The sequence below is a fragment of the Helianthus annuus genome, chromosome 1 (assembly GCF_002127325.2).
Source record: "Helianthus annuus cultivar XRQ/B chromosome 1, HanXRQr2.0-SUNRISE, whole genome shotgun sequence".
In the NCBI taxonomy this organism is placed as follows: domain Eukaryota; kingdom Viridiplantae; phylum Streptophyta; class Magnoliopsida; order Asterales; family Asteraceae; genus Helianthus; species Helianthus annuus.
Genome location: NC_035433.2, coordinates 102,489,861 through 102,548,302, shown reverse-complemented (window position 1 = coordinate 102,548,302; position 58,442 = coordinate 102,489,861). Strand labels below are relative to the sequence as shown.

The 58,442-nt window shown below is 36.2% G+C and overlaps 4 protein-coding genes and 1 long non-coding RNA gene across 10 annotated transcripts; 3 read left to right on the top strand and 2 right to left on the bottom strand.

Annotated features, from left to right (window-relative positions):
* Window positions 1-19,305: 19,305 nt before the first annotated feature.
* LOC110927509 (aspartic proteinase-like protein 2) lies at window positions 19,306-21,806 on the bottom strand (the record flags this gene model as incomplete). The annotated part of the gene is made up of 7 exons (XM_035988590.1): window positions 19,306-19,563; window positions 19,946-20,017; window positions 20,100-20,148; window positions 20,779-20,866; window positions 20,992-21,065; window positions 21,196-21,346; window positions 21,535-21,806. Coding segments are annotated over 7 exons (861 nt in total), but the record flags the coding sequence as incomplete, so codon positions are not given.
* On the bottom strand, window positions 21,663-23,382 carry LOC118492134 (pepsin A-5-like). The gene is made up of 3 exons (XM_035989933.1): window positions 23,141-23,382; window positions 22,138-22,252; window positions 21,663-21,897 (listed from the first exon to the last, which is right to left on the bottom strand). The coding sequence occupies exons 1-3, from the start codon at window positions 23,311-23,313 to the stop codon at window positions 21,859-21,861; spliced, it is 327 nt and encodes a 108-aa protein (XP_035845826.1). The 5' UTR covers window positions 23,314-23,382; the 3' UTR covers window positions 21,663-21,858.
* Window positions 23,383-24,586: 1,204 nt separating this feature from the next.
* LOC110927521 (protein ALP1-like) lies at window positions 24,587-26,452 on the top strand. The gene is made up of 2 exons (XM_022171108.2): window positions 24,587-25,377; window positions 25,492-26,452. Exons 1-2 carry the CDS (start codon window positions 24,876-24,878, stop codon window positions 26,319-26,321), a joined length of 1,332 nt encoding a protein of 443 aa, XP_022026800.2. The 5' UTR covers window positions 24,587-24,875; the 3' UTR covers window positions 26,322-26,452.
* A 5,969-nt stretch (window positions 26,453-32,421) lies between these two features.
* LOC110872282 lies at window positions 32,422-35,600 on the top strand. 6 transcript variants are annotated; one of them, XR_002554359.2, is made up of 8 exons: window positions 32,422-32,840; window positions 33,020-33,107; window positions 33,205-33,410; window positions 33,488-33,662; window positions 33,859-33,992; window positions 34,284-34,430; window positions 34,559-34,631; window positions 35,044-35,600. It is a non-coding gene; the product is annotated as an uncharacterized LOC110872282 (long non-coding RNA). The 6 variants fall into 6 exon arrangements; XR_002554358.2 differs by having other exon boundaries at window positions 33,488-33,623; window positions 33,859-34,430; XR_002554356.2 differs by having other exon boundaries at window positions 33,488-33,639; window positions 33,859-34,430.
* A 12,565-nt stretch (window positions 35,601-48,165) lies between these two features.
* LOC110927530 (neutral ceramidase 1) lies at window positions 48,166-50,648 on the top strand. The gene is made up of 5 exons (XM_022171113.2): window positions 48,166-48,440; window positions 48,596-48,804; window positions 48,891-49,217; window positions 49,294-49,409; window positions 50,619-50,648. Exons 1-5 carry the CDS (start codon window positions 48,268-48,270, stop codon window positions 50,646-50,648), a joined length of 855 nt encoding a protein of 284 aa, XP_022026805.2. The 5' UTR covers window positions 48,166-48,267.
* Window positions 50,649-58,442: the final 7,794 nt, after the last annotated feature.

Sequence of the window (58,442 nt, the reverse complement as noted above, 5' to 3'; positions counted from 1 at the left end):
TAAATAGGATAGAAGGATTGATGGTTGTCAACAGATGGGTTTGTTAATGTGTTATACATAATTTGGGCCTTCATGCGTATTGGACTACACGGTTTGGTTAAAGTTTGCATTGGGCTTGGGAAACTGATTATTAGTTTGGGCCGTATATATATTTGTGTTGGGCCGAAGCCTGATGGGTTGTTGCAACTCAAGGGGCTGGAAACTATTGTTAACATTAGTTATGTTATTAAGTGAACTGGGCTCGATGGGCTACACACACTGACCTCGGTAGAACCAGTGGGCCGCACCTTAATTGGAGCAATGTAACGAGCTGTCAAGTGTTATTAGTCGGTTATGTTTGCGATACGTAAGTACTTGTGATTTGAATGTTTATTATGCATTATGTGAACTACATGTGATATGAACTTACGTGAACTATTATGCCATACGTGCCACGAGATGATCAAATCTGTGTTTACAACTTGTTTTAATAAGTGGATTTTGGTGCGTGAGTCTGATCGATATCGGTAACTATGTTAGGATTGATTTGAGCAACTGAACACGTAACTAGTCTTACCGAGCAAACCAAAGGTGAGTTCACTACTCTTGAGCATGCGTCCCGGTGGTTGGGACAGTCAGTGGGTATCCCGGGGAGGGATAAGTCTTTTGGGTAAAACTGGAATATTGGATAATAATCTCACTCTATCACTCTTAAGTCCCATCTTTTGTTACCGGAGAGGTAACGGGGTATTAGTTTGTAGCGCTACTTAGGTTTGGCACCCTCACCCCGTACCGGAAAGGACGGGTGTGAACTAATGACCCAGTCATGCCCAGTGCTTTGATAGGAGCATTGGGGAACGGGCAAAACATACATCAGGAGCCGTCTTGTTCAGTATCGAGATATTATCAATATTACTCTTGAATTTGTTAATGAACTGGAATAAACACTTGGTAATTAACGTTTTCGAAAAAGCTGTGAACTCACCAGCATTGTCTGATACACTTGTTGCATGCTCGCAGGTCGTTAGATATCTTGGATTTGGGAACTTGCTGTCTGGAGTAGCTGGAGTGGTCATGGGTCGACTGGAGGAATTTATGTGATCGAATTATTAACATTATACATTGGTTTTGAAACAGTTTAACTTTGGTTTACTATTTGCTTCCGCTGAACATGTTGGTTTTCGTTTAAACTTGTTGATGGTATTTTTCTTTAATAATTAAGGATTTTATTTATAAACTTGTATGGGTTCAATGTAATTAGTGGCTCGTTGTTGGTACGTCACACGCCTAGCAGGGACATTCCCTAGGTGGTATTTTGGGGGTGTGACACTTATCCCGAAAGGTTGAAAAAAAAAATTAAACACAGTCGAGTGTAAAAATTAGGATGAGTTAAAAACGTAAATTATATATTATATATAGTATATAAAAGTGAAAATGGAAGTTGCAAAAAAATCCCCTTGAGTTCATACATCGTATAAGTATAATAATAAATGATAAATATATCCATATACACTTTAATGGAGTACCACAAAGGTATGATTAAAAACTCTGTTATTTTAAATTTTAAAATGATAATAAACGAATAGCTTTGAGTTATAAAACTAACTATTATTATAAATTTATCATGATTATAAAAATAATGTAATGCGCGATACAAATAACAATGGAATGTAAAATGATAATAAACCAATAGCCTTTAGTTATAAAACTAACTATTGTTATAAATTCATCGTGATTATAAAAATAATGTAAAATAAATTTATCGTGATTATAAAAATAATGTAATGTGCAATACAAATAAGAATGGAATGAAAAAAGTAATGTATCGCTTTATAATCAATTTGTATATAAATGGTCTAACAGTAACTCATCAAGTGGCCCAATAAATTTAGTTATTGTTAATAAATCTTGCAATTACAAATGTAACTAGTGGGTGAATCCGATGTATTACATTGAGAATGTTAAATTAGTAAGACTCAATTTCTACGGTTGGAAAAAAAGTTTATTTACAATGTTTTGTTACACAAAAGGTGCATAATGTAATCCAAAAAATAAAAACGAACACCAATATCGGTTCTTCAGTCGGTACCGCCTTAGTTTCGTCACGGCATATGTAGTTTTTAATAAAATTTATATTGGAATATCAAGAAAATATTAAACGCAATCAAAAACCAAACAAACAAAAGTTATATGTTAAAAATAAAAGTGTTGGGTTAAAGGCTTATAATTTTTTATAGCAAAAGGAGTGAAGTTGAAATTAGAAAAACAATAAAGAAAATAAAAAATTAAAGTTGGTGTTCACCCAAATTGAAAAGAAAAAAAACAACAAGTGAAGTTACTAATTCACCCGACTTGCAAAATAATAATATAGTAATATAGTGAATTTGGGATGAGGAGATTAGATAATTAGAAGACTAACTCATTCAGTCAATGACCTTAGACTAAAACATTCACCGCCACTTATAGGCTTTACATTAACAAGGAAATGACACTAAATAAACTACCACTGCTTACTTAAGACATCATGTGTTGGATTTATATGTATGGGTTCGATAAGTCAACGCTGCTGACCGAGCTATGACCCGTAAGAGTTACACCTTGGGCAACGAACATCAAATCCACTTAACTCGATTAACTGGTGATTACGAACAATTAACGAAATGAAATATATAATTATCTAGAATAATTATATATTCATGAGAAACAGGATTTATTATTTATACGGGTTATAAATAATATGACGTTTAATTACTTATTTAATTAAATTTTGTTTTTCGGGCTTCGTATCGCATTTGGGCTTGTACCAGTCATACTGGGTTTTGTAGGGCCGAAAGATAATTAGTAATTGTTATTAGGGTTTATGAGATAAAGCCTAATTACCTATTTATGTTCTAATATAAATAGTAGACTAATTATCTTTAACAAACAACAACAACAGCAATGGTTGCCGTCATCTTTTAAAAGGGTGTGATTCCCTTTTTTGTTCTTTGGTGATATGATTAGAAAAACAAAGAGACAGCAGCCGCCACTTCAACATAAGTGTGCTGCCTCCTTTCTCTTTTGTGATTCTTGTTTCACGAGGTACATTCGGTTACTGTGTTCTTGTACTAGCACTCGTTTGTTGTATCTTGGTGTCTCACATGGTTAATTATTAACCACAAGGTATATTTAATCTCATCGGTAGATTAATTTTATATATTGCATTTGTATGTTTGTAACCATGATCCTGTTCGGTTCACTTTTGGTGTTGATTAATTTATATTTATTCCGCTGCGTTTTTATTAATTATATATTTAATTAATAAAATATGTCAAACCCGTTTTGATAAAAAGTAAAATTGACACCACCGAATCCCAACAGTGGTATCAGAGCCACGCTTACAACATGCAAATCGGAACCGGTCCTTTTAACCGGTTATAGATCTCAAACTTTAACTTGTTTAAAGTTTGGATCTAAATATTTATTGGGCAAAAAAAATTTATTTGGTCAAAAGTTTTATTTGTTTTATTTGACCAAAAGATTGCTCACTTCAATGTGATTGTGTTGAATATGTAAATCTGGCCGACCTTGTACTTGTATTTTTGTTATTGTTTTGTTTTATGGTTTTGGCCCACTTTGTGGCTCAAAGTTGTAATAGATTAGGGTTTCAATTTTGTTATATTTTATATTATAATATAAAGTTGAAGACCCGAAGACAAAACAGAAGACATTACAGGAATCAAGGAGCTGCTGAAGACAACTAGATGCACAAGGTCCATCCTTGTGGTTGTTTGTTACCCCGTGACCCAGTTTGGTCTTGCTATTTGGCTCTAGTAAGATCAAACAAAATGGCCTAAAGATTTACATATTTATTTTTACTATTATGGTTGCTTTTATCATATAAGGTGTTATATAACATACCAACCTAATACCAAACTTTTAAAAGGTGTTTTAAAATGTTCACAATCAATTATAACAAGTTCTAAATTGATTTTTACAACTTGTAAATATTTGTGATAAAACAAATAGTTTATTTTAAAATAAATAATAACCATTAGAGTTTTTGAAATTTAACAAGTTTTAACTTTCTAAAACTCATAACTTAATAGTTTTAAAACTATTAACTTTTAAATGGTTATACAATTCGCGACAAACTTAGTTTTAATAGGTTATTTAAAATTAAGTATCCTGAGAGATGAAAGGGTTCATCAAGATGTCACGACTAAATATGTACTACAATTGGCTCTTATGACTCTATTTGGTAAATATTAAATTAACCCATAATTAAAACCAATAGTCTATGCCATCCTATCACAAGCTACACTTGGAACATAAAAGCGAACCATCAGTGTTTGGAGCCACAGCACCACACTTGATTCTAGCATATCCTTCCAAGGTGCAAGGGTTTCGTTGACACATCCGACCCTTCCACACGTACCTCTTTTAGGACGACTATTACTTTTTCTTTTCTCACCACATGCTCCAGCTGTCTCGAAAGTAAAAAGTCGGCATAGATGAGGCTAAACGTATCAATGCATAGACAAAAGTTGTCTTAGTGGCCTCATACTCGAGAGTTGTGCAATTCTCACAATTGACACTCGTTGTCAGTCTGCCTAGTCACTTACTAAAGTGCATGCCACCGCTGCATTTACTACTGACATAGCCAGATTCCCATTCCTTGTTCTAATTACTGTAATGGGTCATTAATTAAATAAGGAAATATACATCGTAAATACTAATTAAAATCTCTTTGCTTATGTAACAGATGTCTAATGAAAACAACTCCTTCGTTCTCAAGTCTATACTTGAAAAGGAAAAACTTAATAACACCAACTTTCTCGAATGGCACCGCAATCTGAGAATAGTTCTCAAGATGGCTAAAAAGCTATACATCTTAGATGGCCCAGTCCCTACCGAGCCTGAAAGTAACACTACTGCTGCTCGTAAGGCACTAGAAAAGCATAACGAGGATGCCATTGAGGTAGCCTGCCTTATGCAAGCCACCATGTCTCCTGAACTTCAGAAGAACATGGAAGATAAAGATGCTTATGGCATGATCCAGCAACTGAAAGGCATGTTTCAGAAACAAGCCCGACAGGAGCGATATGACACCATGAAGCAGCTCATAAGCTGTAAAATGCAAGAACGATCGTGTGTCAGTACTCATGTGCTTAAGATGAAAGGGTACATTGACCAGATGAACAAACTTGGTTATCCCCTGCAAGATGAAATGGCAGCGGACTTCATCTTGAACTCTCTCCCTAGCTCATATGACCAGTTCATTATGAACTATAATATGAATGCTTGGGTGAAGACTGTGCCTGAGCTACATAGTATGCTCAAAACAGCCGAGATGAACATTCCACATAAAACCAACCAAGTTCTGATGGTCAAGTCTGGTGGTGTTAAGAAGCCCAACAACAAGAAAAGGGCTCATAACAGCAAAGGCAAGAAAATGGCTGTTGTTGCTGCCAAATCTGCCACCAACAACAAGCAGGTTGCTAAACCACCCCCTCCCCAGGAGCGTCAGTGCTTTGAATGCAACCAAATGGGGCACTGGAAAAGGAACTGCCCACAATATCTAGCTAAGCTGAAGGCGAACAAGGCCAACAACATTGGCACTTCTTCAGGTATTCACATTTATGTTATTGAACTTTTTACTGTCTCCAGCAACAAGTGGGTATTAGATACCGGGTGTGGTTACCACATCACTAATGTTTTGCAGGAGCCTGAAAAGTGGAGGAAGTTGAAACAAGGCGACATGGAACTCATTGTTGGTGATGGGAAAAGAGTGCCCGTTCTTGCAACTGGCACATTTCATTTTTCATGTCCTTCTGGCCTTGTAGTTAATTTAAATAATTGTTTATTTGCACCTGGTATAACCAGAAACATTATTTCGGTTTCCCTTTTATTTGAACAAGGTTTCAAGTACGTTTTTAATGGTATTTCTATTCTGCCTACTTGAATGATGTCTTTTATTTTGAGGCTAAACCTCGAAATGGTATTTATGAGATTGATGTTCAAACATGTAATAACATATATCATCTTTCTAAACGTAACAAAGCTGGTATTAATGAAACCTTTCTATGGCATTGTAGACTTGGCCACATAAGTAAGGCACGCATTAAATGGCTCCAATCCGAGGGGATTCTTGAATCCGCTGGACAGGACTCCTTTAATGATTGCGAATCTTGCTTAGCTGGCAAACTCACAAAGCGTCCCTTCACTAGTGTTGGTGAACGGGCCAACGGTCTGCTAGGACTCATTCACACTGATGTATGTGGCCCTTTCAGAACCATGACAAGGAACCATGTGTGACAACCGTCACTTTTCCGTACATTCCGTACACTAAATGAACAGTGATTTGTGCCTTAATGAACATACATGATCTAGTTTACAAGAGAAATAAGTTTCTGAATTCCATACAAGTGAATTCATGTACGTTTTATACTACAAAATATTGCTTTATGCAAAAACGAGAGCGTTGCGTCAAAAATATTAGTAAACTCACCGGTAAGACACACTGTGTCAACGGAACTGCAGAAAGCAGTCAGACAATAAAATTGGAGCCTAGGTGTAGGTCCAATAACAAGAATACATTAAAACCCAAGAGTACATACAAGGGTTTAATATATATGCTATATGAAAGCAAAAATAAGCACTAAAAAGCACCCGAAACACACTTTAAGAGCAGAACTAATTGCGACAAAACTGCGAAACGAACGTTGATGGCCGCCCGGATAATATTTAATCCCACAAATATTCTGTTATGATTAAAATTTTATTTTAATCAGGTTCGTGTTGAAAAATAAATTAAAACGCTTAAAAACGTTATTTTTCAAGTTTAAGCACGTACCGTGTGTTCCTACGCGACACAGTGCTTACACTGCAAAACGCAGACAACGCAGAAAACCTAGGAATATTCCAGGAATATGCTAGGAATATGCTAAGAATATTCCAGGAATATGCTAGGAATATTCCAAGAATATGCTAGGAATATGCTAGGAATATTCCAAAATGGTTTTCATTGCATTCACGAAAGCGCCAAGATCCACGAGTCAGACACTTTTCAAAGAAAAGACAAGGCAAGGACATTAGTGAGGAATACCCATAGAGTAAGGTGCCAACCAAGGCATAGTCTACAAAAGTTAGACTTGACAAAATGACCCCCCCCCCCAAAACGAGAGTTATACGTGGTATAATGCATTAAGTTACTTGATTATGCTAAGTAGCATATTTGTTATTTGTATTCATGCATACGAATAAGTGTACGGAATGATTATTGACGTGAATAAAATTCTTTCGACTCCGACTCCTATTACGGTACGTGACTCGCACGATGAAGCTATCGACCTCGCGTCCTTTGCAAAGCTCGTGGCTGGGAGTGATTACCAGACAAGACTCTGAGCTTACTTCCGTAGGAGATGGCTGCTCTTCCCTCTCGAACGTGAAGATGCCAAACTACGGTGTTGATGACGAGGCAGAGGCGGCGACCTTGAACGAACTCTTAATCAACGGGACGAGATCCCTCCGGATTATGTGAAGCAAAATTGACAACATACTTGACTAGAAAAGGAAGATGAAGTATTCATCACGAAGGTGCCCCTCCAACTACTAGGAATTCTCTCCATTCCTATTCCATCTAATCATCGTGCCTATACGCGCATAACAGTAACGAATGTTAGCGCATGGACCTCCGCAATGGTCCTTTCTATGGCAAGGAGTGTAAGGACAGTAGTGTCCCCTCCTAGATCAATCATCTGCTTGGACGAGAGAAAATTGGGGTAACTGTGCAAGACAATTTATTATTACGGGGCCCCACGTAATAACGACTTGTAGTGCACAGAAATCCTGGTGGACTCTACGGGTCGAGCTAATGAAAACCACACCAAATTCAATGTATAGGTGTCCTCACCTTCATCTGGTAGAACATCACATAGATCAGTGCTTTAGCACGTAAGAAAGTAGGAAGCCTATCTCAGCCTACTTCGTGACTGACACTTCTACCTGCGTACGAGACGTTTGAGGAAAACGACATTTAAGCAAGTGAAGATGAGAAACATTCAAGAGATTCAGCGACTTTGCACTCTCTATCACCCATACACGAGCAACCCCCTCTAAGGGAAAATGTACGCCCCAGTAAAGCCAAAAACCTAAGAAAACCAATGTAGCGGGAAATAACTGAAACCTAAATGACCGAGGCAATGTAACCTCAAGTTCGTTTTAAGCCAAGTTGGCAAACCTAAGTGAAGGCTCAGTAACTGTTTCCCGCTCATACATTGAGTATTTATGTATACATGTGAAATTGGGTGATTACATAATGGCTTATGGTGCTATGTACCTCATAGACACCTGGAATGTTGCCTAACCTACTTCATACCGTTTTGGCAGAAGGGAATGCCGCCCAGGCGAGACACAAACACCAGTACGATACCAAGAACAGAAGCCGAGCTGCAAGAATGCATCTCGCAGGCAATTGCACGACATGAAGCCCTCCGCTCTAAGCACATCAATGGCACGACTGAGAATAACCCTCCAACTGGCTGCACCTATAAACAGTTCCTGGACTGCAAGCCTTTGAATTTTGATGGCACAGGAGGTGCCGTTGCATTTGTTCGTTGGACAGAAAAGACGGACTCAGTTCTAAGAATGAGTAACTGTTCACCCCAACAAAGCGTTACCTATATCTCAGGGTTATTTCTGGATGGCGCACTCTCATGGTGGAACCTTCAGGTTCAGACCCTTGGTGCAGATGCTGCTTATGCACTGAGCTGGGACGAGCTCAAGGAAATGATGGAAAAGAAATACTGTTCTAGGACTGAAATCCAGAAGCTTGAGGTGGAGTTCTGGAATTTGAAAATGGACGGACCGAAGATTCCTGAATACGTCCAGCGATTTCACGACTTGTCTAGGGTCGTCCCCTACCTAGTCAAACCGGAATTCAAGAGGATAGAACGATTCATTTGGGGACTTGCACCCCAGATTAGGGGCATGGTTACTACCTCAAAACCCTCAACCATCGCAGAGGCTATCGATATGAGTGTCACCCTTACTGAAGAGGCTCTACGTGCGGGAAAATTTTCGGAATCTGAGGATAACAAGAAAGAGACTCATGTGGAGTCGTCAAGCAACAAGAAGAGGAAGTCCTCAAACCTAAAGATGAGCACCCAACTCAACTATGGAAGCTCTAAAGCAAACAAAAGAAAGAAAGTGAATTCGCCACATGGCAGGAGCACTGATGGAGCCATTAATAGGGCAGGTGGTAATGTTTACTCGGGGACTAAGCCGAGGTGCAGAGAATGCACTTTTCACCATAAAGGTCGATGTCTGAAACCTAGGTGTGGAAAGTGTGGAAAAGAAGGGCACAACAGGGACGCCTGTTGGGCGAAGGACCCAGATGGAAGAAATAAGAGAATACCCGGTTGCTACAAATGTGGTGAAGCAGGGCACTTTAGGAAAGATTGCCCAAAGAAGAAACAAGCAAGGAAGGGTTTTCACGATCGAAACTCGTGAACCACGCTAGGATCCAGATGCGGTTACGGGTACGTTCCCTATTAACCACCCTTATGCATCTATTTCTAATACTGGCATCAACCTTAACCTTGCATGCTTAGAACTTAAGAAACTTCTTGGCCTAGTCTCAAGTAAGATAGACGTCCCGTATTCTTTAGAAATGGGCATATAGAAGGATAGCTTAAACAGTCGAAGCGATTAAGGATCGTGATTAGGCACTCAGAGGGCCGTAACCTTCTGTTACCATTGACTCGTGAGGTCATAATAATCAGTATGGATCGGAAATCCAAGTATGCAGCTGAATTCGTCAATACGAGAAAATCAGACGCATCCCTCATGCGAATGATGAAACCCAACTTTACTGTAATAGGCGCAAGGATGCTAGACCCCATAAGGCGGCAGATCTACGACATCCTTCATTGGTCGAAGAGGCATAGAAATGCCTCTGAGTAGACTGCAGAACCTGGGAACATCCCCGCGATGGAAGAAGTTCTAGTAGCCTTTTCAAAAGACTTGCCAGAAATGCCCCTTCGCAGCGTCAAGAGAAGTTTAGGATAAACCACGTGCCAAGAGCAGCACCAGTGTCGAATAATGTCTTACCGACTAACTTCGTCCGTAAAGCATGAGCTCCGGACGTAACTGCAAGAGCTACCAGACAGAGGAAGTTAAGGACATGACGCCTTTAGTTAGGGATATGAGGAGAAAGTTGGCAGTTCCATTTTGCGTAAATTCCCGAGGATTGAGAATCAGAATCCTTTGCCAACGACTGGCAACATAAACAGACAAAATCATAAGATCCTAGTTGCCACCCAAGGATCAACTTGAGGACAGGATGTCCATGACTGTGTATACCGGAAGGAAGTGTCCCTGAAACGACCTTTAGGACTCGCTTTGGAAGTTACGAGTTCCTTGTCGTACCATTTGGCCTAACACATGCATCAACAATATTCATGGACCTCATGAAATCGAACGTGTAAGCCATACCTAGATAAGCCGTATACTTATTGACTACATTCTCATATGGCCAATGACCAAGGAAGGTCGTGAGCAACAACTGCAATTTACCTTGCAACTCTTAGAGAAAGAACAGTTAAGCGCTATAATGACGAAAAACGGATTTCGAATTCGCGAAGTGAGAACTTTCAGATCCATGATGGATAAGAACGAGATTCATGCCAACCCTGCAACCAAGAGCTAAGGAGCTAGAGTTGCAATTATGTGACGCCTCTCGACAAAGTCTCGATTGTACGCCGATGCAACAAGACCACGACATTACATACGTGGCACATTGATTAAGGAATCATGAGAAGAACCCTTGAGATAGGTACAGTCATTGCGCGCAGCAAACTGGGCGTTATTACCTGAAAGAAAACGTTGCACGATCTTTACTGATCGCAAGGGATTGCAGCACACCGATGATCGTAAGAACTCGAATATGAACTGAGCTGTTGAACGATGCAGACTGTATGAACAAGATGTGTGCTTGTGTGATAAACTTTGATAAAAAGTTGGAACACTCACTTACCCTTAGTAGAGTCTTCCTACAACAGTATTTATCACACCGCCGTCTAAACCGCTTTGTGTAAAGCTTTAGATGGAACGTAATGAGTCAATTCCCGTTGTGTTGAACGGAGACCGGGAATAATGGATCAACTGGCCGAGATGGTCCAGGAAAAATCTAGAGGCAAGGTCGTTAATATATGCGATTATATCAAGACAGCCCGCAGAACACAGAAAGATTACGCCGATGAGAGGCAGAAATCGTAAGAATTTGAGACAAGAAGCACGACTAAATTGAGAGCCGCACCTAGAAAGGGCGTAGTGTGAATTGGAAAACGAAAAGATTGAATCCCCGGTGTAGGGATCAGAACCATTGTTCACAAGATGAAGCTTCCAGAAAAAGATCAGTAGTGATCGCGACACATTCATGTGTCTAGTCGTTAGAGGAGTCTGACGCAAGGAACAGTCATAGTTCCCACAAATAAGATTCACGTCAATGATATACTATACAACCTGTTGAGGTTTCGGACCAAGAGTCCACAAAATGCAGAAAAGACATGATTGATTTACTTGAGCATGATAAAATACATGACATGAGAACACAAAGACGTGTTTCAAATATAAGTGACCATATTGGTTTCACAACTCCCCTGCGACCGATGGCATCGCTTGAATTTCGGGACGAAATTCTTTTAACGGGGGGAGACTGTGACAACCGTCACTTTTCCGTACATTCCGTACACTAAATGAACAGTGATTTGTGCCTTAATGAACATACATGATCTAGTTTACAAGAGAAATAAGTTTCTGAATTCCATACAAGTGAATTCATGTACGTTTTATACTACAAAATATTGCTTTATGCAAAAACGAGAGCGTTGCGTCAAAAATATTAGTAAACTCACCGGTAAGACACACTGTGTCAACGGAACTGCAGAAAGCAGTCAGACAATAAAATTGGAGCCTAGGTGTAGGTCCAATAACAAGAATACATTAAAACCCAAGAGTACATACAAGGGTTTAATATATATGCTATATGAAAGCAAAAATAAGCACTAAAAAGCACCCGAAACACACTTTAAGAGCAGAACTAATTGCGACAAAACTGCGAAACGAACGTTGATGGCCGCCCGGATAATATTTAATCCCACAAATATTCTGTTATGATTAAAATTTTATTTTAATCAGGTTCGTGTTGAAAAATAAATTAAAACGCTTAAAAACGTTATTTTTCAAGTTTAAGCACGTACCGTGTGTTCCTACGCGACACAGTGCTTACACTGCAAAACGCAGACAACGCAGAAAACCTAGGAATATTCCAGGAATATGCTAGGAATATGCTAAGAATATTCCAGGAATATGCTAGGAATATGCTAGGAATATTCCAAGAATATGCTAGGAATATGCTAAGAATATTCCAGGAATATGCCAGGAATATGCCAGGAATATGCTAGGAATATTCCAGGAATATGCCAGGAATATGCTAGGAATATTCTAGGAATATGCCAGGAATATGCTAGGAATATGCCATATGGAATGTCTATAAATACCTTGAGATGGCACACTAGACAATTCACCACTCAACACCACAAAACTACTCTCTCCTCTCCCTCAAAAACTTTCGGCCGAACACCCCTTGATCATCCATCATATTTTTCGATTTTGTTCTTCACATTCCAACATCATACAAGTGTCAAGTGTCACGCATAAGAAGGCTTGGTGCACTCGGAGCTCGAAGGACCTCTTTCTCTAGCTTTTATCCACCACATTCGCGTCTAGATACTTCCCTAGCCTCGAGCTAGTGGTATGTTGCTTAAAACACATTCTTGAGCTATTTTGAAGTGGTTAATGTGATGTGTAATGATTAAAACTCGAAATCTTACAAAATGGTGCATTAAAGTCTACTAAAAACATGAAAAATGATGGTTAAAAGCTCACTAGTTGTGTAAATGTTGTAGTAATTGAAATTTGTGATTATTTAGGCCCGATCTACGTTGTGGTAGCTCGGATCATCATTTAACCCTGTTTGGTTAAGATCATGGATCTTGACATAAGCTTGTTTGAAATGGTGCAAGGGTTAAAAGGTGAAACTCTACCACACAAGAAACATGAACTTGTGTAAAAGTATTTTTACTTATGAAATAGTGTCTAAAACTAGCCGATCTATGTGTCCACAAGTGGTATTTTCAAAAGACCAAGCGTCAAAAGAAATCACATGTTCTAATCCGGATCTTACACAAACAAAAGTGATTTTTTGTGATCAAACAAGTGTGCGAACACTAGTGTAACAAAAGTTTTAACAAAGAAATAATTTTCGTAAAAACCGACTAGAAGTTGTGGAACTTCATATTCTTTAAAAATAAAGTTTTTTTTTTTAAGAAATTAAACTTATTTTTAAAGATAACAAGACTTACTAAATGTGCTAGTAAATTACTACACATTTTTGTAAATATACAAGTTCATGAAATGGGGAAAATTAGTGATTGTTGTTGATGATTATTGTTGATAATTGTTGTTGATGATTATTGTTGATAATTGTTGTTGATGATTATTGTTGATAATTGTTGTTGATGATTGTTGACGATTTAAAAGAAAATAAACACATGTTTTGAAAACATGGGAAACCTCCATTTTTAGGGGAAACTCTGTCAAAATTTTTATAAATTTTGACACTTAGAAAAATATAAGTTTTTGAAGAACTTATTCCCTAAAAATGTATTTAAAGGTATTACCAAGGTTTCCCTAATTTTTGGTGATAAGAAATGAGGATTTCTTCAAAATAAAAGTGGATATAAATATGTATATTTTTGAGAGAAAAATATATATTATTTTATCACCAACTTTTGTGCTAAGTGTATATAGTATGTGTTATACGTGCTAGCGTATTGAGACGTAAAGATACACTAAATACTCATGAGGAGTATAAACATGAAAATACACATACAACATGCTTAGACACATACAAGAGGATATATTTATGAAAATATATTACTTGGACAAAATACATAATTCGGGTGCAAAATACAAGATACGTATATTTATTTTTGAGAAAATGATATAAGACAAATAGTTAAAAATATAAATATTTTTAACACAAGAACACAAATACAAAAGATAGTGACTTGCACTTGTGCGATACAAGTCTAGTGACTAACGTTAATAAAACGCGTTTAGGTCACGACGCTAGATAAGCAACTCCGGTGAAGTTTACGACGCAGGAACGCAAAGTTGTGAGTTCATGCTCCCCCTTTTCTTTAACTGTTTTTGGTTTTATAACTCTCGGGGGTGAAATACATGTTACAAATATTATAATTTTTTTACAAGTAGTAAAAATACAAGAAGCACTCTTGGTGAGAACGAGTACCGAGTGCAATACGAATCGAGAATACAAAAATACGAGAAGCACACTTGGTGAGAACGAGAACCAAGTATGATGTTCTTTAAGAAATGCCTAGAAATTACTAGATCATGTGAGCATAGACTTAATACTAAAAATGCAATAAAGTCTTGGTGAAAACTAGTACCAAGCCATTAAAAACATTCAGTAATTAGGGACGAGGGTTAGATCTAACGGGTACGGCTGAGCCCCACTCATGGTCCTTATGTGACCTCTTGAGTGCTTCGGTGTCCCAGTCGAGGTAAATCGACACAGTCGAGGTAAATCGACACAGTCGAGGGCAATCGACACAGTCAAGGGAAATTGACACAGTCGAGGTTAATCGACACAGTCGAGGGTAATCGACATAGTTAAAGGAGCCAACACTAATGCTCCATAAGTCCTCACATGCCTTAAAGGAGCCAACACTAATGCTCCATATGTCCTCACATGCCGAAATGTCTTTGTACAAACATTCAATTAGTACGTGGTGTACACAAGAAAACTTGATTTTTGCAAGAATACTTTATTTATACAAGATACATACCATGTTTTCATACTCGGTATGCAAAACGCATGAACTCGCTCAACATTATGTTGATGTTTTCCAAAATTACATGTATTTCAGGTGACAGGATGGATCTTGGGCGCAAGTGTTGTAACTAGAAGTAGACTACAAGTTTAGATGTCATCCACTTTTGTCGAATTGTAACCTAGATGAAGGTTGTGTTTTAAAACTTAAATGACAAGTGTTTGTGATCCTCAAAATTTTCCGAATGGATGAACATCGTTTTAAATCATGTAGTTGTTTATTATGATCGAATGCAATGATAACAAGCTAGTCACACATCATACGCTTCCGCAAAAGACAGGGTGTGACACCATGAAAGATACTTCGTTACTTTCATCGACGATTATAGTCGATATGCTTATGTCTATCTTATGAAGCATAAGCATGAAACTTTTGAAAAGTTCAAAGAGTTTCAAAACGAAGTAGAAAACCAACTTACTAGAAAGATAAAAATACTTCGATCAGATCGAGGTGGTGAATACCTCAGCTTAGAGTTCCTCAATCATCTCAAAGAGTGTGGAATAATTTCAGAACCCACTCCACCTGGCACACCCCAACTTAATGGCGTGAGCGAGAGGAGAAATCGAACCCTACTTAATATGGTTCGATCGATGATGTGTAGAACTAACTTGCCTCACTCCTTTTGGGGTCATGCTCTTATGACTGCCGCCCGCATTGTCAATCTGGCTCCGACTAAAAAGGTAAACAAAACCCCATATGAGATATGGCATGGGCGTAAACCCGATTTGGAATACCTAAAAGTATGGGGATGTGATGCATACGTCACAAGTGAAGCTGGTGATAAGCTCGATCCTCGAGGCGAAAAGGTTGTTTTAGTCGGATACTATAAAAGAAGCGGATATTATTTCTACCATCCTGATGCAAATGTTATTTCCATCAAAAGGAAGGGGCACTTTCTCGAGGAAGAACTTCTTAATCGAGGAACTGGAAACAATGTGGTTGATCTTGAAGAAATTCGAGAACCAACAACAACCGCTGATGAAGTCGGAACGTCTGACCAACAAGAAATTGTTGCTGATGAATCAGACATGAACACAGGCGTTCGCAGAAGTAGCAGGACTCGTAAAGAACCTGACAGATACCTTTGGCATCTCGAAGGTGTTGAAGTCTTGGTAGTAGATGAGTCTAATGACGAACCTACTAACTACAAATCTGCTATCTCAGATCCTGAATCTGCGAAATGGCTGGAAGCCATGAACGCTGAGATGCAATCTATGCGTGATAATCAAGTCTGGGACTTGGTTGAGCTACCCCCCGAATCTCGGGCAGTAGGGAGCAAATGGGTTTTCAAGAGAAAAACCGTTATGCATGGAAATGTACACACCTTTAAAGCACGGCTAGTTGCGAAGGGTTTCACTCAAACTCAGGGTATTGACTATGATGAAACCTTATCGCCCGTTGCTATGATCAAATCGATCAGGATATTGCTTGCCATAGCAGCGTACTATGACTACGAGATATGGCAAATGGATGTCAAAACCGCTTTTCTTAATGGCCATCTCTATGAAGATGTCTATATGGTTCAGCCAGGCGGTTTTGTTGATCCAAAATATCCTAATAGGGTGTGCAAGCTGAATAAGTCTATTTATGGACTCAAGCAGGCGTCTCGTAGCTGGAATCTTCGCTTTGACCAAAAGATCAAAGAGTTTGGTTTTGTCAAAAATGAAGATGAGCCTTGTGTTTACAGAAAGGCTAGTGGGAGCACTATATCATTCCTCATCCTGTATGTGGATGATATACTGATCATTGGAAATAGCGTCCCTATGCTTAACGAAGTTAAACACTATTTGGGAACTTGTTTCGCAATGAAAGATCTTGGAGAAGCAGCTTATATTCTAGGAATCAAGATCTATAGGGATAGATCTAAGCGGCTTCTTGGGCTAAGTCAAAGTACATACATAGACAAAATGATGACACGCTTTAAGATGGAAAACTCCAAGAAAGGAGGTGTTCCTATGACTAAAGGTACTGTGTTGAACAAATCGCAATCTCCTTCAACGGACATTGAAATTAAGCGAATGGAAGGAGTTCCATATGCTTCAGCGATTGGTTCTATCATGTATGCTATGTTATGTACTAGACCTGACGTCTCACATGCTTTAAGCATGACTAGTCGTTATCAGCAAGCCCCTGGCATCGCCCATTGGACTGCTGTCAAGAACATTCTGAAGTATCTGTGAAGAACTAAAGATATGTTCTTAATGTTTGGAGGAGTAGAAGAAGAGCTCACTGTAAGATGTTACACTGATGCCAGTTTTCAAACTGACCGAGATGATTCTCGCTCACAATCATGTTTCGTATTCACTCTAAATGGGGGAGCTATCTCATGGAAGAGCTCCAAGCAGAGTGTGGTGGCGGATTCAACCACCGAATCTGAATATATAGCCGCATCAGATGCTGCAAAGGAGGCTGCTTGGATGAAGAAATTCATAACCGACCTCGATGTGGTTCCAAGCATTAAGAAACCCATCGAGATATTCTGTGATAACACAGGTGCTATTGCTCAAGCCAAAGAGCCTAGGTCTCATCACAGGGCCAAGCACATTTTAAGAAAGTTCCACTACATATGGGAAATTGTGGAACGTGGAGACATCGTGATAAGCAAAGTGGACACAGATCAAAACCTAGCAGACCCGTTTACTAAGCCCATGACTCAAGACAAGCATCATCAGCACATGGGTGCTATCGGGCTTAGATTAGCTAGCAGTATGTTTTGATTTAGTATTTGGATGTACGAACTTTTAACAGTTGTACTTTTGAATTCATTGTTGATTTACTAGTTAAATGCAATTCTGAATCTTATAACTGTGTTCGATTTTAATACGTTTAATCCATGAATCTTGCATTCTAAACTATCCGTAGTCGGTCAGACTCATGGGAACGATTCTGAATTAAGACTATTCTGACTTTGGACTCAAGGAGTTGACTTCCAAACTCACAGGCCTCATTATGAATGACGTTGGATGTAACTCGCATCAAATTATCTTCATGGATCTTAGTCATAAGATGATTTGATATTGGTATACTCATTTAGTATCCTTTGACCTGAGATACATATTAGAACTTCCGTTTACCAAGGATTATTCTTTGATTACTGTCAACCGCTGTCGCGTAACTGCCAGTCATAAAGGCTTTAATTGGGAATAGTTCTGAAGTTCAGTGGGAGTTGTATGTAGTCGATAAGGGATTCTGTACTCTTACATGATATGTAACAGTTAGACATTGTGGCGCCCTCGTTGATTCAAACTGGTGAAGTGTAAGGCCTTACCCAAACTTACTGTGTGTTTGTTCGGACCACTTTGACTCTTGATCAAGATCAATAATAATTGAACACCATATGAGAATGAACTTAATCCATGTCTCATTGATTCAATTTATGTCTTTTACAGAAAGGATGAATGACAACAATTACCATAAGTCCATTGTCTTGCAATAGTTAGTTGTTACTAATAGCAAGGTGTTTTGGTTAATGACTTTAAAGTGTCATACCTTGTTGGGGGCAGCCATGTGCAGCTAGAGCGCCGCTGACTGTCTGCGTTGAGGATTTTATCGAAGGCCATCCAAGTGGGAGATTGTTGGATTTATATGTATGGGTTCGATAAGTCAACGCTGCTGACCGAGCTATGACCCGTAAGAGTTACACCTTGGGCAACGAACATCAAATCCACTTAACTCGATTAACTGGTGATTACGAACAATTAACGAAATGAAATATATAATTATCTAGAATAATTATATATTCACGAGAAACAGGATTTATTATTTATACGGGTTATAAATAATATGACGTTTAATTACTTATTTAATTAAATTTTGTTTTTCGGGCTTCGTATCGCATTTGGGCTTGTACCAGTCATACTGGGTTTTGTAGGGCCGAAAGATAATTAGTAATGGTTATTAGGGTTTATGAGATAAAGCCTAATTACCTATTTATATTCTAATATAAATAGTAGACTAATTATCTTTAACAAACAACAACAACAGCAAAGGTTGCCGTCATCTTTTAAAAGGGTGTGATTCCCTTTTTGTTCTTTGGTGATACGATTAGAAAAACAAAGAGACAGCAGCCGCCACTTCAACATAAGTGTGCTGCCTCCTTTCTCTTTTGTGATTCTTGTTTCACGAGGTACATTCGGTTACCGTGTTCGTGTTCTAGCACTCGTTCGTCGTATCTTGGTGTCTCACACAGTTAATTATTAACCACAAGGTATATTTAATCTCATCGGTAGATTAATTTTATATATTGTATTTGCATGTTTGTAACCATGATCCTGTTCGGTTCACTTTTGGTGTTGATTAATTTATATTTATTCCGTTGCGTTTTTATTAATTATATATTTAATTAATAAAATATGTCAAACCCGTTTTGATAAAAAGTAAAATTGACACCACTGAACCCAACATCATGACCCGCTAACACTAACGACTAATAGACGATATCTACCCATGTTGCCCATCCGCTACTCTTACTATTTAGCATGAATTATCGGTAGAGAAACTAATAACAAGAATATCAGAAACCTATGGATAATCAAACTCATAGCAGATGACACACTATCACTTCCAAAGCCAACTAAATTTACCAATCCGCTGGCTTCATCCTGAAGTGCAATGCTTGAAGAGCCTGAAACAGTAACGAAAACCAAAGTTGAAATCCAGTCGAGGTGACAAATGGCAATTTGGCCCTTTTACTTACAATTTGGATTATGATTTATTTCTTATTGGTCAAACAGGTAAATCCAAAAAGTTAGCTTAAAAGGAAACTAGTCAAATGGGTTACATTTGATTATTATAAAACCTTAAAAATCAATTCATTCAAAGATTATGATTATTATAGTTTATCATGATCATATTTGACACACTAACTACTTATACAGCATTTTGAATATTTTGGAGAAAAGGGGTGTTGGGTCAACCTAAAGATTTCAACCCATACCGATAGTTACCAGTTGACCCAAACCCCCTTTGACCAGCCCGAATTAACACGTTAAGAACACAGGACTCACAGTTGTATTCGGTCCATCCAACTGTCTGCTTTTCAAGATCATACAAGAAGAGCTTATCCAAGAGTATCAATTCTGCAAAATTAAAAACAAATAACAAGGAATGAGTTATGGATTTAATCTCATTAATTAATGTGATAATTATGTGGTTAACTACCTCCCAATACAATTATGTCCCTTTTCACTTGTGGAGCCCATGTAATTCTCTTGTCACCCCAAACAAATTAAATCACCCTGCAAGATTTTGATGCATTTACATTCATTCTATTAAAAAGCATAATTCATATAAATGTAACAGATTTGAAAATGGTCTATATAAAACTGTGTTAGCATCAGAACTGAAAAACTATGCAAGATCAAGACAATCCTTACCGCTAAGGCGCAAATGGTCTACCGCAGATAATATAATAAAGGTAATAGTTTAATAAAATATAAGGTTATGTGTCAATATGTTCAACTTATTTCATATGGATCACTTGAAATTGAGAGTAAATATAAATTATATTGGCCAACTGTTTCTGGTGATTTATTTGATAACCATTTGACTAGTAATTAATCTTATATAAAACCCTTACAACCCATCTTATACAACTAATAATGGTCAACTGCTAGTCACACCTAGGAGCAAATTGACCCAAAGATAATTTAATAATCCCATAACGGCCAGAAACATATGTAGAACTGTAAAGCAGCAAATGCATCATTAAAGCAGTTAAAATCCTAAATTTACATGGGAAACGAGCAAAGCTAGACACTGCTAGCAAAGGAAAAAAAGCTCTAAAGGGTCGTTGAAGGAAAAAAAGCTCTAAAGGGTTTGCAAGAAAGAGGATACTTACATATGCAAACATATAATCATGGGGATCAACCTTCAATGAAAGTGAATTTTCAAAATGGAATGTGACTGCAGGAAGCTCATCATCAACACTACGATCATAATCGTTATCATTGCTTTAACATAAGAAGAAGAAGAAGAAGAAGAAGAAGAAGAAGAAGAAGAAGAAGAAGAAGAAGAAGGTTATGAAGAAAGAAAGTTCCTTAAAAACAGTTACCTTATACTACCTCCAATGCATGTAAAATTGTCAAGAAGAACATGTGATCGCATACCGGACTGCACTGCTAGTATCTAAAAGAAAAGAAACAAAAATAACAAGCACATAATAAAATAAAAAGATAAAACTTCCTTCCAAATGAAAGCTAAGACTAGCCAGTTAGTTTAACCAACAATAAATCAGTAAAAATGATTAAGAATTCACCTTATTCACCAGTGGCTTGTAGATCACATCTGGGAGATATACCAATGATGTACCACTATCAATTACCGCCTTTCTCTTCTCTACTCCATTTGAAAGATTCAAAAACTCTCCACCGACTTTAATTCCCGTCACGTAGGAAGTGTAATGTTCCCTATAGATTCAAAAGTGATATTTTCTCATTGAATGTCTAAAATTAGGGAATCTGAACAATCAAACTAGAATATAGATGATGGGTTAACTGTCATTTTGGCCTGAAATGGCAAAAGTGAACAAACCGCAGGGACGAAAATGGCAGTTAACTCTAGATGATGGTTAGAAAAGATAGTAATTATTACTCACTCGCTGGGTATGAAAGGTGTTGAATTAATAACTTTTGGCTGAACAACATGCCCAATTGCAAAAATACCACCCATGTTATAACTATCTAAACAATGTGCAAACATCCTTTTCACACCGAGAGATGCCAGTTGTGATAAGACGGATGCATTTGATTTTCCGAAACCAAGAATTCCATCAAAGGAAGAATTTAGGTTGCCAGATTGTATAGTACGACACCTGATTAAAACAATAATAATATTACATATCAAACGGATAATATTTCTAAAGCCTAATTAGCCTTGCAACCAGCCCCATTGATGTCTTTGCAAATCTCTTCATCACATGTCACCAACTTTCCCGTAAACATTTGGATTGATGGCCCAGCTGTCAGATATAGGATAGGATACAACATGTTTAGCTGCATGATCATAAATGAGCAGGCCCAAAAAGCAAAAAGCCACCGCCGACACACTACACAGAGACCAGTTATCATATGGGAAGTACACGAGTCGTATGACCAATTCTTACCCATCAATACAGCCCCCTTATAATAATAAATGTAAAAACAAAACTACAAGTATGAATACATATACAAAAGTAAATCAAGAAACAAATATGAAATACCTCATCATGATAGCCTTTCATATGGCAATCGATCCACAATATATCAGATCCTGTATCCACTTGCACCCTGTATTCCATTGGTGGTGTTCCTATTGTAATTACGGTATGGTAAATCCTGTGAAAATTAGATCTACATATCAGATGCTTTTAATTAACTGTTTTGTAACTGGTGGTGCTAAACGAGTCGTGTTCATGGATTGGCAGTTTTAACCCGGTCCGAACCTGAAAATCGTATCATACATATGAACCCAAACACGACCCAAAGTTTCATGGGTTGACCCGAACACGACCGGTTCAACCCGATTTTTTTAGTTTTTTTTTTTAAATTAATATATTTAAATTCAAATTTACTTAAAAAACACAAATGCATATAATACAACTATATGTAAATTATGAAATCCCATGTTAATTTCTTTTTTTAAGTTATAATTATAGAATAAAATACATACCACATTTCTATTTAATGTATGACATAAAATATGTTGTAAAAAATATAATATACATGTGTTAAACGGGTCAACCTGCCAACCCGACCGGGTTGACCCGAACCCGACCCATTAATCTAAATGAGTTCACGGGTTCAGCCTAAAACTAACCCAAACCCGTTTAAACTAAATCTAAACCTGCGAATTTTGTGTTAGGTTCGTGTAGTGTCAGAAATTTACACCCGTATGTTTATATATCAAACTCGATGTCAAAGGAAGCGAAAAGAAATATGATTGGAGAACGGAAAGGATGGTTAACTAATAACATAAGAATAATAAATATATTGAAATTGCAGAGTTGATGAAACGGTTAAATGGAAAACTAATTTCGCTTTTAGAAACTCATAGTCAAATGAAAAAAAAAAAAAAAAAAAAAACTTTAAATTTGAATAATTTTCATCTCATTGTGAGGTTAACACACTTATTAAAGAGGTTGGTTGTGTTTGGGTTAAGCCATTTATTAAACAAGAGAATGATGAAGAAAACATGATTAAAACACAAGACGTAGGGTTAGATACCCATGGGAATCAGGAGGTTTAAGCTGATGGTGAGCATCAATAGCATCAACTGCCCGTTGCTGCCAAATTAAGCTGGACCTCACTCGGAAAACAGCACCATTCTCAATTCCAACAGCAGTAGTAATGAAGATCAGAGACGCACATAGTAACCACACGCAGCTGGAAACAGCCATGATCGGTATACGATATTAGGGTTTACGACACACACTTTTTGACAGCCAGTGAGCTATCAACTGAGTTCTTCAAGTTCTGTCTTTTACTCGAACTTTAATTTAATTTACAACCAATATTCTCTTTTAGTGAAACTTTAATTTAAAAGTAAACTTGCGAAATGGTCCTAATGTTTGGCCGCTTTAATCTAAAATTTAAAATTTTTGAATCTGATTCCCATGGTTTTAATTTTGTTGTCATTTTCATTTAAGAGCAAAATCTGATCAGATTTTTCAGTTAACACCCAACTTTTTTGTCGTTTTCTCCCTTTTAATGAAGGGCAAAATGATCAGATTTTTTAATTTGTTATAATAAAACGTTAAACGACCATTTTACTCTTCATTAAAAGAGAGAAAAAAGACAAAAAAAAAAAACTGATGGTTAACTAGAAAATCTAACGAGATTTTGATTTTGGATAAAAAATGACAACAAAACTGAAATCACTAGGACCTAGATTAAAAAAGTTTAATTTTTAGACTAAATTAGCAAAAATGACCAAACCATAGATACCATTTTTATAGTTTACTCTTAATTTAATTTATAACCATTATATATAATAAATTTATCCTATGGCCCTCAAAGTTGATTTTCTCTTATTTTAAATCAATTTACACTATAGTACCTTAACTCTAATAAAAGTTAATTACACCCTTTCCACTTTAATCAACTTTTTTCAATAAGTTTATTTTTCTTTTTCTTTCTTTCTTTTCTCTTACTTTTTTTTATTTTATTTATCATTATAATTAAACCTAGATTTTATATTTATACGTTTACTATAGTGACTATTAGTACCATAAACGATGTCGATTGTATTCTTGCCGCGTAGTAGGGGGAACCGCACTGGTTAAATATTGCAAATGAATTAAATTGAATGGTCATATCAGATGTTGTACTTTAATGCTAATGGCCTTTTGGTCCAATGGCATGGGAGTGATGGTTAAGGCTTGGGATCTTCAGAGGTCTTAAGTTTAAAACCCGACTCAAGGGGGTTTTTCCATAGTGGTGGGTTTTCTCCTTAATGGTGTTTTTGGGTGAGTCAGGCCTAGAGTATCAAAATCAGTATGGACGGTTAACATTCCGTCTCAGGAAGGCTCCCTCGTGTGTTTGCCGCTCAAAATAAATTCTAAGTTATTTCGGAAATCCTGTTAACAGACCCATCATCCCTTTTGAAGTTCATTTTCTTTCGTGGCCTATTATGATTGATATTATATTGTTTTAGACCCCCCGTAACGGGGCGTTGTTTATAAAAAAAATTCAAAAAAAACGCTCGATAACGCCGGAAACCCCATTACATGGGGCGTTTCCGGGCGTTTTTTTTGAAAAAAAATGTTCCCGGCGTGGTTATAAAAACGCTGAACAATGTTGAATGGGCCAATCCAAACGGCTAGTTTTTAACGGCTAGTTTTTATTTATTTATTTTTTTTTATTTCATTTCCCCCTATATATATATATATACACTCAACCATTTTCAACCAAAAAAATCACAAAAACTCTCTAAAAAATACAAGCATTTTATAAAAACTTGATGGATTCTCCTAGTTCTTCCTCCATGCTAAACTATTGTTACCACGAGTTTTTTGCGGATGGCGATGGTTCAACCGATGAGGAGGTTGAGCAAGAGGCGGTTACGGGTGCTTGTAAACTAGCGATGAGATATGCCGAGCATTGTGGTCGCCCCCAAGCCAAAAAAGGTAAAAGAGGTTATATTGAACGAGACCGACGCGGGGCACATGATCGTTTGATGAAAGATTATTTTGATGAGGAGCCGACATATTCGAACGAAATGTTTAGACGTCGTTTCCGAATGAGTAAGCGGTTATTTCTACGTATAGTCCACGACTTGGAAGCCAACTACGATTTTTTTAAACAAAAAGCGGATGCGAGAGGGGAACTTGGATTTACCGGTATCCAAAAGTGTACCTCGGCGTTACGAATCCTTGCTTATGGAAACACTACCGACATCAATGACGAGTATCTAAAAATGGGGGAGAAAACAACGAGAGATAGCTTGGAGCATTTTTGTCGCGGTAAAATTCCTATACTTTACAATTTATTTTTTTAACATCGAGTATACTTTTATTTTTTTTGTCTATGTTTACAATTTCTATAATTTTTTTTTTATGACTATTTTTTTTATAAAGGTATAATTGATGTGTACGGTGCGCGTTATCTTAGAACGCCCACATGGGACGACCTTCAAAAGATCTACGAGGTACATAATGCCGAGCATGGTTTGCCTGGTATGATCGGGAGCATAGATTGCATGCATTGGCGTTGGGATAACTGCCCGACTGCATGGCGAGGCCAACACACACGTGGTGACCAAAAAGGACCCACTATTATTCTTCAGGCGGTTGCTTCACAGGACCTTTGGGTTTGGTCGGCTTACTTTGGCGTGGTCGGGTCATGCAATGATATTAATGTTTTTGAACAATCTCCGCTGTTAGAGGAGTGGATTTCTGGCAAAGCTCCTAAAGCGTCGTTTTACGCAAATGGAAACTACTACCCTCATGGGTATTATTTGAGCGACGGAATATATCCTAGGTATTCGATTTTCGTGAAGACGTATAGTGATCCTATTGATGAAAAAAGAGCATATTTTAAAAAGGTTCAAGAGTCTTCACGAAAAGACATTGAGAGATGCTTTGGGGTTCTTAAACAACGCTGGCATTATTTGAGAAATCCTTGTCGTGCATGGAGCAAGCAAAAAATGAGAGATGCTATGTACGCGTGTATAATCATGCACAACATGATTTTGGAAGACGAAGGAAAGGCAATATGCCAGAATTATGTGCCAGAAGCCGTTCAAGAAGAGCATCCGCAGGCGTCAATGGAAGAAAGAGTGAATAATGCGCGAGAGTTGCGTTACGAACCGTACCATTCCCAGTTAATGGTTGATTTACTACACCACGCATGGTCGGTTCGGTATGTACCACCGGAGGGAGAGGAAGAAAGCGAAGATGAAAACTAGTCTTTTTTTTTTAAATTCGGATTTTAATTTTTTTATTTGTAGTATTTTTTTTTATTTAACCGGATTTTATGTTTTTTATTTGTAGTATTGTATTTTTTTTATTTAATAAAGTATTTAAAGTTTAAAAAAAATAATTGGGAAATGATTGCATGGGCATTATCTGAATAATGCCCCACTACACCATTTTATGGTATAATGCCCCTTGCTGACTGGGCTGACACATGGCGCAAAACGCCCCATGGTGGGGGCATTATAATGTTACACCATTACGCATGGTCTTAGAAAGGAACACTATTGAGTTAATTGATTGAGTTCACCACAAATGGTGCATCCACGAGTGAATTCATAGATGATGTTGCGTGATTGAGGCTTTTCAAGAATTATCTTCTTGCCACCTACACAAGCTGCCTAGTGGTTTAACATATATTTTCATCCCTAGAATTCATAATCAAGGCAAAGAACACCATAATACCATATATTTTCATGAGAAGCCATCCTAAAGGTGGCATCCACTTTAACATACAAAAATAGAGCACATCCACATTACTTACTGATATAAATGGGGTTTAACATTTTTGTAATCAAACTTATAATAAAAGACTCCAAATAATGACGTATAACATTCTCTCCTTCAACCTCATAAATTTTATCTATATTTTATCAAAGAATAAAAAATAAATTGAAACCATATCGTGTATTATGCTGATAATAGATAAGTATTTAACCGTTAACTAGAGTTTACTCTATTAATATATAAATTTTATGAGTTATCGCACCGCAACGCAACGTGCGTGTGGGATTCAACATTTTTTGTATGTTTTTTCTCGTTTGACTGGCCCATCGCAGCACATCTACTTTTCTCCATTTGACAAGTTCGTCGCAACGTGCGGGTCCTGAATTGACTTAGTTACTTTTTCTATGTTTTACGTTTCGATTTAATTTCTCTGCAACAAGCGTGCGTGATTCAAAGATTTTACGTCTGCTTTTCGCTAGGTGTTATTTTTTTCCGTTTTTATTTATTTTGTTTTTACAAGCTTTTCCGGTGTTGATGGTCGCTGACAGTGGTATAGCATTGGTACTACTTGACACAGTTTTACAACAACCGCTGCAACATATGGCCTTAATAAATGGGATAAATGGGATTTAAGATGTTTGTAATTCATGTAGGCATGGTCCAACTCTCTAAAGGAAAGAAATTCTAAAATAAAACTCATTCTTTTTGGAATTTTAAACTCTATTTAATTTGATATTCTATTTCAACGATATTAAGTAGTAACGATTTTAAAGTTAAAAGGCATCCACGATGACTTTTAAAGTCAAACTAATGCTATTAAACATGAAAAAGAATTCCATACTCCAAAGAGTTGGTAGGCTCTAAACGATATTTTTTTTAACATCCAACAGAAAAGCATTATATGTAAGAAGTGTGGTGGTTTAGGAATTTATAAACTCAGTAGTATTAACAAAGCTCTTTTATGTAAGTGGGGTTGGAGGTATAAAAGAGAAAAAGACAGCATGTGGGTTAAGGTGGTAGATGCAATTCATTCAGGTGGTTCTGGCTGGTCGTTTCTTCCGGTTAAAAAAGCTTTAGGAGGAGTTTGGAATAATATTGCTATGGTCATCAACAAGCCGTTCGTTGGTTCGTCTCGACTTCGTGATTCCTTTATGGGTTTGGTGGGTAGGGGAGACAGTATTTTGTTCTGGTTGGATCCTTGGCTGATGGAGGTTCCGTTGAAGGAGGCATTACCTAATCTTTTTGCGCTTGAAATTGTGAAGACGTGCTCGGTGAATGATCGGGTGTCAGGTGTGTGGCTCTGGAGACATGATCCCGACATGGTCGATGAGCTAGTGGAGTTGCAGGCGCTCAATGAAGCCATAGGCTCGATTTCTTTAAATGACAGGAAGGATGAGTGGAAATGGTCTCCCGATAAGTCCAACTCCTTCTCTGTCAGGCCCGTGAAGTATGTTTTGGAAGGTGTTAGCAACAATTTCAGCAATTATGTGGTAGATTGGTGTAAGTGGGTTCCTATTAAGTGTAACGTGTTTGTGTGGAGAGCGGAGTTAAATAGGATTCCTACTTTCGATGCGTTGCGGCGTAGGGGTATTATAGTGAGCGACGAAATGTGTCCGCTTTGCAAAATGGAATTTGAATCGGTTGAGCATCTTTTCACTTCTTGTGTGACGGCGGTGGTTCTTTGGCAAAAGATAAGTTGGTGGTGCCGAATTGCTCTCATTTATGCTTTTTCTTTTAGAGACTTATTGGAGATCCATAAGGGGAGTTCCATTAGGTCTAAAGATAAGGTTATTATTCAAGGTATTATCTTCATCTCGTGTTGGTGTCTATGGTTAGCTCGTAATAGGGCGGTGTTTTCGGATTCAGAAATTAAAGTGGAAGGTGTGTTTAGTGAAGTCAGATCTCTAGGCTATTTATGGTTCAAGCATAGATCTAAGTCTAGTTCTGTTTCGTGGTTAGATTGGTGTAAGTTTGTAAATATGTAATTGGTTGTTTGGTGCCTGCCCCGGTCTTCAGGTGTGGGTGTGTTTTAATGAAGTTCTCTTTTCAAAAAAAAAAAACAGAAAAGGATTATATATTAAACAATGGACTAGCAAGATGCTTTTTTTAACGACCAAAAAGAAGTTTTATTCTACCAAAAGAAACATCAAGGTTAATAGAACATCAACTCGGGTTACATACATACACCTAAAAACATATTACAAATTTACACACTAATCACCCCTACGTGGAAATTACACTATATTTCCCAAGTGACTCTGATAGATACCGGAAAATAAAGGGTTAATTTATTGAAATAATAAGATAGTTGGCTTGATTCGAGATGGCTAATCTCCAACATAAAAACACTTAGATAATCTAACTAAACAAGACATAGAAAACTAGGGCATAAATGAAATACTTAAATAAGAAATAAAGAAGTTACGAATCCTAAAGTTTAGCCCCTATATTCAGCCCATTGACTCTGATCTTGTCTTTCACTCCAATAGCAGTCAACCCCCATTAATTCAGCCCTAAATCTTTGCTCGTCATTGACTGGATCATGGTTATTGAACCGCGACCCGTTGGACCCAGATGGGTCAACCCGCTAACAAGTTAGAGTCCTATCAACACTTCTCGCCTGGAGAAACGACTTGTCCTCAAGTCGATTAGGCGAAAACTGATATGTTCCAGTCATTAATTGTTCCTTGAATGGTTCAATGGAGAGATGGTGGCAAGTAGTAGAGTTTTGAGCTTCTTGCTGGCCGATGTTGAAAACCCAACTTTGTGCCATCCCATACTGATTTGGCAAGTCATTTTGACACCAAGTTGAAGTTGGCAATGATGCAATTGGTGGTACAAGAGTTGCTGGAAAGTTTGTCCCTTGTATGGGCGTGGTTGTAAACAACACGAGGGAGGGTATTGGTAGAACCGGTATGATTGTTTGTGATGGTGGAGGTTTGTATGAAGACGTAGCGAGGCAATGAGAAGTGTAGGTAGCGATGTGCTTTGGTGGCAATTCAACAGTAATATTTGGTGGGGTGGCTGAAGTAGGTGGTGGAGATGCTACTGTTGAGGGTTGTGCTAGAGGAGATGGTGGTGCAGAGGCGAAAAATGATGGTGAGGATGGTATGGTCCCCTTGACCAGAATTGTCAATAGGCCTTGAGGTTCATCCTCAGGTTCTAAATTATGTTTAGGATGAGCAATGTGAGTAGGGATGATAGGATCAATCGCTGGACTAGAACGTACCATGATAGCGGATGTTCCATACATTTGGGCCTTGATTGTTTCAACATCATTCTTCATTCATGGCTACAAAAATTAAATCCAGTCGCGCTCTCTGTAATCTTAGGGTTTCTGATCCATCTTCTCTTCGTTTCCCGGCAATGGAACCAAATGATAGATACCTGAAAATAAAGGGCTAATTTATTGAGATAATAAGATAGTTGGCCTGATTCGAGAGGGCTAATCTCCATCAGAAAAACACTTATATAATCAAACTAAACAAGGCCTAGAAACTAGGGCAGGAAATGAAATAATTAAATAAGAAATAGAGAAGTTACGAATCCTAAAGTTTAGCCCTTTGACTCATTTCTTGACTTTCACTCCAACAGCAGTCACTTCCTCCATTAATTCAGCCCTAAATCTTTGCTCTTCATTGACTGGGTCAAGGTAATTGAACCATGACCCGTTGGACCCAGATGGGTCAACCCGCTGACAAGGTAGAGTCCTATCAGACTGACTTATGATTGGTTCGACTCCTCAACCATAAAAAAAAAAAAACTCAACGGCCAGATTGTCAATCACTACTTAGTAACAAACTCCCAGACCAGCTACGTGAATTAGCAAAAAACGACCAGGTGGTCAGTCGTTTCTTCACTTTCATCACAAATTTTACATGTGGTAAACTTCAAAAATACATTTTTCCCATCTAGACTTGTTGCAGTGGGTATACTGTTTAAAGACACTTGCCAAGCTAGAAAGTTAACCTTTAGAAAAGCCCATTTGTTTAAAGACACTTTATGAGAAAATGCCAAAATTTTGATCTCTGGAGGTCCCTTATGGACCGCAAGGCATATGCCTTACGGTCCGTAAGGAATTTGAAAACTAAGGGCGCCAGAAGGTCCTTACGGACCGTAAGCCATCACCCTTACGGTCCGTAAGGGTGTCGCTGGCATAGTAGTTGCAGCTAGCAGCTGCAGCAGCTGTCTCCTGCCACCTTTGCTCGATGTGTGCCACCTTCTAGCCTTCTTAGGACATGGGTCCTGCCACTATTCCACCCCTAATCACTCTTGGTCACACTTGGCAAGATTTGAGGGCTTGAGCTCAAGTATAAATAGATCCAAACTACACCCATTCAAACTTGCACACTCAATATTTCTTTCTCTCATCTTTAAAGCAGCTTCTGGTCTATAGAGGCATTCACTCTGGAGTTATATTTCTCCCTTGAACACTTGTAAGTGTTCTCCCTAGTTCTTTTTCCATTCCTAAGCTAGTTATTAGCCGAAAGTCAAGCAAATAGACTTTTGCTTTGACTTTCGGTTCTGACCATTCGGTCAAGACAAAATTCGAATCGAACTTTGCAACGTGATAGTAATAATGAAGGTGTTAATCCCCTGTGATTTCACCCTCTGAAGATCATGTTAAGTAGGCGAAATGACGAGTCAAATTTATATTAAATAAAAGTCAAAACGCATGACACCTAGGATGTGTGCACAAAAATATTTAGGACTCTATCAACAATCCTAGGCTAGTCTTGCCATCAACAATTTAAAACTTCAGAAGCCCTCTAGACCTCTATCTCCTCCTAGGCTAGTCTTGCTATCAACAATCCCTGCAATCACATTGCACCTAGGATGTGTGCACAAAAATATTTAGAACTCAACAATGCTAGTGGGTTCATGAAAATAAATGATCTTATTCAAAACATATATTTATCGACTATAACAACAATCAGATACGAACATGGCAAACAGATAAGAACAAAGTAAGCACAGTACGTTCACATAACTAGACTATGTATACAAACTCTACTAGCTAAATTAGATACATACAATCAGCCCTCAATCATCCTATCAATCATTGCCACGTATCACTGATGCTATAAATAGTCGATTTTATAATTATTACCAATTAACAGAACATCACATCCCGTTTTAGAAACGGTTCAGAGTAACTCACCTTATTAGAACTTCTTTAAAAATCATTTTTATACTAGCCGGTAACAAGCTCCTTGTAATCCTACGTATTAAACCACCTTAAATTATTTACCCTTAGGCTATTGTTTTTAGTTTTCTTGTGGTAAATTTGGTTTCGTTTAAATTAAATAAATTTCTTTACATAATTTCTATAAGCATGTATACATACTTTGTCTAGTTTGTAGATTTGGCTAATTCATATTTAGCCTAAACAAAATACGTTGAAAGGAATTTTAAAGCTAACTTGTGTTGTATTTAATTTAAAATAAAATTTCAGTTTATCTTAACTTATAAATTTTTATTTAGAATTTTTAATTTATATTTAGTCAGTGTTATTTTAGTATTTCCAATTATAAGACTAGACAATTTAAAAGTGTATATATCGATATGGTGGACTTGTGTCCACTCACAGCATATATGTGAAAATATGTTTTGATATCTATCTATATCTATACTATTATAAAAAAGAGAAGTGATGTATAAAAAAGTAATTTGACTATGCTGGTAGAAGAGGAAGTTCATCAGATTTTTAAGACGCTGCAGGGACAGGCTAGGGATTTCATCCTACATTCATGTCACTAATCAATCTCACCACCGTATGTCCTTTCATCTTCCTCCTAAATCCCTATAGAACCAGATGATCGGTCCATCCCTTTTTCATGAACCTTCAATCCCTTGTACGGTGAAGATTGTGGATGATAGCAACGCACACGATCTGAACAGGATGAGGAATTTTACCTCACTTCATTCCGATTTGACTCTGTTTTCTTCTTTCAAGTATCTGCACTGAAATCGAGTTTCTACAAACTTCTTGATCCGTTTATCAGGTACGAGTTTGCTCAATTGAGTTATTTTCATTCGAGTTTTGCTATTTGTTTCATCGGCTAATTCGTTTTGATTTGTGTATTGTGATTTTAGAATGCACACACTTTAACTTCGAATCATAATACTTTTGATTTGTAGGAATTAATAATATGAAAAAGTAAATTAATTGAGTTATATGCAGGATATCTCTCTTCTTCATGGTCTGGGAATCAAATTTGTTCTTGTTCCAGGGAAACATGTACAGATTGATAAGCTTTTAGCTGAAAAGGGTTAGTTATTTTTGGATTAATGGGTAATTTTAAGTGTAGTTTAGTAAATAATGGTGTAGTTTTGTTGAATATATGGTTAATTTGGTAACCAATTCAGGACGTGAACCAAAATACGTTGGAAGATACAGAATTACCGACCCTGATTCGCTCAAGGCCGCGACGGATTTAGCTGGAAGAATCCGGTTGATGATCGAGGCAAAGTTGTCACCAGGGTCGTCTTTATGCGACATCCGTAGACACGGAGAGAAAAGGCCGTTGCATTCTAGTGTCAGTGTTGCAAGTGGTAATTTTCTTGCTGCCAAGGTAATCGTCTTTCTGTTTCTGGCAAATGTGCAACAAATGAAAAAATTTGTGTCGCTCAAGTTATAGTTTTTTGACAGGAAGGAGGAGTTTTCGAAGGCATTCATTATGAAGTAACGGGTGAAGTAAAGAAAGTGGATGTTCATCGCATACGTGAGCAGCTGGATAATGATTCTATTGTGATTTTAAGCAACCTTGGATATTCTAGCTCCGAAGGTGTACTGAATTGCAAGTATGCTATGTAGTTGTTAATAGGTATTTTTTGTTACTGTTTGCCGGGATCTAAACAAATATAAAAATAACAAGATTATCGTCGCTCCATCCCAAGTTTTTTGACCCGAGTAATAAAAATAGGTTTTCGGTGACCCACGATTATGTTGGAGACATAGTTTTGATGCAAACTTTTTAATTATTAATTGATTTTTGTGGTAAATAATAATGCAACATGTAGGAAGTTGCTAAAGCTTGTGCGTTGGCGCTTGGAGCAAAGTAACTTATCTGCATTATCGATGGGCCAATTCTGGATGACTGGGGCTGGTTAATCAGATTTTTGACACTTGAAGATGCTGACATGTTAATACTTAGGTGAGCCAAGCAAAGCGAGATTGCAGGTCCGCTCTTCTCTTCTGCTCCTACACACTGATCGAATAACGAGGATTCCATTTTCCGGTGTCGGTTTCGTCATTACAAGAGTGGTAGGGTTGTTTTCGGAGAGTACAACCGTTACTCCGATTGTTTGGTTGTGATAGAAAAGATGCAAGGGCGGACTAGAGTTCAGGATAGGCGATGAAGCCTTGTATTTGTGGTCCGATCGGAGGTAATATATGGCAAGCGTTGGTGAATCACCCGCTAACTTTTTTACTTTTCAAATTGCAGGAATCCAGTCGCACCATAGGTACATCTTCAATGATCAGGCGGTTTCTGATCCCTCACGAAGCCCTTTGCTCAAATCGTGCACGCGAAGTCCACTCAGTACAAATAGACGGAACGAAAATCAACTTAGTCGCCACCACCGCTGCCAAGGTATACGATTTTCAGTGTTGTTTAATACGTTAATTGATTTCACTAATTACGTTTGTAGACATTAATTTTCGATTTAGTTCTTCAGATCCCGTAGATTTGAAGTTCTCTAATCTAATGTTTAATTGTAGAAACCAGCAAGATGATTATTTATTTGGGATGATTTTGTTTGATCTAGGAGGCTGAACGTTCAAGATCCTTCAGGTTTACATTCAAATTAAGTTCAGCTTCATATATTTTTGTTAATTCTTAGGTTTTGTCCAGTTTTTGTTACCCGAAGAGTTTGAATTTTGATTAGGTTTTGTTGTGAATATATGAAGTGATGTAGAAAATGATATTATATGTGTTAGAACTTGGAACAGGAAGAGGTTTCAGTTGTTTTGAGGTTTAAGTTATTGATTCGCTTTATGAATTTGATGCTAAAGTGATATACGCTTCAGTTTGAGTTAGATGATGATTTTGTTATAATATTAGGAAGTGTAATTGTCAAATTTAATTTTGGGTTTCAGTCATGTTTACTTAGAGTTCAAAGTTTACTTGGAAGAAAAGGATTGAAATGGTTGTGGCTGTTGTTTAGCTGGTCTCTTTTTGATTTTATCTATTTGGCCCTATACAGATTATGGCATACGCTGAACCTGTACATGGAGTAACGGATGCAAGGCAAGTGACTAATCTTCCTAGAAAACCCCGAGTTCTGCTAGCTGCAAGTGGAACTGTGGCTGCCATAAAATTCGGGAACCTGTGCAGCTGTTTTTCATATTGGGTAGATGTAAAAGCTGTTGCAACACTACCGGCTCTACATTTTATTGATAAAACAACACTCTCGAAAGATGTGATTCTTTATACGGATGAGCATGAATGGTCTTCTTGGTCAAAGATTGGAGATAGGGTGCTCCACATTGAGCTCCGTCAATGGGCTGATGTTATGGTAATCGCCCTGTTGTCCGCAAATACACTCTCCAAGATAACATATCATGGCGATTTGTACCCTCTTTCCTAGATGTAGCAAATGGGCGGGTTGGGCAATGGGTTATTTTACTACGCGTCGGGTTGGATTGAACAGTAAACATTTTCTTGCCCACTTTCTCTTCTTTTTTATATACATAGTTAATGTTTTTTTGGGTAAAGATATACATAGTTAATGTTATATGATAAATAAACAGTATTTGATAATGGTAATTAGAATTTCTGATATAAATGATTAGGAGGCTGTAAGCATTAAAGGTATACTTTGGTGACTTTCAAGTGTTCAAACCATAACCTGTTTCATTTTAGCTAATTATATATTTGACCACTAAGGGTAAATCATAAACAAAACCAAGTAAATGGGTCAAAGTTGTGACATCCACTATTTTCTTTTCGACCATTTGTATTCTTATGTCTGGGAAAAAAATACTGGCTTTTTTTTATTCTTATGAAATTGTGTTTAACAATTGGGTGTACATTTCAGCATTTCCTTAACTAATCTATGAACAGTTATAAGGCCTGCAATTTTGGCCAACCGAACATAAAATGAAATACTTGATAAACCAATGGAAAAAGAGTAGGTCGCTATAAATTGTCGACACCGCAGCAACGCGCGGGTTCCCCACTAGTATATAAAAAAACAATAGCTTCTATAAAATATTCTAGATAGTATGAGTTTGTAATAAACTAACAATAATTTAAGTATAGGTGGGCAAGTGCCGTATAGAGTAGCAAAATATATTTGGTGACCAATTTAAGTTTTTATAGAACTAGACTTAATTGTGCGTTTATGTGTGTTTTATTTGGGGTAAGAGACAAAATTAAAAAAAAACACATTGCATAAGTCAGATATAAAATACAAAAATGGTTGCATTAAGAATGTTCGGGTATACTTTCTAGGCAAAGCTTAGCTTACATGCTGATGGTGTGTTTTGTGAAAAAAAAATTTAATTTTATAATTTGTTTTAGGATTGGAAATAGGTTGTGTCGTACTTGATTTGGAAATAGGTGTGTGACAGGTATCTTGTACTAAGTGTTTTTTTCGTATGAAACTACAAAGTATCCTGGATGTGATATGTGTATTTTAGGTAAGGGTATATGCGCATGTATAATTGTAAGTGTGATTTTAGACACATTTTTGTACTAATTTATACATATTATTGTAATCGCACAAACTTAGATACTTTGGACGTTGTACATAATTTTATACATACCGTTTTAATCAAGAATATATAAGGTTTCTTTTTTAAGTTCTTTAAAAAAAATCTAACAATATTATACTTAGAGTAAAGGCACTGCATTCTCGATTTTATAGTGTAGCCTTGTAAAAAAAGTATGTTGTATATAAAAGTTTAAGTTTAAGACTATGTGTCGTGGGCATGAACCATTAGCGCCCTCACCTCCCTTTGGAGGATTCTCATTGGTTGATTAATGAGGTCCATGCTCTCTTTAAACTCACTCCATTTTCACGCTCATTAGGGTGGAAGGGGCACTTTTCACCCTATCAAATCCAATCACCATTTGATATGCCATTCCATCACATTTTCATCATCACACTTGCAACACCCATCACACTCCATCACACCACCACATATAAAACCACACCCAATTAAAACCGTTGAAACAACCTACACCCTTCTCCACGACTACGATATACATCACGGAATTCCTCTTCATCATCATGAAACACCTACTTGTGGTGATGTTTCATATTCATCACACCTATCACGAGGGTTTTCAATGGGTGCCCCGATCCCCCTTAATGCACTCACGTAAAAGGGGGCGTGAACCCCTTGGCTGGTTACCTGATGGTGACGTGGAAGGCTTTAAACCCCTCTACCACAAGTATAAAAAAAATTCAAAATTAAGATATGTTATCTTTCAATCTAAGTTTAAATTTTAAAATAAGGGCGACCAATTGTATATAAACACACGATGCATCTATTCAAAATTAAGATATGTATATCAGGGCCGGTTTTGGGCCTGTGCGGGAGGTGCCACCGCACAGGGCCCAAAGCATTTAAGGGCCCAAAGTTTTTTAAAAAATATATATGTTTTTAATATATAAAGTTGATGTAGAAAAAAAAACACAAATCTCTCCTTTGGCATAATGGATGCGGCAATCATGTGATGAATTGGCTATTCCGGGTTCGAATCCCACCATATCTTTTGTTTTCTAGTCTCCAAATTTTCTTTTGTTTTATTAACTGTTGAAACTCATACGGACTGCCAATTTGCAATCATTTTTTAGTTTAATTTTGATTTTTACATTTAAATTTTGGCCTTAGTTTTTTTTTTTTTTTTTAATAAACTTTACATGGTAGGTATTTTATTTCTAATTTATTATTTAACCATTTACAATATAAACTTAGAAGAACTCAATATCTAGTTTTATTTATTGTTTAAATTTGTAGGTATTTTATTTTTCATTTATTATTTAACCATTTACAATTATTATTTGCCAACACGGTATCCGAGCTTTGGTTTGTCAATTATTATTTATAATTATTATTTCTCATTTATTATTGTTTAAATTTGTAGGTATTTTATTTCTCATTTTATTTCTTGAGTCATGGGATTGCGTGAGAAACTGCATCAGTTGGTATCAGAGCTTTGCTTTGTTAAATGGCTCAAGAAACTATTGATAATCAAAGACGATAATATGAGCCAAAGGTTCCAAGAACAATGTTCTTTTCAATAAAATTCAATCAAAAACTAACTAAACAATAAACCATAGATGCCTTACTTATACTAAATAATTAAAAGATAAACATGGTAAAGATAATTCAAATATTAAAAAAAGATAAACTTGATCTTCTCCATTTAAAAGATAATCTCGATCTTTTCCATTTAGATTCTCTTACATCAGTTTGATCATTTTGCTACACTGTTTTTGTTTTGTTTTGTTTATTTTAAAACAATTAGCGTCGTATTGTGGTTTTTTGATATATGATTGATGAGTTTATATTATACGGAGGGGGCCCAATTTTTTTGCCTCGCACAAGGCCCAAAAATTTTATATCATTTTCAGGGACGCCCCTGATGTATATCTACGAAATTCGATCAATAAAGTAAAATCAAAATGTGAAAAAAGTGTCCGGTAAAGACAACCAAGCAATGAAAGAAGCCATTATAGAGTTTAAGTGTTTTCCTTAAAAAGAAAGAGTTGTTCACGTGTTAATACATGTGACATTGACGTTGTTTCAGTTTTTAAGGTTAAACATTTGACATCATGGACCCACAAGCATTTCCAACCACTCATCTTCCCCTCCTCACCCAATCAATTCCCATTTCCCCTCTTAGGGGGAGTGGGGTACCCTCGGTGACCCCGTGCGGGGACCAATTTTACCGAGCGGGGGCGGTGCCGCCATCCAGGCGGGGAGCCAAATGGGGGACCAATTTCGGGGAGGAGGCACCGAAGAAGGAAGGAGAGAGAAGGTGGGCTAGCCTTTATTTCAACCAATGAAAACTTTTTTTTTAATAAAAAAACAATTCCCCTAAGAGGGGAGCACCCCGTACATTGTTGGACAAGAGGGAAGTTATAGAGGGGAAATAATATGGCAACGTATGATTGAGTTACAAAAAGTTTCCCCTCACCTCATTAGGGGGTGCCCCCTTCACCCTTACTTTTTACAACCACCCCTATAATGCAAACATTCCCATATAATCCAAAGTCTTTATCCATCTTTTGGCAATACAAACAACCTAGAGATATTAAGATGTGTATTGTTTTAAGATCCGATTTTTATACTGCACTGTATTGGGCTTAGAAACGGTTTAACTAGGTACATCGAATGGTTTAATAGGGTGTACCAGACGGTTTAGTCGGTTCTACCGGACGGTTCAACCGGTACTACCGGCCGGCTTGAACCGATTTTTAAAACATTGGAGATATGAAACTATAGATTGGATGAAGTCATTTTATTTTAATCTAATGAAAGAAAATAACTATTATTATAATATTAAAATAGTATTAAAAACTATATTTAAAATTATTATTTATTAGCTTCTAATTTTAATACAAACAACCTAGAGATATTGAGATATGTATTGTTTTAAAATCCGGTTTTCATACTGCACTGGATTGGGCGTAGAAACGGTTTAACTGGGAGCATCGAACCGTTCAACAAGGTGTACCAGACGGTTTAGCCGGTTCTACCGGACGGTTCAACCGGTACTATAGGCCGGCTTGAACCGGTTTTTTAAAACTATGGATTGGATAAAGTCATTTTATTTTAGTCTATTATTATAATATTAAAATTACTATTCATTAGCTTCTAATTTTAATATATATATATATATATATATATATATATATATATTATTAATATAGTTCTCTATAACAACAAAACCAAGATAGGGAATAGTTGTTTACAATAAGTGAAGTAAAAAGGCGATGGCCATCTTTTTTTTTTCTGTTTTCCAATTGTATATTTACTTGCCACTTTCTTATTGGTTCGGGTATATTACGATTTTACCTCAGTTTAAAATTACGAGGTTGCCTAATATTTAAAGTTACGGTTTTAACCCTGGTTAAAATTTGCAGTATGGACATCTCTTTAGTTTTTGGTAAATTACGATTTTACCCCATCCAAAAATTACTATTTTGCCCTTAGTTAATACTGTATTGCCATCGTTTTGGTTTCTTTAAAAGGTGTGTGAGGGATTAGTGTCAGGCTGTTGCATGTCACTCCCACATTGGCCCGGGTATGTTACGATTTTACCCCCATTTAAAAAATACGAATTTGCCCCTGTTTAAAATTACCATTTTGCCTATGGTTCAAAATTACAGTATTGTCATCACTTTATCTTTTGGCAAATTATGATTTTACCCCAGTCAAATTACAATTTTTTCCCACAGTTCAAAATTACATTATTGTCATCATTTTAAATTATTTAGCAATACTATAGAAGTGTTTGTTTTAATTGGTTGACTCGATTTAATTTTTCTTTCGTGTCAATGAGTTGCTTTACACTCGCTCATTAATTCTGATAAATTACAGTCTTGGCCCGAACTCAAATCTATGATTTTGCCATCGTTTTAGGTTTTTTCTAGCAAAACTATAGTAGCGTTTTTTAATTAGTTGAAAAATACTTTGCCTATTGCCACACAACACTGACGAAGCATCAACGAGTTACATATATTTATTGAAGCTTTGGAACTATTCGACACCCGCGACTCTCGCATCGGTACCATCAACTCTGTAGTACAATAAATCCGGTGCATGTCATTGTCAAAACAACAAAATAATAATTGTTTTCTTATCGATCTTTCTTTTATGTGAAATGAAAAGTGATCAATATTTATTCGTATGATATTTCACTTTAGCTTTCTCCAAAAGTTGCAATTTATAACAGCAAAAGCTTTACAAAAGGGAGAAGTACATGTAGATGATATAAACAAGATTATATTTATTACAATTATAATCCTTTGTTGAAAAATAAATTCAACTAGGAATAACACCCGCGCGCGTTGCGGCGCGGGTACATTTTAAACATCGAATAGATTAATCTAAACGTTATATGATACGTTAACCATATGAAAACGTGCATTTCGACATATCTGATCGAACTCAATGTAACCTATAAAAGCATGGCAATTAGATCAAAACATAAAGTAAATCAAATTTATATCGTACAATTATAACGTATTATATAGAATCCGACTTATACATAGAAAACGTAACGGGTATAACGGAAAAAATGACACCTATAATCAAAAGAGATTAATTAGAACTTTTGAAAAAAAGAAACCACAATTTGACTCCACTCGATTCGAAACAAAATTAACGAAACATTAAAATAAGCACGGAAACAGATTATATTTGACCTCACTCATTTCCCAAAAAAGTTTACGTTGAAACATACGTCAACTCGAATTTATACCGAAACGTACATAAAATATGCACATAAAAGATGTTTTTTTTGAAACAAAAAGTATTATATTTAATCTGACTCGTTTCCAGAAAAAAAAAAAAAGTTTACGTCAAAACGTAGAGCAAATCGAATTCATATCGACACATACATAAAAATATGCACGTAAAAATATGTTTTTTTTAAGTAAAGGAGGTATAAGGGTGAACTCGAAACAAATTATTTTTAGTAAAAAATTAATAGGTTAAATACGTTTGTAAAATCGTGCCAAGTATCCTCAATGCCACACAACCAACAACAAAAGAGCTCGTAAAATAAAAGAAAAAGAAAAATAACACTGAACGAAAAACATATGTAAAATCGTTGAATCACACACACCCGTTGCGGTGTGTTAATGCGGAGAAATTAGACCGAAACGTAAAATGTAGAAAAAAAACTAAGTTGATTTAGGGCCCCACACATTGGAACGAACTTGTCAAAGGTAGAATAATAGACATGTTGCAACAGACCTGTCAAACGGGAAAAACAGACAAAAAACGTTGAACCACAGAGACACATAGTTGCGGCGTGTTAACTCGCGAAATTTTAAACAAAACGTAAAAGGCAAAACTTGCAAAAGATGAAAAGCATAGGGGATCAAAGTTGAAAATAAAAAAGTGTTGGAATTAAACTGAAAATATTAAAAAACCTTGAGTTAAAAGTTATAAACTTAAAGGAATAAAAATAAAAAGATAAAAACTTTGGGGTTGAAAATGGAAAATCAAAATTTTTTTTGAAACACTCCCAATGCCTATAATACAACATCAAAAGCAACAAAATGTTGCTTATTTATATGTGGTAATAAATGTTCTTTATAAGACCGTGTGTAATGGGGCGTTTTTTTTAAAAAATTTTTGCCCCAAAACGCTCTATAACGCCCATATCCCCATTACGGGGGGCGTTTTGGGGCGTTTTAAATCAAAAAAATTGATCCCGGCGTTTAAATTAAAATGCTTAATCCACAATCCAACCACCAATCAAACGGCTATATTCCAACGGCTAGTTTGATTTATTTTTTTTTAAACCTATTATATATATATATATATATATATATATATATATATATATATATATATATATATATATATATATATATATATATATATATATATATATAAACAACCAAAACTCATCCATTTTCAACAAAAACAATCTCAAAACCTCTCTAAAAAATCCCACAATTTTTAAAAAAAGTTGATGGATTCTCCTAGTTCTTCATCCATGATAAATTTTTACTACAACGAGTATTTTGCGGATGGCGATGGTTCGACCGATGAGGAGCTTGAGCAAGAGGCGGTTACGAGTGCATCTCAACTAGCGGTGCGATATGTCAACCATTCTCGTCGGCCCGAAGCACCAAAAAATAAAAGAGGCTATGTTGAACGAGACCGACGCGCGGCACACGAGCGTTTGATGAAAGACTATTTTGACGAGGCGCCGACATTTTCAAACGAATTTTTTAGGCGTCGTTTCCGGATGAGTAAGCGGTTGTTTCTACGCATAGTCAACGACTTGGAAGCCAACTACGATTATTTTAAACAAAAACTGGATGCGAGAGGGGCACTTGGATTTACCGGTATCCAAAAGTGTACGTCGGCATTACGAATCCTTGCTTATGGTAACACTACCGACATCAACGACGAGTATCTAAAAATGGCGGAGAAAACAACACGAGATAGCTTGGAACATTTTTGTCGCGGTATAATTCTTATACTTTACTTTTATTTTTTTTTAAACGACGAGTATGCTTAGATTTTTTTTTTTTTTTTGAATCTTATGTTTATCTATAATTTTTTATAAAGGTATAATTGATGTGTACGGTGCGCGTTATCTTAGAACGCCTACATGGGAGGACCTTCAAAAGATCTACGAGGTACATAATGCCGAGCATGGTTTGCCTGGTATGATCGGAAGCATAGATTGCATGCATTGGCGTTGGGATAACTGTCCGACTGCATGGCGAGGCCAACACACACGTGGTGACCAAAAAGGACCCACTATTATTCTTCAGGCGGTTGCTTCACAGGACCTTTGGGTTTGGTCGGCTTACTTTGGCGTGGTCGGGTCATGCAATGATATCAATGTTTTTGAACAATCGCCGTTGTTAGAGGAGTGGATTTCTGGAAAAGCTCCAAAAGCGTCGTTTTACGCAAATGGAAACTACTACCCCCATGGATATTATTTGAGCGACGGAATTTATCCTAGGTATTCGATTTTCGTGAAGACGTTTAGTGATCCTATTGATGACAAAAGAGCATACTTTAAAAAGGTTCAAGAGTCTTCACGAAAAGACATTGAGAGATGCTTTGGGGTTCTAAAACAACGCTGGCAATACTTGAGAAATCCTTGTCGTGGATGGAGCAAGCAAAAAATGAGAGATGCTATGTACGCTTGTATAATCATGCACAACATGATTTTGGAAGACGAAGGAAAGGCGATATGCCAGAATTATGTGCCAGAAGCCGTTCAACAGGAGCATCCGCAGGCGTCAATGGAAGAAAGAGTGAATAATGCGCGAGAGTTGCATTACGAACCGTACCATTCCCAGTTAATGGTTGATTTGGTACACCACGCATGGTCGGTTCGGTACGTACCACCTGAGGGAGAGGAAGAAACGGAGGACGAGGAAGACGAAGTTGGCGAGGGTGAAGAAAGCGAAGACGAAAACTAGTTTTTTTTTTAATTTAATCGGATGTTTTTTTTTATTTCTAGTATTGTTTTTTTTTATTTTCTGTTTTTTTTTCAGTTTTTTTTATTTTTATTTCAAGTAATGTAATTTTATTTTTAAATTAGTGAAGTTTTTTTATGTTTTAAATTAAAAAAAATAATTGTGAAATGATTGAATGGGGGTTATTGGCATAATGTCCCACTACGTCACTTTTGCTATAATGCCTCTTTGCTGACTAGGACGCCACGTGTCGTATAATGCCCCATGGTGGGGGCATTATAACCTTCTACCACTACACATGGTCTAATAATTGTAATTCACGAAATATACATACTTGAAAATAATTTTTCATATATTTAAACATGTATATTATCATAATTTTAAATAATATCATAAATTATCTATTTGAAGGCCATCCATACATGAACAGCAATGACCACCTTTATCTAATAATTGCACACCATTTGGAATTTAAAAATGATTCATGTTAGAAACAAAAAGATAATAAATATTTCTTTTTTGAATGGCAAAAGATAATAAATAATAACTAAAGTTTTTCAACATATTTTATAAACGTTAAATAAGAATTATTAACTTCTAAACAAATTAAACATAGATGATATCATTTTCCAGCAATCAATATCCACAAATTTTATTATTTAAAAGAGCAGAAAAACCCAAATAACTAACAAACATAATATTGCCAATTATATAAACCAATACATATTATATAACACTCAAATTTCCAAGAAATATTTGGAATAATCATTTAAAAGACAACTTTAACTCCCTTTTGGGAGCATTTAAACCTAAGAATCACATATGAAATCTATCTATTATCTATATTAAAACAAAACACTTTGGTGCCACTTGGCATTATTTTAATCCTCTAATTGCCACCTGTCCCCCTCCTAAGGCCTCTAAAGCTCATTATCCCGCCTAAATATTCATTCTTCTCATTTCCCTTGAATTAACCCGACACGGGATCCGAATGCTGTATTCGGGTCACATTGTTCCTTCTATCATACGTTTCTTTCTTCTCCTTCTGCATCTCTCAATCTGCTCTTGGAGACATCTTCAATATCAATCTCTCATTCTTCTGCAAGCTTCCTCTCTCAATCTCAAACATCTGATAAGGTAAATCAAATATGTTATTTGTAGATCCAACATAAATTTTGCAATATATATTGATGATTCTTCATGCTTGAATACTTATTTTGTGTTTTGATTTCTCAGTTGTTCCATATTATTACTCAATCTAGATATTCCCATGTTATTCATCTTCATTTTATATCAATCAGTTATAGATTCAAATGAATCAAGTTTTTGATATTGAAGGAAGAAATTTTTAGGGTTTCACATATCATTCTCAATCGGCTAACAGCAAGGTAATCTTAGGGTTTCACATCTCATTCTCATCAGGTACGATCCAGATTTGTTTGTTCTTTAACATATATTGTTGATTTTTTGTTTAAAATTTTCCCATTTTCTGATTGTTCCCAAAAGAGAAAGAGACGAACGCCGATGAAATCCACCGCCCCGCCGCCGTCTGTGTCCTGTCATTACGGTCGTCGGCCAGTGGCGATGGTCTCCGGTTTCAGAGGACGTTGGAATGCCGATGAACACAGATCCGCCACCCGCCGCCGCCGCCTTTGTCCTGACGTTCCGGCCGTCGGTCAGTAATGAAGGTCTCCGGTTCAGACGATGATTGATGGTGGCGATGGCGGCCGATCTGTGGGTTTCTTCGGATTGGGTGGTTAAATGGAGGTTTTTATCTGCTGGTATTCTTGGTGAATCGGGGGTTTTGTAATTGATGTTTACCAGTGTTGGCCTCTTCATCTCTAGATTTGCCCCTTCTATAAGGTTTGATTTGGGGTTCACCAATGACGGAACTGGCCACCGTGATTACAAGAAAGACATATCATTAAATCACCGCCTCCTTAACTCCAGGTTTGCCCCTTATCTAAGGTTTTGATTTGGGGTGTTAGGGTTTCTTCATATATGTTAACTGTATTAATTACAAAAAAAAAGTCATATGTTGAAAGCTTAGGAAATGGCTAAAAGAAACACATCGAGGGGACTTCAAAGATTATTTCAGTTGTTAATAATTCATTTATATTGACTATTGGTGGAAAGTTTATTCTGATCACAAATTTATTGATGAAAAATATAAACATGATATTTTTGTTCGTTTTAATAAAATAAATGGAAAAGTAAAAATGTATAATAACATATTAATCATGTCCTTTTCAAATATTTCTTGAAATTTTGTTTTTTACTATCTTCCACAGGTAATTTGTTGTTTTGATCTTGAAACCGAGTGTGTTTAAACTAAATCATATCTGACCTTATTTGATCTAGAGAATTGATCTGATTTCTAAAGTATATTTTACGATTGAGTATGCTTCAGGTATGGGACCCGAATGAAGAGCAACGTCTAAGTTCTATTCTTCTCGCATCAGATTGCAGCATTTCAGCAATGGTAGGTTAACTATATTTCTCAAATTGTCATGTCTTTACATATTGTTTAGTACAAAGTTTGTTAGTGTAGCCGACATCGCCGCTATGAAGCCCACACGTGTTCTACGCCACCAGCGTCACTGGTCGACCAAACTGTCGACATGGTGGTATGTGTTTGATTTTGATTTGGTTTTTAGTAAGTGTGTCTGTGAACCCGTTGGATTTTGTTTGGTGGTTTTTTACTATGATTTAAGTGTTTCGCGTGGTTGTCGTTTTTAAGGCGTCAAATGTTTCAGCATAGGGCTAGGTTGAAAACACCAATTCAGGCATTCTGTTAAATGTACTTATTTTAGACACAAATTTTCATAACATTTTGACATTTTAAAAAGTTCGATTGGTCTGTGTAAGTCACTCAACCCAAAAGGGATAGTTTACAGTTCAATTGAGAAGCGAAACTGGGTAATGGGGATCATAAACACACGGGTTACTTAATATTTTTTTTTCCGAATGCGTAGTACAACATGATTTTCATGATGTTTAATGTAGTGATTATTTTATATGTAAAATTTCTTCAACAATTTCCATTTTTTAAAAGTTAATAGAAACTAGCAAAGAGAAAAAAAAAATTAATCGTCAAACTTCTGAGTTTAACCATGTCTTCACAGTTTACTTGGTTCGCTTGACTAATCTGACTTAAAAGAGTTTGTTTGCTGTTCAGTCGAGATGCAAAACTTGGTAACCGAAACGTGAACACCTTCATCGCTTAATATGTTTTCGTGTGCACTGTGCAACGTGATTTTCATTACATCTTAGGTAGTTTCTGGTGGAATTGTTCTTGCAATTGTTGTTTAGTATGCTTTTATTGTTTGGCTAATTGGTTTGGGGTTGTGGGTTGTGTTTTCTTTGCATCAGTTCATCGAGAATTATGTGGCGTTTACTATCTTTTTTGCATGGAATGTGGGTTTCATGTGTACAGTTCAAATACATTTAAGGAAAATGTTTATCATCACTAATTGCAATTTGTGTCCTTCAGTGTGGCGTGTCTCATAATGGAACACCCTGGAGTCTTTGAACTTATGCCACTAATTCTGTACACGAGATGGCACACTAGAAAAAGTGAATATCATGTAAGTGACATCACATTTAAATCTTCAATCCAAACCAATATTGAATACACTAACACATATGTAAACATCACTATCGTGACCGATAACTGAGGAAGAATCCAACCAGTGATTTTCGACCGTGCAGGCAAGCAACTCTACATTCCAAGAACTAGCCGCAGATGAAGACCCCATGAGCTACAACATGACAAGAGGACGCGCACATTGAAACGGGTTGTCAACAAAGTTTCATTTGCAGCCACAGAGAACATTTAACCAAATTCCTCCAGTCTCGCTGATGCAATAAAGACGCCACTTGGTATTTGATTGTGCTTTAGAATAACTGATATTATTTAGTTTTTATGTTGTAGTGAGCTGAAAACTAAGAGCTATGTATGGGAAGATGGATGATATTATCGACGTGATGAAGAAGTAAATGGTTGATTTGGTTAGGAAGTGTAACCTATATATGTGTTTTTATGAAGAACACGTGCACAAATTTAGAAATATGTAATGTCGATTCAACAAACGCCGTCGCCAAAATTGATGCATCTAAAGTCGTTGCAAAGGTATAAGCGGAAGAGGTAATTGCTTCCATAAGTTTGTCTCTGCATGGTTTTGGTTGCTATTGATTGTTTTTGTACATAATGTGGAAAGAACCATCTCGGCTTCCAATTACTTGTTTGGTCTTGGAAACTATGACATCACAGGGCCTGCTGCTGATGTCAACATGATGGGATACGCAAACTCAGGTCAGACTGCTTCTGGCGTTCACATTCGATTGAGAGCTCGCACATTTATTGTGGCGGAGCCACAAGGAAACCGTGTGGTGTTTGTAAATCTCGACGCTTGCATGGCTGAACAACTTGTAACAATCAAAGTCCTTGAGAGGTTGAAGGCAAGGTATTTTTCTTTAAACAGTTAATTACATATTTATCACTTCTTTTAACATAGTTTTAGAAACTTTATTCCATCTCGCAAAGTCTTTTTTTTTCGGTAATATATTGTATTTATGGTCATTTTACCTATTAATTGTCCAAATCATAATTTGTGTATAGGTATGGGGATTTATATACAGAGAAAAACGTTGCCATTAGTGGTATACATACGCATGCAGGCCCCGGTGGCTATCTGCAGTACGTAGTGTATATTGTCACATCTCTAGGATTCGTACGCCAATCCTTTGATGCGTTAGTTGATGGCATTGAACAAAGCATCATGCGCGCGCATGAAAACCTTCATCCCGGATCAGTATACGTGAACAAAGGTAGTAACACAAATTTCTTTACAACAATGTTTTTAAATATTTTTTTTTTGGAATTTAGTAATAACTATTCGGCATACAACTCGCAGGAGAGATCTTAGACGCTGGTGTTAATCGCAGTCCTAGCGCGTATCTTAACAATCCTGCAGCGGAACGTGCAAAGTATAAGTATGATGTGGATAAAGAAATGACCCTTTTGAAGTTTGTAGATGATCAGTGGGGTCCAGTGGGTTCCTTCAACTGTTTTGCTACTCATGGAACTTCAATGAGCCGTACAAATGAGTTGATCAGCGGGGACAATAAAGGAACTGCTGCACGCCTTATGGAAGATTGGTTTAATCAGAAAAAAGATGCAAGAACTGCTAATGAAAACCGACGCAGAGTTTCTAATATTGTTCAGGGTGCTCAAGTAAACCGTAAGTTTATTAAACCATCCAAAAGTAGTTTTGGTGAATTGATTATTACTAAAGTTTATGTGGTGTTTTAATGCAGACCATGAGCTCCTGGAACTTGCAGCTTCTTTCGAGTCTGTTTCGGGTAAACCAGTAACCAAATACTTGAGCATATCTGACACGTGGCAAGCAATTAGTCAATGTTGTTTGAAGATTGTAAGCTTTTTTAATTTAATTCACATTGGATGACATTTAACCCTGAGATTTTAAACTCTTACAACATTTGCTGTAAAATATGATCCAAATGTACTTCTATTAAAATATAATGGGTTTAATAACCACATCTTATTTACCCAAAGGATTGATACGATGATATATTTTAATGTGTATGGTACTCTTATCTTTATTTTAGATGCCATATAAATCCACCATGCAACTATTTACTCCGATCAAGTTAAAATGTCGTTTGCCCTCACAATTCATACATATCCTAAGCATCAAACCAAGCGAAGCATCACAGAAATGCAATATCCGCCTAAAATTTACCATTTGTATGTTACGTTACATTTGAAGCTATGGTTGAAAGTGTTTGTATCTATATCCATATAGTTACACAAAGTTCATCTCAATGGCAGTAGATATTTATACGTTTATATTGAAAAATTCTTTCATTACAAAGTTCATCTCAATTCCAGTAGATATTATATGTTTGTATTAAGCCACCCGCGAAACTCGCGGGATCTTAAACTAGTACTATATAATAAAAGAAACCTCTTTTGGGACACTTGTCATTCTCTCATTTAATTGATTAAAATTATTAATAATATTAATAATAATAATATTTAATCTAATCTAATACAAATAATAATAATATTTAATCTAATCTAATACAAATTCTTATTATTAATTCAATAACTAAAACTTCAATAGAATCTTAAATCCTAGCTAAACAAGTTTCGAAATTCATAATAATATACTAATAATAATAATATTTAATCTAATCTAATACAAATAATAATAATATTTAATCTAATCTAATACAAATTCTTAGTATTAATTCAATAACTAAAACTTCAATAGAATCTTAAATCCTAGCTAAACAAGTTTCGAAATTCATAATAATATTAATATGTTAGACTAAATATATTCAGGGGCGGACTTACATGTGAGGTTGGGTGGGCGGGCGCGCTAAAATCCGAATCGCACCCCTTAAACGTTTGCAATCGCACCCCTTAAACGTTTGCAATCGCACCCCTTAGTTGCAAAAACTGATATGTGACCGGAATTTTTTCTCCGGAAAGTGACGCCGGCCGTCGGGAGTAGCTGCAAATGAAATGAAGAAGAAGAAGACCATCTTTGAAACTTGAATGGGTTTTCCTTTTAAAAGTTATGATTTTTTATTGTTTCTTTTGTTGCTTTTCTCAGGTTTGCAGCAAAAGGCTGCAACCTTCATAGGTTAGACCTCACCTATCCTTATTTAGTTATCTTTTTTTTTGAACGGCAGCTCACCGGGTTTCTCACCACGGGTATTGCGACGCGGCCCGAGTTCAAGACGGCGCCACACGCCTACAACAGACATACCTACCAGGTGGCCAGGGTTAACCCATGGCTGCCAGGAATCGAACTCGCGACCTGAGGATGGGAACCACGCTGGCATGTAAACCCACCCCCACCTCACTTGCAGCGAGTGGGGATCGAACCGGAGTCTCTATAGAGAACTCAAGTTCTTTCCACCACTAGACCACAAGGTCACTGGCGCTTATTTAGTTATCTAAAAGATAAATACACAAAACTATGAATTAATTCTGTTTAAGTATCTATTTTTCAATTTTTGTGGACTCTTTATTTGTTTACTATACTTCGGTCTGTTATATATTAGATATAAATATAACATATAATACATATATGGTTATAAATTAGTTACATTCTTTGTATTTTAAAAAGAACAAATATATAAATAAAACATAAAAAATTGTAGTATATATGCATAGGTGTATCGTATTTAGAAAGAGATTTTTATTATGATCAATTTGACATAATTGAACTGTTGAACTGACTTGAACATTTCTATATTGGATTCTATGAAATTGAGGTATCTAAAAATAGTGACTCTATTGGAATAAATTACTGGATCTGCCCCTATCGGAGGTATTTTTAGCAACGTTGAAGAGCTATGCAAATAGATTTTCCCGACCCGACCCGACCCGACCTGAACCAGACCAAAGAAGTATTATATAGTGATAGACAAAAAACCCCTTTAAAATTCCGCACCCCATGAAAAAAATTTCTAGGTTCGCCAGTGAATATATTACTGATATATATATACTATATATATATATATATAATATTATTGATATATATATAACAAAAATTATTATCAATAATATTAATAATATGTTTAGAATCAAATACAAATATTCAAAAAATAAGAAGTCGTACAAAGGGTATCAAATAAACTCTGATTGACCTCATTCAACCGACATTAGAGCCGTCTTATCGAACTCTACGACATTAATTAATATGTATGAGTTGTTAGGTTACATTTATATTAACTCATTTATGTCAATATGGTATATAAATGTCTCTGTCTTTGGTTTGCATTTACAGGAAATATCTATACTATATAGTTTAAATTGTTCAACCCGTGTAACACACGGGGAACTAACCTAGTAAACCTATAAACCAAGATAAAACACACCATAATCACAATATTCTTCCATTTACCATCCTCCTCAAACCCTCCTGTTTCCCTTGGAACATCTTCACCACTCACTAAACACTTCCCAAACACTTACCCTCACCACCAGAGAACTCATTCATTAACAACCCTTCAAATGGATACTTAAACAATGAGATATAATGCATGAATATCCAGTACGTATCAAAAAGAAAGGAATCTATTGTAAATGCTGTTGGTATATAATGATATAAAAAAAATTAAAAATGAAATAGTCGCCAAATTTGTATAAAATTTCCTTTAACCAATCCCACTAACTTAGTTAAATACATCAAGAAAATCATAAATTATTAATGTATATACCTGCTCGTATCACCTCAGAAAAATCATGGTTTCTCCGAAGAAAAAAGTACGTATCAAAAAGAAAAGAATCTATTGTAAATGATTTGTTTGTGAGCAACTTGATGCAAATGTAAGACTGGCAAATCGTGTCTTAACAGGTTTAACAGGTTTCTGACGGCGCGCACAACATAAGTTTCAAACATGATTACGACTCGTTTAACTACTTTCTACCTCATGTTTATAAAACAGTTTTATGTTTTATGTACAAAGATGAATAAATGATAGATCGTAACATTATAATTTTAATTATTTTAAAAATTAAAAAAGTCAAATGGTGTATTTTTCAGTCAAACAGGTCTAATCGTGTCTTAACAGGTACCCAATTGCCAGCCCTATGCAAATGTCTATATGCCTATTTATAGAAGAAAAATTTCATTATCTATCTTTCTACGTGTCATTTTCCAACTATTGTAGCTGCCAGCTATTCATTTTGAGATATACATAGCTGTATGTATGGATAAAAACAGAATGTCACCATTCTTATCTTTTTATATATTTTCATTCTTATTTTATTTACTATTATCAATTTAACTTTTTATTTTATTTTATTTTTTTTCTACATTCCGTACTGTTTAAAAAAACACATATGAATCTTTCAAAGACATTAGTATATATTTTAATTAATTAATTAATTTAGATCGAATCTCGTTTATTTCTTACTAGTATTAACGTCATGCGTTGCAACGATTGTCATAAAACTGTGTTAAGTAGTAGCAATACTATACCATTGTCAGCGAACACCTATACCGGAAAAGCTCGTAAAAACAAAATAAATAAAAACAGGAAAAAATAACGCCGGGCGAAAAGCAGACGTAAAATCTTTGAATCACGCACGCTCGTTGCTGAGAAATTAAACCGAAAGGTAAAATATAGAAAAAATAACTAAGTTCATCCAGAACCCGCGTGTTGGACGAACTTGTCAAACGCAAAAAACAGATGTGACGCGACGGGCCAGTCTAACGAGAAAAAATATACGAAAAAATGTTGAACCCACACGCACGTTGCGGTGCGTTATCTCACAAAATTTAGAACGAAACAAAAAACTTGGGAAAGAGAAAAGTATAGTGGACCAAAATTGAAAATATAAAAGAGTTGGGATTAAATTGCAAAAGATCAAAAACTTTGGGTTAAAAGTAAAAAAAAAAACAAAGGGTCTAAATGGCAAAATTGAAGTTATTTATTAATTTTAGATAAAGATAAGGATAAATATAGGTGATATCTATATATTCGTTATTAATTAATACTAGTTTAGAACTCCGTGTATTACACGGGTTGAATAAATGTAATTTTATATATTAAATAATAAAAACTTATATCTTTAAAAACCATGTGTATTACACAGATTAAATAAATGTAATTTTGTATACTAAATACTAAAAACGTCGTATCTTTAAAAAAACCGTGTATAATCGGGTTGAATAAATCTACCAGATAATAAAAAAATTACATCCTTAAAAACCCCGTATATTACACGTGTTGAATAGATACAAAAAAGAATTATAGCTTTAAAAACCATGTGTATTACATAGATTAAATAAATGTATTTTTGTATATTAAATACTAAAAACGTGTATCTTTAAAAAACCCGTGTATAGTCGGGTTGAAAAATCTACCAAATAATAAAAAAATTATATCCTAAATAAATGTAATTGTGTATATTAAATATTAAAAACGTCGTATCTTTAAAAAACCCGTGTATAGTCGGGTTGAAAAATCTACCAAATAATAAAAAAAATTATATCCTTCAAAACTCGCGTTTTACTCGAGATACCAAATAATAAAAAAAGTTATGTTTTTAATAAATTAGGATAACATTTAATATTAATTTATTATTTATATATTTAATATAAGATAAGTAGATAAGAGATGTATTTGTTTTAAAAATATATTAAATTAACAATTTAGATTTGAGGATAATATTTTATTAAAGTATGATAAGATTTAATATTAATTTATTATTTCTTTATTTAGATAAATATAAATTTGAGGATACCTTCAATGAATGACACGTGTCCAAAAGTTGGTTTTCTTTTATTATAGTAGTTAGATTAGATTAGATTAGATTAATATTAAAAGAAATTTATTCAACAAATATAAATAAAATTTATGAAGTTGAAGGAGAGAATGACATGTGGCATTATTTGGAGTCTTTTATAATAAGTTAGATCACTTTCATAATGTAGTGTTTTATAAAATTAGGAATGTATCATTGAGATGAGCTAATTTTTTTTACGTGTTAACGTAAGTTTCCCTAAAACAGAGTAGAGTAAAATAAATATATTTTATTTATTGTTATTAAACGGTCTTCTTTGCTAGTAAATGCCCATCTAAATATCTCAAATCTATAGTACTCATTCTACTTATTACTTATTGGATAATATATGAGTTTCATATGTCTTGCGTTAATAGCATTTATACCAAGGTTCATTATATTACTTTATCTTTTCTGGCTTATAATACTACATTTGACTAGAAGACTCGGGATGTTACATTCTCCCCCCTTAAAAGAATTTTGTTCTCAAAATTTGTAGGTTACTCGAACAGTTGAGGGTACTTGATTTTCATTTCCTCTGCCAATTCCCAAGTCTTTTCAGGTTCTTTCTGACCTTATTGGACCAACACGAGTGGAATTATCTTATTTCTTAATTTTCGTTCTTGAAAATCAAGAATCTTTATCGGTCTTTCTATGAAGTTCGACTTCTCATTTACTTGCACATATTCCAATGGTATTGCTTGGGTTGGATCTGCCAAACATTTTCTTCCATATAAAGCTTCAAACGGTGCAGCCTTAATGCTAAAGTGGTAGCTGTTGTTGTATGAAAATTCGATAAAGGGCAAATGATCATCCCAGCTGCCTCCAAAATCAATCACGCAGGCGCGCAACATATCTTCTAAAGTTTGAATTGTTCGTTCGCTCTGGCCATCAGTCTGAGGATGATAAGTCATGCTTAGACTGATTCTAGTTCCAAGTTCCTTCTGGAAACTTGTCCAGAACCTGGATGTAAATCGGTTATGTCTATCAGAGATAATGGATAAAGGCACTCCGTGCTTACTTACGATTTCACCCATATATATCTTAGCCAACTTTTCTATTGGATAGCTCTCGCTTATGGGTAGAAAATGTGCTGACTTGGTTAGTCTGTCAACCACAACCCATATAGCATTATATCCCTTTCGTGTTCTTGGGAGTTTTGTGACAAAATCCATTGTCACTCTATCTCATTTCCATACTGGCAACTCTAGTTGTTGTAGCTGACCGGCTGGTTTTTGATGTTCAATCTTAACCTGCAAACATGTCATGCATTTCTCAATGTACTGAGCTATGGATCTCTTCATATTAGGCCACCAATACTGATCCCGGATGTTCTTGTACATTTTGTTTGCCCCAGGGTGCATTGTGTATTTGGACTTGTGGGCTTCATCCAATACTTTGATTTGTAAATTTCCAAATTTCGGAATCCAAATTCTTTGACCAAATCTTAGGATTTCATCTGCCCCTCAGGTCAGTAAATTTTGCTTGCCCAACATTCGTTCAGTTTTGATATTTTCGTCTTTCAAGGCCTCACTTTGAGCATTCTTGATCTGGTCAGTGACAAATGACAAATAACCGGTCATTCCGTACAATCTAATCACTATTTTTATTTCATAATCTCATGCATTTAGAGTAATTTAATTACGTAACTGTATCATACATTAGATAACATCGTTAGGACTAGAGAACAATACTATAACACATGTTGGTTCATGTCGCGAAACCAATTAAACTATGTCCTAAAAGTGTTGGTAGAAAGTGATGCGTACATTATTCATGGTCACACTATTCATTACAGCAAAACCATGAAAATAAAATGAAACAATTAAAAACGACATACGAATAACATAACTGATGTGACAACCCTTGTAATTACATGTATCCGTACGATTATTTAATGATAATTAAAATGCTTGATGACTGTTTTGAATTACTAAACTGCTTTCTGATCGCTGCGTCACACATACATGTGCTTGTTAGCACACTAGTCATGTGCAGAAAAATTGACTAAATGGTCCTGAATATTCTCCTATATGTTAGGAATTAAAAGTGTTACAAAAATATATATAATAGACACTTTACGGAATAATAAAACACCTTAACGAAACGGTATTTAACCGAACAACCGGACATTACCCGGGACACTAAATTTTTGACAAGTACACTGTTTTATTATTTTTGACTAGTCGTGTTCCCCGTTTACCATAACACCCACTATAAATCAAATAACCAACTTAAATAAACATGTTACTTGGAATATAACTTACCATTACCAATTTAGTCACAAATGTTACACAAACCCCACCCCGTGAACCGAAATCGGTCCCTTGTGGACCCACCCAACATCCTCACCATACTTCTAATCTTGTCCAAGATTTTATCTTCTTATATTATTAGATTATAGCTTGTGTAAGTAACCAAGATATGTGAAATGATCTTTAAAAGCATGGAGCTCTAGATTTCTCATCATTCCTCAAGATCACTCTCTCACTTCACACACTCTCTCTCTCTCTTTCGGCTCCACCCCAAACCGCCACCATCACCACCTCTAAACCACCATCTTCATCCTTTGTTCAAGTCTCATTCAAGTGTAGAAGGTGGATACAAGAGACTTGGATCTTGTGGAGCTTCAAGAAGGGCTTTATTCTAGTTTTTTTTTCATCATCTTTTCTCAACATCTTCATCACTAGATCCTACCCTAGCCTTGTGCTAGTAGTAAGCTCTTGACAAACCCTTGTTCATCTTCTTGTTATGATTTAAAGTTGTAGTATGATGATTGTCACAAGAACACTAAAAGGTTAAACAAGAAACATGAACATAAAGCTCAATATAAAGATGAAACATGATGTATTTATGTTAGTATGAAGTTGTTTTGATATGTTGCTGATTACTTGCTGATTTACTGGTTAATATTGAGTACTAGAAATGTTGTTGATCGCTAAGCATGTTAACGGAACCAATATAACTCGCTTTAGAATGTTAAAGGCTGAAAACAGGGGGCTGTTTGATGAATACAGCCAACTTCAGTTGGCTGTAACCAGACCGTAACTTAACGAAAAACTGATTTTCTGAAGTCTAGATTTATTTATTATGAAATACGGTTCTAATGGCACTGGAATCATAATTTTTTGACTTCGTTTACTATTTTTAAAGTGTCGTTTTGTAACAGCAGCTAAAGCTGCATTTTTGCTGCTGAAAATATGTTTTATATTCTTCATCATAACTTGAAACCTGAGTAGAACTAGGTCACGAAATTGGTACTGTAGATGGACACTGATGTCGTAGTAATTGTCCCACTGGGAGTTCGTCAATCCGACTAACAATGAATTTTTAATGAATTATTCCGTGGACTGCAGTCAGAAAGTAATGAATCTGATTGCAGTCCGGTAAATGATTTTTTATAAAATATTGGTAATGAATTGGATCCCGAGATTTTTACATAATAATATTTGGATCGTCTAGCACCTTCTGTAAAAAGTTGGGAATTTTTGGAATAGGGTAACTATTTTATTAAAACTCCCGAAAACAGCCCAGTTTTGAATATAAAAGCTGAAACGACATAAGTAGTAATTTGCGTGTCTAAATGTTGGGTAGGTTATCTGAGAATGGTCTAACATGTTATATGTCAATAAAAGTGTTATGTGCAATGTCGTATGCTTGCTTATGAACGGGAATAGATGGGAGGCTTATATGGGCATAAACCGTTAAAGTGATGCATGTTATGTGGTAGATGCGTGTAGGAATTTCGTGCTTATTTGAAGTCACTAATAAACTAAGTGGTAATCATACTAGGACGTGATTGACCGACCTTGACTGTTAGCTATTTTTGAGAGTCAAACCGAGCAACCGAGGTGAGTTCACACACTTTCTAAGGCATGGGATTCCCGGTGGTTTGGGAATGGGTTAAAGAACTAAAATGGAACCTACATATCCTCCTTGGGTAGGATATGTACCGCCATCCTGCATAGGTAGGATGCCAATACTAATCCTGCGTATTCTCCTTGGGTAGAATACGTACGTTCGTCCTCCTTGGGTAGGACAACAACCTTAAAACTTACTAGACAAAACTCTATCATGAAGTCCCTCAATTTATATCGGCTTAATCGCCGAGACCAATGGCGAGCGGGTCATTAGTTAA

Excerpts from the sequence above, each read along its gene's own strand:
- LOC118492134 (XM_035989933.1), bottom strand. The coding sequence starts at position 23,313 with ATGGCTGTTTCCAGCTGCGTGTGGTTACTATGTGCGTCTCTGATCTTC. Across the intron at positions 22,253-23,140 it reads AAACCTCCTGATTCCCATGG|GATTTACCATACCGTAATTA; the intron begins GTATCTAACCCT and ends TAATTTTCACAG. Across the intron at positions 21,898-22,137 it reads TGAAAGGCTATCATGATGAG|CTGGGCCATCAATCCAAATG; the intron begins GTATTTCATATT and ends TATATCTGACAG.
- LOC110927521 (XM_022171108.2), top strand. The coding sequence starts at position 24,876 with ATGGATTCTCCTAGTTCTTCCTCCATGCTAAACTATTGTTACCACGAG. Across the intron at positions 25,378-25,491 it reads CTTGGAGCATTTTTGTCGCG|GTATAATTGATGTGTACGGT; the intron begins GTAAAATTCCTA and ends TTTTTTATAAAG.
- LOC110927530 (XM_022171113.2), top strand. The coding sequence starts at position 48,268 with ATGATGGGATACGCAAACTCAGGTCAGACTGCTTCTGGCGTTCACATT. Across the intron at positions 49,218-49,293 it reads TCAGGGTGCTCAAGTAAACC|ACCATGAGCTCCTGGAACTT; the intron begins GTAAGTTTATTA and ends GTTTTAATGCAG. Across the intron at positions 49,410-50,618 it reads GTCAATGTTGTTTGAAGATT|GTTTGCAGCAAAAGGCTGCA; the intron begins GTAAGCTTTTTT and ends TGCTTTTCTCAG.